The sequence below is a fragment of the Mercenaria mercenaria genome, chromosome 16, assembly GCF_021730395.1.
Source record: "Mercenaria mercenaria strain notata chromosome 16, MADL_Memer_1, whole genome shotgun sequence".
Classification (NCBI taxonomy): Eukaryota; Metazoa; Mollusca; class Bivalvia; order Venerida; family Veneridae; genus Mercenaria; species Mercenaria mercenaria.
In genome coordinates, this window is record NC_069376.1 from 25444964 (window position 1) to 25517052 (window position 72089).

General features: G+C 35.5%; 1 protein-coding gene across 1 annotated transcript; it reads right to left on the reverse strand.

The window, feature by feature from the left end:
- Window positions 1-1096: 1096 nt before the first annotated feature.
- On the reverse strand, window positions 1097-58619 carry LOC123540805 (solute carrier organic anion transporter family member 5A1-like). Its single transcript, XM_053525815.1, has 9 exons — window positions 58395-58619; window positions 37281-38203; window positions 34011-34331; window positions 24495-24659; window positions 22272-22352; window positions 13350-13467; window positions 2731-2848; window positions 2175-2202; window positions 1097-1182 (listed from the first exon to the last, which is right to left on the reverse strand). Exons 2-9 carry the CDS (start codon window positions 38095-38097, stop codon window positions 1097-1099), a joined length of 1734 nt encoding a protein of 577 aa, XP_053381790.1. The 5' UTR covers window positions 38098-38203; window positions 58395-58619.
- Between the last annotated feature and the right edge of the window lie 13470 nt (window positions 58620-72089).

Genomic DNA, 72089 nt, shown 5'->3' on the forward strand with positions numbered 1-72089 from the left:
TATTGGTATCTATACCGACATTGATACACTAAATTGGTCCGTACACAGCCATCAGAACACAAAATTGCATCTGTAAAGGCATTAAGAACGCAATTTTCCTTCCAATATAGGCATCTAGCCCACTATATTTATAGCCTGACATAATGCTTACATTTAGAAGTTAGGCAACGAGCTTATTTTCCACCAAATGTGAGAAACAAATGAGGGGAACAATATGAACAGTAACATAATATTATAGAAAATTATCACACAAAATTTCAACAGCATATTGTTTTAAAAAGGACAATATATATCATTTGTATGTACCCACATGTACATTTACCAAATTCTAAGTAGAGCAAAGTGGTCCTTTTTATTATATTGGAAGGATTTGAATGGATATGGTTAATTAATACATGAAAAAGGATTTAGAGGAAAACACTATAAAAAAAAAAAAGTAATGAAAAAACTCTATCAAAATAAACCTAATACTCTAAACTAAAATGTTTGTTACAAATTTAAAAAAAGCAACTCACAAAACTATGTTTAAATCCAAATAAAACCATTTCCTGCAGGAAATTTCAAAGGAACATTTATAACTACAACTTACCCTGAATTACATCAACGTTTCTGAGCTGACTAATTTCTTTTTAGCCTTAAAATTAACATTCTGACCATGCGATTCCGTCACTTAATGGGTTTAATAGTTGCCTATTTACTGTTACGTGGCAACTATCAAATATACTGGCCCAAATACTGTTAAAATAAGATGGGTATTTTTATTGCACTTTAAAAATTTTTTTAAAGATAGATCCCTAAAATATTGATTGACATTATAATTATTGATTTGTAATCATTTCAAATTAACATTGACACAGTTTTAGTAATACAGGTGTGTTGGAGGGCAAATTTTTCAGCTTTAACATAAGTTAAAGACCCTCATTGAAATTATTTCACTCTCGTGGCAAGCATCTGGGACAACTGGCATCCCTTTTCAACAAGCTATTTCGGGACAAACACATTTGGGTAGAACCACGGCCATCCAGAAGCCTGTTGGGTAAATACACAGAGTATCAAACATGTAACTAGAACATAGAAACATTATAATAAACAAAGATCATTCACCAAGAACAGAACAGAATAGAACAGGTTTCTGTTCTGTTCTTTGTATAACACTAGAACTAAACCTAATATCTAAAAGAACTGTGAGTGGCAAATGAGTTTTTCATTATATATTATGTATCACACAATATCATATATAAGTATCTTTATATACAACTAATAAAATAGACATCACAAGTTTTCAGGCAAAACATATACAAAAATGTACAATCACACTGTTCAATTTGACATTTCCATATAGATTTGGGCTAAACCCAAAATAGACATTTTTCAAAGTAAATGAATTTTTGTGGTACAACTCGGGTTTTTGCGCATATAATACAAATTCCAGATATTTCAAATGACAAATCTGGAGACTAACATCTATTTACTAATTCTTCTTACTGGAAGTTTTTTTCTTCTTCATTTCTTCATTTTAATCTCCCCACAAAGTTTCAAATATCCTTCTTGAACAAATTTATGATGAAAATAAACTTCTAATTTATTAACTTGCAAAACATTAAGAAATTTATTCTTGAATATTTTTTCTAGGAACAAAACCCAGCCAGGACAAATTCTACAAATTCACAGTTAAGATTCCCTGGTTTTGTCTCTCTTTAACTGACTAGCCATCCCTGAGACAACCTGTTCTTGAGGCCATCAAAGTCAAAGTTCGTGCTGGATCCTAAATCTGTAGTTATGTGGAATCTGCACTCTACTATTGCTTCTGCCTCTATCGTGAGTCATCAGGACGCTTTGATCCCTGCTTGCAGAGTGACCTTCCCTGAGATTTTAGACACTGGCTTACTGGTCAGATTCCATATTGGTTTTATGGATCCCACTGAGTTCATCATTTCAACCAACCAGAAGAAGTTAACAGTAAATACTGAATATTTATGTAATATTTATGGGTCTCCTCATTTCAGTTTATAGCATCGACAAATGTTATACTACTTTACCATTTTCTATTTCGATCGACTACACTAAAGGAAAAAATCATATGCTAAAAAAGGTTTTATAACCAAAGGCTACTTTTCATGTCTTTTTCTTTCTGGGTTAAAATTTGCATAGGCATTGATCAAAAGGTAACTTACCTGGCTTTTCATACTGAAGGAAGAATGGCTAGAATACAAGCAGGCGACTCAAAGGCACATTTACACGGGCTAAGAGACTGATAGCTCCTGACAAAAAAGAATCTAATAAAAAATTTTGATTTTTGTTAGGGGTTAATTAATAATCAATTTTTCAACAGTATTTTAGTTAATATGAAACAACTTTCACTTTCCCACATGAATCCTAGAGGAGCAAAAAAAAATTTGATAGGCACAAGTCTTGCATCAATCACCACAGAGAACAAAACGGTCTTGCCCCGGGAATCAAACTCATCTGTGACATCGCGATACATAAATCTGCACTCTCCCCATTGAGCTATACAGTGGGCTCCGACTAAAAAAGATTGATTACAACATTGCCTTTCTGGAATTCATAAAACTTAAGCCAAGTATTTTAAAAGTCAGCACTTGGTGAACCACTCAGGCCATAAAGGCCCCCCCTTAACCATATGAATTTTAAAACCAATCAGAGAACTTAAATTTTACAAACTTTAATGCCAACAAGTCGCAGTAAAATAACTATAAATATACTACTTACACATCGACCCTTTGTTATGCTTGTCTTTTTCTCATTCAATTCTGCGACGAAACCAAATCCATGGGTACAAAACAAATTAAGAGCGCCTCCGAACCCAACTACAGCACTGCAGATGTACCTGAAACAACAAAACATTTCTACATGTACTATAAATAAAACAGTACTAACATCACTTTTTCATTTTTCAAACAGGAACTTCAAACATAAAGCAATCAAAAGAAAGGTGACGCAAGAAAAGTAGGAGGTTAAGCGCTTCAAATTGGAGTTGCCATCGATATATTGGACACATAATAACTGCTGCAATTTTCTTCCCTTCAAAGATGGTTCTCTTATAATTTCAAAGACATTCTCTGGCAATTATGAAAAAAAACCATTTTCTTTTATGCCAGAAGTATACCAAAATAAAATATGAAATAGCATAATCACACAGAGGACGGAAACCACCAATTATTACCGGTCCATACCTAAATATTAAATTCACATAGTCCAAATAACATATGACACAACTCAGCGTAAATTGATTTCTGCATATGTCACTAACTTTTAAATATGAAATTTAACTGGCTTTATCACTCGTACGAGTTTGGGCGCCTGCCCAACCCCGTAACACAGGCGAGAACAGTAGATATATTTTATACATGGTGGCCCTAATTATAACTTAATAAATCATCCTGTTTTCCTGCCGACTCACTAGAGTTAAAGATTTTGGGCTTTCCAGTTTAAGACAGTATCCTAGTAGATAAAGGGCACTCATAATTCACGACCAAGGACTTTCTGGGTATTTCCATGAGGGTATTCTAGAAATTCTGCTAACGGGCCTTTTATGATTAATGCTGGTGGTGTTACTAGGGAAGTCTGCTGGAGGCTTTCTAGGAAATCCACAGGAGGGGTTTTCTAGGAATTCTGGTGAAAGGGGTTTCCAAGAAATGCCCCGCTGCAGGACAGTAGGAGCTTCCAGGGATTCTTAAGAAGGGAATTCTAGAGATTAAAGGAGGTTATTTCTAAGGATTCACACCAAAGGATTTCCTAGGGATTTCCAGTGGATGGTTATACTAGAAATATGGGATTTAGAGAAGCACCACTGCACATTTCAAGAAAGTTGAATCATACATACCACCATATCTGTGTCTTGAAACATTTCAATGTTATATAACAGAACAGGAGCCATTTCCAACCACATTTCTCTCGCTTTCCCTAAAACGAAATGCTGTATCAAAGATATGTCCTACACCACCAATGGGGCAGGAATATAAGCTGAAAAAACCACAAGGCAGTGCTGGTATGAATGTGCAATGGTGGATTATACAGGTTTACTTATATTAGCTACACCAGTATCACAAATCAACGTACCATAAATGTAAGAAATCTCAATGCTCCATCCAATACCGTTAAACTTTCAGACAAAAAAATATTTATTAACATTTTTAAGTCTATCTGTGTGTTTAACTGGTAAGAGGGATTTCACAATTGTCTCAAAATGTTGCAAACAATTTATGAAAAGATGTTTCCCACATGTACTAGAGAGGACATCAATGTACTACTGTACGTCGTACATTTATCAAATACCATTAACAAGAATATTCTTTTGATGTAAATTTGACAGTTATGTGCCATTAAAAATGTCCATTTATACCTCTAAATTGTAAACAAAATGCCATAATTCATTTATGCCCAATGCAAGGCCAAGCAAAAAAACATCACAAAATAGATGAAAAGTCAAAATATTGATCTTTAGAAAATTATTTTTATGGTATCTCATAATTCATCAAATGCTGCTGTACACGGGATAATACTGAACACAAGGGCTGTCCGTAAGACAGCAAGCACTACTTTTACTCAGTGCTTTAACTCCTGAATAAGAGCTTTGGCCAATAAAATTCTTTTAACCAAAAAATTCTACGTTAAAAACAAAAAAGAAAAAGGTACAAAGCTCTGTCAAAATACACATCAGAGTTATGGGATTGTTCTCCTGATTGTCGATTTTGATAGAAAATAACACGTTTTTTAAAGTTTACCAAGTCACAAGCTTTGATAGTAACCGACATATTTGACTTTTATCAAAAACATAAACCTTGGCGATGGCAGCGCCAACGCTTGGCTAGTGCAATAGCGTGTACATTATTATTTTTTTTCAAAAGATTGAGCTAGAAAAATACTTTCACCCAAAAGTCTTAATATCACCACTTTAGCAACACTTAGTGTAATCCCAAAAATAATATATATAACTACATGTAATATATTAAACTTTTCGTATCACAGACCACCCACTTAATTATCTTCAAAACCATCGAAGACATTTTCAAATCCCATCCGTACAAAAATACAAGCATGCAAATATCATTTCTTAAGTCTTGTTTCAGATATCTTCAAAGTAAAAACACGTCGAGTCCCCTTAGGAATTCTATATCCCTGAGGTTTCAACTATCTAAAAAATTTTTATCTAATCTTTATAGGAATATGGTGTATCTATTCGGTCCGATGATAATTTATAAGTATGCTGCAATATTTGCTGCTATCAACCTAATTTATTTAACCTTAATAAATAGAATCCTATATTTAACAAGACCATGTAGGGCTTTGTTTTCCATAAAAAATGTGACACGACAGGACAAGTGACGTCCGACCCCAATTTACTGTCGACCCAAGATTTCCCGCTAGTGAGGGTTAAAAGGGCAAACCCTTCCCGACCACAGTTGACATGAAGAAATATCTGTTGAATATTATTATGCATTCCTTGAAGCCGGCCTGAAGCTGCAAGTTGGACCTCTCGTAAATTAGCACACTTGACAGCATGTTTGTCTACAACTCCTTCAAAATACCAGTCTAAACAAACCACGACCCATACACGATCCCAACCCTCAACATAATCACAAACTGCCTACCCAGGGCACAACATCTCTCCACCTCGGTCTAACTGACCTTCAATTGTAAAATAAAGATTTAACGCTACAGTCTCGTTGAACATAAACAGTAAGTTAGCTTGAATCCTGTAAGACATGCTATAGTGTACCACTAAGTTCCAAAAAGAACACCAGTCAGAGATAATTGACCGCCAGAAGTGGAATGGCCCCTGCCTATGGGTCAGGGTTAGTGTTCAGGGAGCCCTGGCCCCACTTTCCGCGAAAAAACAAAATTAACATAGTTGTCTGTTTTTTTGGGTTTTTTTCTGTACCATGGCTATTGCTTAAGTTAATGTTATTTAATACTGACTTTTTCTATAACAGCGTCTTTTAAATAGCTAAATTATACTATGGTAAGGTAGTATTGTCTGCAAGTACTGTATTTCAGATACAAAACTCAGATATTTCCATTTAAGCTGATATAACAAACTTAAAAATCTCTTGCTTAAGAATATTTTCTTATTTCTATACTTCATTTTCGGATAAATTCAGAATTGTTGTTTCTTGATCTAAAAATGGTCAAATACGGTTCTGATACCGATGAAAAAAGACAAACATTAACGACAGTCACATAAATGTCAAAAACACGCATCAGAAATAACAGGGCATAGCTAAGCAATTACGGCTTTTTTTTGTGAAATTAGGGCCTGGTGTGGAGGGGGTGGGGGGGTGACTCTTTAACCGATTTATGAGATAAAACTGACCTTTAATATGTAATGCCCCCATGTTCCCTTATCATGTCGTCCACATCTTGATTAAAGTTATCAAACAAGGCTCAACTGAATTCTTTGAGAGTTATAGTTGAAGACACTATGGACGGAAGCATATAATGTATGGTGAACAATACAATTTTCTATATGCCTCACTTTTGTGGATTATAAAATATCCTGGCATCAGAAGAAGGTTAAAAAAAAAAAAAAAAATATTGGTCTGGGGTGTGGGTATGTCAAAAACTGATTTATTTCTATAGAAAAAAAGGCCTAAAACTTGAAGCGCTAATAATATAAAAGCACCAAAAATTAAAATGTGCTCTAGATCCTCTGCTCCACATGCTGGTGGGTCTAAAACAAGTCTATTAAATAATCAGAAATTTTTCATGATAGAGCAAGAGACATGTTCAAGCCACAACAAATTAGCCATCATGGTTTTTAATAACCTTTAGCCTTGCTGGCGGCAAGTAATTCTGCCTAAATACCAGAGGGATACTACACGTGTACCAGCGCAAAATCAAGCTCACCATGAGGGTAACCATTTAATAAAGGCATTTTTGTACCATTTGCCATAAATCACGACTCCACCTGAGGGTTACCATTAATTATAGGCATTTGTGTACCAGCAGCATAAATCAACTCTCACGCTGAGGGTTACCATTAATCAGGCATTTGTGAACCATTTGCATAAATCAAAATCAACGCTGAGGGTAACCATTAATATATGGCATTTTGTGTACCCAGCCAGCATAACACACCACACGCTGAGGGTAACCATTAAAAAACTAGGCCCATTTGTTACCAGTTGCATAAATCAACTCACCTGAGGGTTTACCATTAAATAGTCATTTGTTGTACCATCCACGTACAAAAAGTCATGACCACACGTATGAAAGAGGAATGGTAAGAAGGTTTTTAACAAGTGGATTGGTGCATGGACCACTGATGCCAATGAGACAAGACTCACGTGTCAGATTCTATATATCACCAAACGGATACAAGGAACACCGGTGAAGATCTGAAACCCCAAATAAATCCCAAGACAATAATAAATAGAATACTGCAAACTATTTATTCTCCTCTAGATAAATCAATTATTACACTCCTTCAGACCTATGAAAACTTCCGCCACTGTCCCAGAATCAATATTCTAATTTTTTTACTATATCTAGCTTCGCTTGAATTCTGGGAAATTTAAACAATGTGGATGAAAATTCATTTACCTTTAAGACAGCATTCCATGAAATTTTATTGTTATTCCTCCAAATAAAGAACACCTGGTTTTGTATACCGCTATCTTCCAGTTAGAACCGAAATAACGTACGAATATATGTCGCATTAAATAAGTGGTGTAGAAGAAGCATTTTCAGCACAAAGGCTTCTTCTGCAAGTGACATTCCTTAATTTGTTCTTAATGCATTGTACAAAATTCAATTGTTTATGCATTTTGAATGAAATTAGAAGATGTTTTAAGGAAGGTTCTGCACATCTCAAACACGAGAAATGATGAGGAGATGCGTAACAATCATTTATCCAATGAAACATAGAATAAGAGCTTAGATCCAGTGTATTTCAACTTAAAAATCAAACTACATTATTAATGGTACCCAGTTGTATATGAGCCAGTGCCATGAGAAAACCAACAAGTGGGATTTGCGACCGCAGCATGAACTCCCGACCGAGGTCAGAATCCATGCTGGTTTCGCACATGGTAAACTCATTAAAACAAATTGGCTTTAAAATCCAAACAGAGCATGGATCCTGAACCAGACTGGCGCGTATGCAACACGCAGGTCTTGATCCATGCTGGTTGCAAAGCCCCTATGTTGGTTTTCTCATGGCGCGGCACATTTGTTTTATATTGATAACACTCAGGCAATGTCTCTATCATTCTTTAGAATTAAACAAAGGAATCAGAAAACTTAAGACAACATGGAAGAAGTCCAAAAACTGGGTCATAAAGATCAACATGAAATTAACAGGAACTCTACATTGATGGGCAACTATGCTCAAAAATTAAGCACATGGGGCCTTTCCACATTTTATCTAACCAAAAACAAAGATAATAAAATATAATTCAATTTAACAACTTTGAGAAGTTATTATTAAAATTACTAGTATTTACAGAACTTTTCAGTAACCAAAACTGTGATTTTCCCTCATTTCACTTCCTGTACAAAAATCTAATTGGGGTAAAAAAAATTTAGTTGGGGTAAATACCTATTTTCATACCCGTCTAGGCAAAAAAATCAAACACCCTACCTATCTTTGGCCAAATATTCTTAGTAATATCTTTTATGTTTTTGAAAACTTATACTTCCATCAAAATTCATTCATTGAAGAAAAAAATTTAGATATGAACATGCAGAACCACCTTAAATATTTTTTCATAAGTGATCAGGAAACAACCTTGCTCAAACTTCAGTGCAGAATCTTTTAAAACTGTCAAGAAATTTAATTGCATGGCTGCAAAACTTAAACAACCAAATTGTAGAGACATCAATACTTTAAGAGGCTTTATTAAATAAGGCCATTAAGGCTAATTAAACAATTATGGTTAAGATAATTTTGTGCAGGTGAATTCTTCTTTAATTCAATAATGAACAAATATCGATCGTGTTTCGTTAGTGTTCCATTCATTCTTGTATGAAGCAAATTTTAAAGTTTTGAAAATGTGAAGAAATACCATGGAACTATCCAAATTTCATGGTCAACAATGTTTTGTGTTAATGACTGAAAAGGCTAAATTTTGGGACACATTCAAAGATCTGAAGGTTTATAAATAGAAATAACTTGAATATCACAATATTTGATGGGAAATTTAATTTATGTACATTGATAAAACAAATTTTCCATAAACAAGAGCTGTCAGTGGTCCAGAGCGCAGGACTATTCTCGAGAGCAATAGATATATAATCAAAGCACAGAGTAAAACTAAACCATAACCAAAAGCATATTTAAGTCAAAAAAGGGGCCGATAATTCAGGCCAAAACGTTGAATAGAGTTGTCTTACCTCCAATTTTACAGGACTGGGGTCTGATGTAAACGAAGTATGCAAAAAAATACAGCAAATATCTCCATGGACTTTGAACTATTGGGGGTGGTTGCACAATCTTTAACATTTTTGTGACGCTCACAGGGCAAGACTGGCTAGAAGCACACAAGCGCATGGGGGCCGATGCCAGGGGGGGCGAATAGTTTCCCCCTATTCTCTCGAATAGTCAAGCAAATGAAAAAAGTTCCACACAAAAAGATAATGAATTTCATGAATGATTAATGAAACAGCACAGGAGTAGCAAGTAATTTTAGGCAAAAATATTTCATTTTTAAAAGAAACAATAGTAAGAACAAATTGTACGAGCCATCTGTGTTCAATTGGTTAAGGGCGCTGCACGTTCGAATCAAGCTTGCCCCTCACATAATGTAGGTTCGAGCCTCACTTGGGTTAATATGGGAGCCACCAAGCTCGCTTCCGCAAGGTCCGTGGTAGTACCCTGGTGCGTGCCATTGATGAAGGAACAAATAATGCATGAGGGCGAACGGGCACCTCATTAAGTAGACATAATCACCATCAACAGTTAGCAAGTTCATCAAAAAATATGATGATATAATTGTGTTGTGTGAAGATAAACGCCCACAAGCAACAACAAAATAACGTTATTTCATTTTACCCTATTTTTTCTGATTCATGAGCGGGGAGCTTCATTGGTGTTTAAAACAGTGTGCATCCGTGCATGGGGGACATGGTGAGAAGTAGGGGTCAATCCGTTTATATCCACAGATAGGTCAAGTCATTGTTTAGACAATCGCAATACATGTTACATGTGGACGTCAAATTGCTTCAAATATCATAATGTCTTCCACTAAATTGTCCCCAGAACTCTGCAAAAAATAGAAAAAAAATATTTTTTATATCAAAATCCATTTACCATAATACACTAAACATATGCAAAAGCAACAGCTTACCTGTTTGTCAATAAATATCAAGACAAATTGTTCTTTTTATAGAAAATAGGAAAAGATTGTCCAAACTGTTACAATATACACCAATTACAGCAAGTTACTTTTGACTTTTAAAATACTCTAAGTCTGGTGGACACTGGATAAGAAAACCGCCAATTTTTGCCATTCTTAATTAGGTCAAGGGCCATTACTCTTTAGTATGACTTTTTCTAAACATTAACAAACTCTCTCAATGACACATACAAGCACTATATCATATACATTCTGATTCAGAACACTAGGGCGACAGGAACTAAATGGCTGCTTATCAAACTTTGTAGAGATATTATGCCTATAAGCACTGCTACCAAGTTTGATGAATGTTGGAAAAGAAATATTCAGAGATTAGACATTGTCAACTAGAAAGAGACAAGGAGGATCCAGCTGGTTATCAAACTTTGCCGAGATACTATGTACATAAACATTGTAACCAAGTGTGGTGAACATTGGAGAAGAATTGTTCAAGAAAGCAATTGTGCGAGGTGACCACATAATACTTCCCATTTCACTTGCACATACAAAACCAAACTGACTATTATCATAACTAGATGTGTGTCCATAGGACACAGGTGCCCCCACTTCTGTCACTGCACTTGGTTTCATGACTCTATGTGAAATGATTTTCAAGATATATGCAACACTTTAAGCACTATATATATGCATATTCATTTCACTAAGTGAAGGACAATAACTCTGGCCTGGCTGAGTGAAATCCCAAAGAGAATACCAGGTGCACTATTTCACATGCTATATAACAATCCTCTAATGTTTCATGACTCTAGGTCAAGTACATTCTGAAACGCATGAGCAGGGCTCCAGATAAGATGCGTATTAGCGTAAATTACACTTTGAAATAATGCATATACGCATGTCTGTCAATTTTTTAGCGTATAAAAACGTATAAGAAATTACAGAAACGCCCGCAATGACTTTTTACTAGCGTAAACAAAATCTGAATCGTCTAAATGCTTTATGTAACAGAGCACGGTCGGCATTAATTTTTCCCACATAGAACGTACACACACATTGAATGGTACTCTATAAAACTTAGTTAAACATATTATACAATCAATGCGGGTGTAAATCAAATAGTTGGGAAACAATATAGATGGTAGGGTAGTGTTTTTTAAAGCGGTGTCGATTTAAAATATCAACTTCCGGTGTGGAGTAAACAATAAAATGTGTCTTTCTAAGAATGTAAAAAGTGAACAAACACTACGCATTTTCAAACCATCAAAAATGATCCCCAAAACATATTTAAAGGTGTATTGAATACTCTACTGAATTCGGAGTGTTTTAAACCAAGGGAGAAAAAAAGCAAACACCTGAATGCTGTTGAAACTAAACAGCAAACAAATTCATGGGTGTTACACCCAATAAATATGTTATAAAACCGATTTCTGTTTTTGTTTTTTTTCACATTTACAAATTTTCAGGAGTAAAATTACTCCTAGTAAATTTTAGATTTTACCATTTTACTCATTCACAAAAATTATGATGAGTAAATACTCATAGGCCAAAAAAATTATCTGGAGCCCTGATGAGACAAAAACTTGTAATTTTTTCACTAAGTCAAGGGCCATAACTCTGTTCTTACAAAGTGGCATTTTTTATACGACCTTTAGATGAGTATATGACATATTCATTGTCTTCACACAAATATAATGTTACAGAATGCAAGAATGAACTATTATTTACTACATCAAACTGTCAGAAATGGTTGATCCGCCTGGTATTGACATGCAAAGCTGCAATTTGGTAATCTCAAATTTCCTAATTCATTCTCATTTAACCTGCGCTAAAGCCATTACTAGAATTTCAAACAGCCGTATCTGAGGAATTAAAATTCTCCCTGAAAATGTTGTGAACACTCGCTCCTCTTGTAATTTGTACTTCTAAGTCTCCTGTGACAAGCAATATGGCACTTTAATCTCATTCTACAGTACAGAAACATCTCTTTGTGAAACGCAGCATCAATTTAAACACTGAATGATATTACAATTATTTAGAAAATGAATAAAATTTATTGAAGTTTGGAAGATAATGTTCAGTGTTCAAAAAAAAATAAGTCCCTGGGAGGAAACAATTATTAATTGTTTGAACTTTGAGAGAAACAAACAAATTTCGTAACATTTCGTAACATATTTAAAAAAAATTACAATGTGGGAATTTGTGTAACATGCGAAAGTGTTGTCAGTGTTGATGCAAATAAGAAAACTGTATCAAAGAGAATCTGATTCCTTGCTCTGACCTTATCAAAGAGAATTCGATTCTTTGCTCTGACCTAATCAGAGAGAGTAAGATTCCTTGCTCTGACCTTATCATAGAGAGTAAGATTCTTTGCTCTGACCTTATCAGAGAGAGTAAGATTCCTTGCTCTGACCTTATCAGAGAGAATAAGATTCCTTGCTCTGACCTTATCAAAGAGAATTTGATTCTTTGCTCTGACCTTATCAGAGAGAGTAAGATTCCTTGCTCTGACCTTATCATAGAGAGTAAGATTCTTTGCTCTGACCTTATCAGAGTAAGATTCCTTGCTCTGACCTTATCAGAGAGAGTAAGATTCCTTGCTCTAACCTTATCAGAGAGAATAAGATTCTTTGCTCTGACCTTATCAGAGAGAGTAAGATTTCTTCCTCTGACCTTATCATAGAGAGTAAGATTCCTTGCTCTGACCTTATCAGAGTAAGATTCCTTGCTCTGACCTTATCAGAGAGAGTAAGATTCCTTGCTCTGACCTTATCAGAGAGAATAAGATTCCTTGCTCTGACCTTATCAGAGAGAGTAGAATAAGATTTCTTGCTCTGACCTTATCAGAGAGAGTAGAATAAGATTTCTTGCTCCGATTTTATCAAAGAGAATAAGATTCCCTGCTCTGATCTTATAGAAGATTCTCTATCTAGGTCTTAGCAACCAGATATAGTCTCCTAGCTTTAATGTTTTTGATGTGAATTAAATTCCTGGCTCAGGCCACACTTGGGACTTAAAAAACTGAAAGTTACTTACCTGTTAAAGTATGGGAATGTGGCACCAGCAATTTTGAGATTTTCGCACCCCAGGAAAAAGAAAAATCCACATCCAATGAGTGCCAAAAGATCTAACAAGATTGTCAACTGGATTGCACCTGTAAAAAAAAGTCAACAAGATTGTTAGATGAATTGCACCAGTCCTGTTAATAATCAACAACATTGTCAACTGGATAGCACCAGTCCTGTTAATAATCAATAAAGTGTCAACTGGATAGCAGTAATTACTGGCACAGCTTTCATATATGAAAAATGCCATGAGAAAACCAACATAGTTGGTTTGTGACCAGCATGGATCCAGACCAGCCTGCGCATCCCCGCAGTCTGCAGATTCATGCTGTCCGCTTTCAAAGCCTATTGCAATTAGAACAAGAGCTGTCCGTAAAACAGCGTGCTCGACTTTTCTCAGTGCTTGACTCTGAATTAGAGCTTCGCCAGTAAAAATAAAATCCAAGTTAAAAAGGGACATAACTCTGTCAAAATTCAAATCAGAGTTATGGGAATTGTGTCTCCTGGTGTAGACTTTGATAGTAAATAACTATTTTGAGTTTCAAGTCAAAAGCTTTAAATAGTAACAGAGATATATGACTTTATCAAAAATTTAAACAAAAAATTCTAAGTTAAAAAGGGACATAATTTTGTCAAAATTCAAACAGAGAGTTATGGGGATTGTTTTTCCTGGTGTAGACTTTGATAGTAAACAAGTACTTTAAGTTTCAAGTCAAAAGCTTTGACAGTAACAGAGATATTTGACTTTATCAAAAACTTTAACCAAAAATTCTAAGTTAACAAGAGGGCCCTGAAGGCCCTGTATCGCTCACCTGACCTATTGACCTAAAGGTCATCAAGATTAACATTCTGACCAAGTTTCATTCAGATATGGTCATAAATGTGGTCTCTAAAGTGTTAACTAGCTTTTCCTTTGATTTGACCTAGTGACCTAGTTTTTGACCCTACATGACCAAGATTCGAATTTGACCTAAAGATCATCAAGATTAACATTTTGACTAAGTTTCATGAAGATACAGTCTTAAATGTGGCCTCTAGAGTGTTAACAAGCTTTTCCTTTGATTTGACCTAGTGACCTAGTTTTTGACCCCACCTGACCCAGATTTGAACTTGACCTAAAGATATCAAGTTTAACATTCTGACCAAGTTTCATTAAGATCAGACATAAATGTGGCCTCTACAGTGTTAACTAGCTTTTCCTTTGATTTGACCTGGTGACCTAGTTTTTGACCGTACATGACCCAGATTCAAACTGGACCTTAAGATCATAAAGATCAACATTCTGACCAAGTTTCATGAAGATACAGCATAAATGTGGCCTCTACAGTGTTAACAAGCTTTTCCTTTGATTTTAACTGGTAACCTAGTGTTTGACCCCAGATGATCCAATATCGAACTCATCCAAGATTTTACTAAGGGTTACATTCTAACTAAGTTTCATTAAGATTGGGCCAAAACTGTGACCTCTAGAGTGTTAACAAGCTTTTCCTTTGATTTGACCTGATGACCTAGTTTTTAACCCAAGATGACCCAATATCGAACTCACCCAAGATTTTACTGAGGGTAACATTCTGATCAAGTTTCATTAAGATTGGGCCAAAATTGTGACCTCTGGAGTGTTAACCAGCTTTTCCTTTGATTTGACCTGGTGACCTAGTTTTTGACCCCGGATGACCCAATATCGAACTTGTCCAAGATTCTATTGAGAGTAACATTCTGACCAAGTTTCATTGAGGTTGGGCCAAAATTGTGACCTTTAGAGTGTTAACAAGCTTTTCCTTTGATTTGACCTGGTGATCTAGTTTTTGACTCCAGATGACCCAATATCGAACTCGTCCAAGATTTTATTGAGAGTAACATTCTGACCAAGTTTCATTAAGATTGGGCCAAAATTGTGACCTCTAGAGTGTTAACAGTCAAATTGTTGACGACGGACGGACGACGGATGGATGACGGACACAGGGCGATCACAAAAGCTCACCTTTGAGTACTTTGTGCTCAGGTGAGCTAAAAGGGGCATAATTCTGTCAAAATTCAAAACAGTGTTTCACCTGGTGTAGACTTTGATGGTAAATAATTATTTTAAGTTTCAAGTCAATAGCTTTGATAGTAACAGAGATATTTGACTTTATCTAAAACTTTAACCAAAAATTCTAAGTTAAAAAGGGGCATAATTCTGTCAAAATTCAAGTCAGAGTTATGGGGATTGTTTCTCCTGGTGTAGACTTTGATAGTAAATAACCATTTTAAGTTTCAAGTCAATAACTTTGATAGTAACAGAGATACTGACTTTATCAAAAACTTAAACCAACAATGACGCCGACGCTGGTCACAAACGCACTATGTTGGTTTTCTCATGGTATGACTCACTGATGCCTCTACTATCTTAAGCTGCAATACAATATCCAAAATAAATTTGGGGCAAGTACAATAGCTCTACATTTTCTTAGAGAAGTCGAGCTAAAAACTGTTAGCGAACAGCATGGATCCTGACCAGACTGCACAGATGTGCAGGCTGGTCTGGATCCATGCTGGTCGCAAACGCACTATGTTGGTTTTCTCATGGTATGACTCACCGATGCCTCTACTATCTTAAGCTGCAATACAATATCCAAAATAGTAATTTGGTGCAAAATTTGAATCTCTTCATTTCTGGCACACACTGAATCAACATGGCTGAAAGTTGTGTCTGGCATGTGGTCAAATTACATAATGTCAAAAATGTGTGACAAATCAATAGCAAACTTCAAGGAGTAAAATGATACTGTCTGGACATGACAGACTGATGACTTTGACAAAAGCATATGTCTCCTCAAAATGGGGGGGATATAATTACAAGTGTACAAGAAAAACTTTTATTCTCGCTTTTCTCCAAATTATTACCTTAGGTGCTCCGGAAGATATCAGATTTCTAGATAGGTAATCAAGTGTCTATGACCAAAATTTAATGTAACAAGAGCTCGTCGAACACGAAATGCCCCCCTTGATGCATATAGTAATTGCACAAGGAACAGAAATTATATGCTCACTGTAAACAAAAGTTCTACCATTCTGGTTTAATCTGACCTTGACCTTTAACCTATTAACCTAACAAGAGATTACAGAGTGATCTTGGCGCCATCCACTGAGCCATTTTTGAATGTTCCAAATTTCAAGACTAGCTCAAGGTCAAAATCAAGGTAAAATTTCATTTCGGTACAAAACAATGTGTATGTGGTCCAAATTTGAAAGCTGTGGCTTGAGAAATGTGAAAGTAGGTCACTAGATCAATTTCAAGGTCAAAGTTCATTTCGGTAGACAGAACTATGCATGTGCTTCAAATTTGGAGGCTGTAGCTTGAGAAATGTGAAAGTAGGTAACAGGTAAAAATCAATGTCAAATTTCAATTCAGAACACAAAAATATGCATGCGGTCCAAATTTGAAGCCTGTAGCTTCAGAAATGTGAAAGTAGGTCACTAGGTCAATCTCAAGATCAAAGTTCATTTCGGTACACAAAACTATGCATGTAGTTCAAATTTGAAGGCTGCAGCTTGAGAAATGTGAAAGTAGGTCATTAGGTCAAAATCAAGGTCAAATTTTATTTTGGAACAAAAACCTCTGCATGTGGTCCAAATTTGAAGCCTGTACCTTCAAAAGTGTGAAAGTAGGTCACTAGGTCAATAACAAGGTCAGTTTGTTTCAGCACACAGACCTATGCATGTGGTCCAAATTTGAAGGCTGTAGCTACAGAAATGTGAAAGTAGGTCACTAGGTCAAGATCAAGGTCAACTCATGTCAATGTTCATCTTGCCACTCAAAACTATATATGTGGTCCAAATTTGAATGATGTAAGTTATGGACATGAAGATTCTAAGTTTTTCCCTATATAAGTCTATATGAACAATGTGACCCCTGGGACAGGGCCATATTTGACCCTAGAGGGATAATTTGAACAAACTTGGTTGAGAACCACTAGATGATGCTACATTACAAAATATATAAGCCATAGTCTTTGTGGTTTGGACAAGAAGATTTTCAAAGTTTTTCCCTATATATGTCTATGTAAACCATGTGACCCCCAGGGCGGAGCCATATTTGACCCTAGGGGAATAATTTGAACAATCTTAGTAGAGGACTACTAGATGATGTCATATACAAAATATCAAAGCCCTAGGCCCTGTGGTTATGGACAAGAGGTTTTTCAAAAAAATTTCCTATATAAGTCTATATAAACCATGTGAACCCCAGGGTGGGGCCATATTTGACCCCAGGGAAATAATCTGAATAATCTTGGTAGTGGACCACTAGATTTTGCTACATACCAAATATCAAAGCCCTAGGCCCTATGGTTTTGGACAAGAAGATCAGAAATCGTTTAACTGTTCCTGGCCAATGTGACATTGACCTTTGACCTAATGACCTCAAAATCAACAGGGGTCATCTGCTGGTCATGGCCAACCTAACTATCAATTTTCCTGATACTAGGCCCAAGCGTTCTTGATTTATTGCCCGGAAACCATTTTACTGTTCCTGGTCACTGTGACCTTGACCTTTGACATACTGACCTCAAAATCAATAGGGGTCATCTGCTGGTCATGACCAACCTCCCTATCAGTTTTCGTGACCCTAGGCCTAAGCGTTCTTGAATTATCATCCGGAAACCGTTTCACTGTTCAGGGTCACTGTGACCTTGACCTTTAACATACAAACCTCAAAATCAATAGGGGTCATCTGCTGGTCATGACCAACCTCCACATCAACTTTCATGATCCTAGGCCCAAGTGTTCTTGAGTTATCATCCGGAAACCGTTTTACTATTCAGGGTCACTGTGACCTTGACCTTTGACATACAGACCTCAAAATCAATAGGGGTCATCTGCTGGTGATGACCAACCTCCCTATCAACTTTCATGATCCTAGGCCCAAGCGTTCTTGAGTTATCATCCGGAAACGGATTGGTCTACATTCCGACCGACCGACCGACCGACCGACCGACATACCGACCGACCGACCGACATCTGCAAAACAATATACCCCTCCTTCTTCGAAGGGGGGCATAAAAATCAATGAAACAAATGGAGATTAGGAAATAGGAAATCACTATGTACTGTCACAATAAACTATAAAATCTCAGCTATGTGTTAAGTCAAGTCAGTATGATCACTTATAAGTATGTAACATATTTACAAAATGTGTAATATGACCTGGTATTGCTCTTTAACATATTCTTATGTAATCATTGTCATGGCAATTCTTACATACTGTGAAATCATTAATATTTGTGGGAGACTAATTTTCGTGGATTTCGTGGTTGAGTCAATCCACGAAATTTAACCCCAACGAACAAGTAAAATTTCCATTCATTTTATGTTCAAAAGTTGAAATCCACGAATTCATATCCCCACGAATTTGCCATTTTTACCAAAACCACGAACTTTCATGCCCACGAAATTAAGTGATTTTACAGTAACGCAATTTGTTTCCCTAACGACAATGCCACCAACACTGACGGAATGTGGTATTAAATTTTGTCTAAACTGGGAAAACTGAAACATATTTAAACATGATACATATAAAAGAGTGTGACACAACACAGACCTGGAGTGCCTGTATAAATTACAGACTCCTGAATATACATGACAATCACTTCCGGACGTGCCCTGAAGACAGATCCTGTGAGCTCTGCGATGAGTAACATCACATTATAAAAAGAGATAATTTTTTTGATAATAGCTGAAAACGTGGGATGATATTTTTAATAATTGTTCTGTGTGTGTGTGTTCGGGTTTAACGTCTTTTTCAACAATTTTTCAGTCATATAAACGACGGTGTCTACTTGTAGCAGTGAGCACAATGCCCAACTTTATAGTGCTGCCTCACTAGAATATCACGCCGTAGACACGTGGCATGATACCCCACCCAGTCACATTATACTGACACCGGGCTGACCAGTCCTAGCACTATCCCCTTAATGCTGAGCGCCAAGCGAGGAAGCTGCTAGTACCATTTTTTACGTCTTTGGTATGACGCGGCCGGGGATTGAACCCACGACCTCCCGCACTCGAAGCGGACGCTCTACCACTAGGCTACCGAGGCGGTTAATAATTGTTCTGAATAATATATTACACCAATGAAAATTGTTACTGCGACTTTATTATGCAACAAAATCCCTATTACAACTGTTCTGTTAGTGTTAAACATTACAGGCAGTAATGAAAAGGTATGTGTTATAAAACAGGAAAATATATTGTGAATGTTGCCAAGGATGTAGATAATAATCCTTGATATTGTAACAGAATTAAAATAATATAATAACTGAGCCGCGCCGTGAGAAAACCAGCATAGTGTATTTGCGACCAGCATGGATCCAGACCAGCCTGCCCCTATTGCAGTTAGAGAAACCGTTAGCGAACAGCATGGATCCTGACCAGACTGCGCGGATGAAGTAATAGTATTAACTGTAATCTAATTTAGGCATGCTGTTAACATTATTCCTCATCTTGCTGAATCAGCAACTTCTGTGAAATTACACTGATGTAATTGAGAAACTATATAATCTCAAACAATGGTTTTGCCTATGAATAAAATTCCTGTATTAAGATCATATGCGAAGGAATTATATCACGAGGGTGTAGGCTGAGCATTATAAATATGCGCATCTGAATGACAAACAGTAATTATATCCGAAAGAAAATCAATGTTTAATATAATTATATGAGCCGCACCATGTGAAAACCAACATAGTGCATTTGCGACCAGCATGTATCCAGACCATCCTGCCCATCCATGCAGTCTGGTCAGGATTCATGCTGTTCACTTTCAAAGCCTATTTCAGTTAGAGAAACCGTTTGCGAACAGCAAAGATCCTGACCAGCCTGCACAGGCTAGTCTGGATACATGCTGGTGTCGCAAATGCACTATGTTGGTTTTCTTATGGTGCAGCTCAGATATATTAAACAGTGATTTTCTTTCAGATAAAATCACTGTTTGTCATTCAGATGCACATATCTATAATGCTCAGGCTGCACTCTTGTGATGTAATTCCTTTGCATATGAACTTTTAATACAGCAATTTTATTCAAAGACAAAACCCAGTTGTTTGAGATATATTGTTTCTCAATTACATCTCCTTCAAATATGAGCTTAATACAGCAATTTTATTCAAAGGCAAAACCACTGTTTGAGATATATTGTTTCTCAATTATATCAACAGAAGTTGCTGATTCAGCAAAATGAGGAATAATGTTAACAGCATGCCTAAATTAGATTACAGTTAATACTATCACTTCAAAAGACACTGTATTACTCCAGGGACCTTGAGCAAGCGTCTGTTACAAAATATAAGATGTCTTTATGTCTAGGAGACAGAAGCTATTAACTAGAAACTAAAGACTGATATGTCTCATTTCTGTTACTGGAAAGGTATCTGTGTGAGTTTTCAATATTTTTTTTCTCAGAGGACCATGCCAATTTAAAACATCCATGCAGGCTGATCATGATCTGCACTGTTCGCTATTCAGTCAGTAAATTTTCAGTGAACACCCCTTCAAAAAATAAATGGTACTGCTCAAATTGAATGATGGACCAGTCCATTTTAGAAACTTAGCTGGCTAATGATTAAATGTTCATTTGCACATACCGGTACTGAAGTCTCCAGGCATTTTCATTAACTTTCAAATTAAAGCTTAAAATGATTTTCTAGAACTATTTAGAAAATGTAATTATTCCATATGAGGTTTAAAACAGATTATGGCCGATTGTAACAAATGTATAGCTAATATGAGACGACATCTTGTGTCATTTTGTTACGAGAGATTTTTCGCAATTAGAAGTCAATTATTACATCAAATCAATAACATTTGAAATACCAGAAATCTTGCTAAATAATTTTCTGTGACTACTCCACTTACTAATAGACATTATATGCAGCTAAATGTAACAAGTTTATGGGGATATTCACAGGCTATTTTAATCTATTTTACTGGAGGTGCTGTCATCAAAAAACAAGGGCACCGCCTTGCGGGTGCAGACGCTCATCTGATTTTTTTGTCTCTGTATAACAGAAATATTGTCCTACCCATGATTTTCTAAGTCCAAAAGGGGCCATAAGTCTTGCAAAAAGCAGGATGGAGTTATGTTTCTTGCTGTACAGAGTCAGCTATTGATGGTGAACAAGTGTTGCAAGTTTTAAAGCAATAGCTTTGATAGTTTAGGAGAAAAGCTGACCTAAACATAAAACTTAACCAGGCATCGCCAAACACCAATGCCGATCAAGTGATGACAATAACTTTTTTTTTTTTCAAAAAATCAGATGAGCTAAAAATTGGCCCATCTTACCAGACCTAGCTTCCTTTTGAAAAGATGTTCAAACTCAAAAATGTTCTGAAATTGTAAGAAAATTTCTTACAAGTTCTCTTACATTCTAAAGAAACCCAAGCTTGGCTGCTGGCAACAAGCATGACCTTAGTGTACTAATATCTAACAAACAGGAAATAATCGGACAGAAGCCATGGTGATTAAGATTTCTGACTTCAAATCTGATGTGCATTTGCCCTTTTTCACTGAGGGTTCAAAACCTATAAAGTGGTGTATGATTCTTCAATGTGGGAAAGTTATCAATACTGCATACAGAAGGAAGAATTAAGTGGTTCTATTCTACCTGGTTACGTGCCTCTGCCTGAAATAATGCATTGGGAGGAGGGGCTTCAGGGGGTGGGGCTGGAGCTTTGAGGGAAGGAGGGGATGAGGGCAATCTGGGATCTTCTTTCATCATCAAACGCTTGAAAACAGCCATATGACCTAAACTGTTCTGATGTGACTTTAAACTCAATGATACAAAGCAAACAAATACAAGAATGAATTATATGATTATAACTGATATTATCAAGAGCTAAAACGGTATTTTCTTATTACCTTTAGGTCCCATCTGAAACCTTTTTAATAGAAAACCTCCCATCAACACACCAAAAACAGCACCAGGAATTGCAATTCCACCTGAAAAATACACACATAATGTTGACAATTAAAAATTATGATAAAACCATCATTCTAAAACGGCTCTGGGTTTGTTTGTTTTTTTGTCAGCTTAACAAAAAAGAAAGTCAAGCTCTGTATATAAATGCAATATTATATACCCTTCTCAAATGCGCTCATTTGATTGGTTGAAAGGGGTGCAGGCGCAGGTCCGCAAAAAAAGCGACACTGACCCGCAAAAGTGATAATGACTCTTGTGATATCACTTTTTCTTATATGTATGAACTATGGACAGTCAAATGAGTGCATTTGAGAAGGGCATACAATATAACAATAATTATAGACTTATGTTGAGGTCAATCAACTTAAGTCAATAACTGTATAATAATTATTATTATATCAATTACACAAAGTAGGAAATCAAGCATTGTTTATTCTGCAATAAACAATGGTTGATGTGCATATTGGTGACAGTGATTAGATATTCTTGGAAACATTATGATATCAAATAGCCACATGATGTTCAATTTTGTTTTGTTCTGTTAATTGTAAAAATAATTCAGAGTACATAATATTATAGCACATAAAATTGAATACAGCAGTGTCAGGATTTTGATATGTATTAAACCATAGACAGATAATGTCCGGTCCAGAGAAGTGAAATAATAGCATTCACTCATCACTGGGCAAAACCATACAAAGGAAAGCCTACCGATGGTCGTTTTATTTGTAAGTGGAATTGAAAAAAAAAATCATTGACAATTAATTCTTTTCCTTATCTTTTTGATAAAATAATCTTGGTAATTTCAGAAGTATCAGATTCTCTTCATAGCTTTTGATTACTTTCCAGTTCGTAAAATGAACTGTCTATTTCAAAGGGTGCTATTTAGATCAGTGGCAAAAGAGCGATATTGATAAAACCAAAACCTAAAAAAAAATGCAGAAATTATATCTATGAACTTTCTGTTCTACTGAAAATATAAATATATTAATATCTGGGATATTAAAATATGAGAACATTTTAATATTAACAGCAACCAACATGAAATGAGGCGTACCATGAGAAAACCAACATAATGCATTTGCGACCAACATGGATCCAGACCAGCCTGTGCATCTGGGCAGTCTGGTCAGGATCCATGCTGTTCACTAACAGTTTCTCTAATTGCAATAGGTTTTGAAAGCGAACAGTGTGGATCCTGACCAGTCTGCGCGGATGTGCAGTCTGGTCCGGATCCATGCTGGTCTCAAACGCACTATGTTAGTTTTCTCATGGTGTGACTCATTTCAAATCTGCAGTCTGAAATCGTATTATAGGAAAATACAAATATCATTGAAATTAAAACCATAATTTGCATTATAGAACTCCATTTTGTAATAAAAGATTGCAAAAAAGTGTCACTTTCACAAAGGCGCAGTCTTCTATTTTTGCAAAATCTAGAATAAAAATATCAAAACTATATTCCACAGGTCTATACAAACTTTCTTTAATTATAATGAATTTCAACCTGTGACATTAACCCACATTCACTCTCAATTCACCCACGTCCTTCCCACGTTCACCCTTATTCTTCCCATGAAAACGAAGGTTATCAAGTTAAAAATAACCACAGAAGTAATTATATTTGTATAAAAAAACGTAACCATTATATTTTCAGACAGAATTATATAAAAAAAATCTTCAACTCCTGAACATCTTCAAAACATTAAATCTGGACTTTCTGCTACCAAGAAGAACATATTATTTGCAAGAGAAAATTGCAAGCTAGTGGAAATGTCTAAATAAGCTGTCACAAGACATTCATTCTTTTTCAGTTACATCAAGATTTTTCCCATCCCATAAAGGTTTTTCTGTTTAACTTTTAGCCTGCCGGCGGCACATGATTCTGCCTTTGCGACACGTGTAGATCATGATCAGCCTGCACATCCATGCAGGCTGATCATGGTCTGCACTGTTTGCTATTCAGTCCGTAAATTTTCAGTAAACACCCCTTCGAACAATAAATGGCATTGCCCAAACTGAATGATGGACCAGTCCATATTATAAATTTAGCAGGCTAAGACTTAAGTAAATAATTTGTCTGGTTCTCAAAAGACCAAATTTTCTCTCAATTCTAAGTAAAGGTCAATCTTAATTCTAAGTAAAGGTCAATCTCAACTTACCTGTGAACAAAGAGGCTTCGGATTTACTTGTCCCGAACTGTGTCTCGATATATTTTGGCAGGAATACGACAAAGCCACTGACTATAGAGATTTCACAACAGATGCCAAAACTTGTAACCAGGTAGATCTTGTTCTTTAGCAGGCTTAGAATGGACTTTGGAATGTCTGGAAAAAAAGGTAAAAATATTAAGAAATAATATTTGGAAATATTAGGAATAATATTAGGAAATATTAGGATATAGTATTAGGAAATAATATTTGGAAATATTAGGAATAATAGTAGGAAATATTAGGATATAATATTAGGAAATAATTTTGGAAATATTAGGATATAATATTAGGAAATATTAGGAATAATAGTAGGAAATATTAGGAATAATATTAGGAAATATTAGGAAGCAACAATTAACATCCTCCTCACACAAAACAAATCAAGCAAGAACAGTTTGTAAAACATGACTGTATGCACAACATGATAGATCTGTCCCATTTTCAGTCCCATGATAACAATGGCCTTGACCTTTGACCTACTAAAACAATTGGGGTCATCAACTTTATAATATAAGCTCAATTATGTTATCAAGTTTGAAGATACTAGGTCAAGTGGTTCTAAAGTTATTGAATGGAAATTAACTGTTTTCAAGGTTCAGTGCCCCGTGACCTCGACCTTTTTCTTTCTGACCCTATTAACAATAGGGATAATCTACAGCATATGCCCAGTCATGCTCGTAAGTCAAGCAGATCTCAAGTTACTGGGCAGAAACTATTTGCTCTATGCCGTGGCTGAAAAGTGCAAAGAGCAATATACCCCACTTCTTGGAAGGGGGCATAATAATCAACAAAAAAACGCCAACTTTGATTGGGGCAAGAATTTTAAATACAGCAACAGAAGTGTATGATGATGGCTACTCTCGGTCACAAGGTGTGCAGAAAAAATCAGAACTAGTTATTTGTACCAATAAATTTTACCAGACGACTCTTCACACATAGGAGGACAATCGAATTCTCAACAGTGAAAACAGTAGTAAAATGTTAGACAATCAAAGATGGGCTTAAATTTTGCTTCAAAATTATATTATACTGGCACATCCTCATGCACCAGACCAAAGCAACTCGTAATTTCAGTTGACAATTTACACTAAAAATGCACTCACCCGCACCCTCTATCAACTGTTAGCCATCATCACACATCTTCATTTACCCCAGACATCACTTGTAACCAAAACAACAGCTCTCATCATCCTCATACAAACATTTAATCACCATCATACATTTCCTTTTACCTCAAAACTACTCTTCCTGTCACTCTCATACAAACATTTACCCCAAAAAGTACTCATCACCCTCACATATTCAACCACCATCATACACCTCCATTTACCCCATACAGCAACTGTCACCCTTAAACAAACAAAAAAATCACCATCAAACATCCCCTATGTACCCTAAAAACAGTACTTGTCACCCTCATACAAACACTAACCCAATTAAACCAGCACTATTCACCCCCACACATAAATTCAAACTACCATCATACATCTCAATTTACACCAAAACTCCACTTATCACCCCTACACAAACCAGAACAACCACAAAACCCTCGTAAAATGAATATTAAACAGTACTTAAATCAACCCTCAAAACAAGTTAAAAGTCCCAGCTTCTCTACTTCTTCATGGTGATCTAGTTAACTCCTATTATCTCCATGAAATCTAAACCCCTGAGAGTATGAATCAATTTGCATTAAAATGGAAGCATTTCTGAAATCAACCAGATACATCTCTCTGGACAGCTTACAGCAGAAAATCTGTCAGTGAATGTCTGCAGGGTTTTACAATGACATTCTGTTTAATATTCCAATATTCTAATGTCTGATTTACCTGTTCCATAACAAGATTTTATGTTGATCAGCTTTTAAAGTGGTCTTCAATTGCAGACTTATTTTATCCACAGGTTAAAATTATAACATGGAAGCTGTGGTCTGGTGGTTAAGGTTCGGTCACTTGACCCCAGTGTCATGGGTTCAATCATGCCTACTGGTATGATACCAGTACTGGTTTCTCTAGGAAGTGGACTCAATAGTGGTCCAAAAAATATTGAAGCTTTCTATAAAATCGAGCCAAAATAAACAAGAGCCGGTAGAACATGAAATGCCCCCCTTGATGCATTCAGTAATTGCACAAGGAAGAGAAATTATTTGCTCACTGTTAACAAAAGTTCAACTGTTCTGGTTCAATGTGACCTTGACATTTGACTTATTGACCTTAAAATCAACAGGGGTCACCTGCTGGTCATGATCAACCTCCCTATTAAGTTTCGTGATCCTATGCCCAAGCGTTCTCAAGTAATCATCTAGAAACAGTTTACCTGTTCCATGTCACTGCAGGGTTTTTTCTCACCATTTTGGGAACACTGCCAGTACCCATAGAATTGGGAATTTCTTTGATAAAATTTGGGTTAAACGTTAATCACAAATCATTTCATATGACTTTAATACACAATTGTTCATACCTTTGCTCATAATATTTTATCTGTATCACACTGACAATGAGTCTGGTATTACATAATTGTCCATTTTTTTGACAATTCTTGTCCGATTTTGATATTTTTTTTTCCATAATGTAAATTGGGGAAAAAATATACTATTTTGCATTGGGAACGGTACCGTTTTCCGGTAATGCTCATATAAGGAAAAAAATCCCTGCACTGTAACCTTGACCTTTTACCTACTGACCTCAAAATCAATAGGGGTCATATACTGGTCATGATTAACCTTTCTATCAACTTTCATGATCCTTGGCCCAAGCTTTCTTGAGTTATCTTCTGGAGACCATTTTACTGTTCCTGGTCATTCGGAAACCATTTAACTGTTCCTGTCCAATGTGACCTTGAACTTTGACATACTGACCTCAAAATCAATAGGGGTCATCTGCTGGTGATGACCAACCTCCCTATCAATTTTCCTGATCCTAGGCCCAAGCATTCTTGAGTGTTCTTCCGGAGACCGTTTTACTGTTCCTGGTCACTGTGACCTTGACCTTTCACCTACTGATCTCAAAATCAATAGAGTCATCTGCTGGTGATGACCAACCTCTCTATCAACTTTCATGATCCTAGGCCCAAGCATTTTTGAGTTATCAACCGGAAAATGTTTAACTGCTCTGGGTCACTGTGGCCTTGATCTTTGACCTACTGACCTCAAAATCAATAGGGGCATCTGCTGGTCATGACCAACCTCTGTTTAAACTTTCATGACCCTAGGCCAAAGCGTTCTTGAGTTATCATCTGGAAACCGTTTAACTGTTCCGGGTCACTGTGACCTTGACCTTTGATCTACTGATCTCAATATCAATAGGGGTCATCTGCTGGTCAGATTATCAACCTCCCTATCAACTTTCATGATCCTAGGCCGAAGCGTTCTCGAGTTATCATTCGGAAATGGATTGGTCTACATACCGACTGACCGACAGACTGACCAACAGACAGACATCTGCAAAACAATATACCCCTCTTTCTTCGAAGGGGGACATAATAAGTATAAACTAAAATACATGGCAAAATGTGTGGTCTTTAGAGCCAAGTGGTCTCTGTTGATAGGTCAGATCTGCCTATAACTGATGAAAAATCTGACCTTGAAACAGGTGGTTACATGTACTTCCGATTTTCAAAAAAAAACAAAACAATCAATAGAACAATGATTGCTCGACATCACAAGGGTATGAGCAAAATGCTCAAGTAACCTATAACTTTGCATAATCCAAACTTAGGATTTTTCAACATAAAGGCAAACAATCAGGGATCACATTTAATTGGTGGGGTGAAACAAATATCCTCTATAATTTACACTTTGAAACTATAGCAAAATTGTGTTTTGCATTTTGATACCAAAGGTCTTTACTGACATAAAAATGAAATTCTAAACAAACCTATACTGGATCTTGTAAAGGTATGACACCTTAATTTTGTTTTGAAAAAATCCTTTTCCAGAACTGATGAACTGGACAGTAGGTGCAGTCAATTCTGGTTCAGTCAAGTTACGTCCCTCTCCAGAGGGTATATCTCCATTCATATGCATGTCACTTTATCATAAAGTTTACTGCCACGATGGGCGTAATGGACTAACATCACGAAAGGCATTATGGGTTAACATCACGACAGTAAAAACAGAAATTATTACTAGAATTATTCACAATCCATTAACTCCTATTATAATGTCTGCAAGAATAACGAAACTGTTTTGACTGGCTAGGAATTAAAGTTGGTTTTCTCAACATTATGAAATATAGAGGCAAGAGTTAGCCATTCGGAGCCATCTTCTTTTCATAAGAAATTCAAAAGATAAGAAGATTCTTTCAGAAGCATAGAATGTAAGCAAGCAAAAAAAAAATATTGATAAATAAATGAGCCAAGCCATGAGAAAACCAAGTCTGGTCAGGATCCATGCTGTTCGCTTTCAAAGCCTATAGTAACAAGGCAGTCTGAAAGACAGCTAAATCCCCCGCCACTGCTATGGATAGTGAAAGGGTAAACCTTTGATTTTAGCTGTGACCTTGACCTTGAACTGACATGGCTGACTCATGAATTCTGCACAACGTCTTGATGAGGTGATCATTTGACCCAAGTTTCATGAAAATCCTTCAAGGGGTTTAGGAGATACAGAGCTGAAACCTTTGACCTTCAGTTGTGACCTTGACCTTGAGTTGACATGGCTGACTCATGAGTTCTTGATGAGGTGATCATTCGACCCAAGTTTGATGAAAATCCTTCAAGGGGTTTAGGAGATACAGAGGGGACACCAAATGGAAGGCTCAAACCTTCATGGTTGACTCATAATTTCTGCATATCGTTCTGATGAGGTAATCATTTGACCCAAGTTTTATAAAATTCCTTCAAGGGGTTTAGGAGATATAGAGCAGACACGAAATGGAAGGCTCAAACCTTTGACCTTCAGTTGTGACCTTGACCTTGAGCCGACATGACTGACTCATAAGTTCAGCACATCGCCTTGATGAGGTGATCATTTGACCCAAGCTTGATGAAAATCCTTCAAGGGGTTTAGGAAATACAGAGCGGACACAAAATGGAAGGCTCAAACCTTTGACCGTAAGTTGTGACCTTGACCTTGAGCCGGCATGACTGACTCATGGGTTCTGCACATCCTCTTGATAAGGTGATCATTTGACCCAAGTTTTATAAAATTCCTTCAAGGGGTTTAAGAGATATAGAGCGGACACAAAATGGAAGGCTCAAACCTTTGACCTTGAGTTGTGACCTTGACCTTGAGCTGGCATGGCTGACTCATGGGTTCTGCACATCATCTTGATGAGGTGATCATTTGACCCAAGTTTCATGAAAATCCTTCAAGGGGTTTAGGAGATATGGACCGGACATGATTTTGTTACGGACGGAAGGACGGACGGAAAGACGGACGGATGCAGACCATTCCTATAATCCCTCCCCCACGGCGGGGGATTAATTAGAAAACTGTTAGTGAACAGCATGGATCCTGACCGGTCGCAAACCCACTATGTTTGTTTTCTCACGGCACAGCTCAAATTAATACCATAAATCATCATTCATGTGTGTGTTCTGGTTTAACATCTTTTTCAACAACTTTTCAGTCATATAAATGACGGTGTCTACTTGTAGCAGTGAGCACAATGCCCAACTTCATAGTGCTGCCTCACTGGAATATCACGCCGTACACACATGGCATGCTACCCCACCCAGTCACATTATACTGACACCGGGCTGACCAGTCCTAATACTGTCCCCTTAATTCTGAGCCAAGCAAGGAAGCTGCTAGTACCATTTTTTACGTCTCTGGTATGACGCGGCCGAGGATCGAACCCACGACCTCTCGCACTCGAAGCTGACGCTCTACCGCTAGGCTACCTAGGTGGTTAAATCATCATTCATATACATCCAGTACCAATGCCTTTACAAAGTTTGATGATAACAAGTGCAAGTGTACTCAAGATATAGAGCATTTAAAAGTATTACCTAATCGAAGGAAATATTCCAGAATGCTTGATTTTCTCTACAATCATTAACAATCATTGACCTCTGAGATGAAAAACACCAGCCCTATAACTTTCTCAATTGGCAAGAAAAAACACAACAACACAAAATCGATTTAACACTTTCAGGACTGATTGATATTAGTTTCCACTCATTACAATTAATTGCTGCTTCTAGCAAAGCTAGCAAATAAATGAAATTAATGTCTCTGTTACACTGGCTTTCAAGAACATTAGATTACAATTTTGACTGTGACCCTTTTTACAAGAAGTGTTGTTTTTACCTGACGTTGCTAGCAAATAAGAAGACCTTCACACAGCGACTGAGATAATTCTGGACTGAAGACACAAGCCATCATTTAGGACAAGTTTCACTTTATGGACAGTGATTCTGGATGATCTGCCAGCACTGCAAGTGGTAGACGCTCAGGATTTTAGGTGAAGTACAAGTGGACCTGATCAAGTGCCAATGTCTGATTTTGTATGATGAATTTATTTCTGCTTTTTTTATCTTAAAGACAGAAGGCACTGTGAAATCATTCGAATTCGCAGGCACAAACGGCTAAAAAGACATTTTCGCACGACCTTAAATTCACCCATTATAATTCCAGATTTTGACATTTTGAGAAAGAATGAAACCCGGGATGAGCATAAAATATACATATTACGTAAAGGAAAATAAATTCGGAAACCCATTAAGTATTTTAACAGATAATTCATAGCACAGTTTTAAATTCGCGCATCACTCTTAGCGCGAAACATGCAGAAATTCATCTTACTTGAACAAATGTGATTTCAAAGTAAATTAATTTCTAAGCTTTACATGTCTCCTTTACACGTTTACATTCTGTGAATTGTTTTGGTAAGGCTGCTGTCCACAAAAGGTACTGGGAAACATCAGTAATTTCTGAGCTATGATTTCAAACAAAAACACAACATAAAAGAGACTGTCCAATGGATGAAGACTGCTTTGAATTGATATATCTTCCACCAAAAATCTAAAAGTCATTCACTCGATTATCTAGTGTGGGCAACAAACTCGCAAAAAAATAGCGAAATCCATCAATATTATTGACAACATCAAAACAAACTGACATTTTCCTTATGTAATCAAGATGAATGAATGCCTATATATCAACTGTATCGCCTAACAGTGTTCAGAAAGATAGATCTATACGACTGGTATTGTTTTACATGAAACAAAGCCCTTTGTTGCTATGGAAAATATAAAGAATTACAGCGTAATGTTTAACAAATTAGGCAATATATCTAACATTTCCTAAGACAATAATGCTTTATGCTTCAACTGAAACACCATACTAATGGTATGTAAAAAGTGAGAAATCTCTTCTCAATGCTTCAAATTCATCAACTAAAATTCTACTGTGAGAGATATCTGTTCCAGATGTGTGTAGCAATTTTAAACAGAAAATTTTAAACAGAAAGATCTATACCATGCCAAAAATCAAAACAGGTGGTCTGACAGAGGTTATGTAATGGATTTACCCTAAAAATTCAAAGGCAGATAATCAGATAATCTATTCACATTCACTGAGTATGTAATACACATAAGAAGAATATAGTTATCAAGCACATTTTTGCAGAATATGTAATTGTGGTCCACAAAACAGATGATTTTCTTTTGATCTAGCCTATACTAATAGTAGGCATGGATGGGGACTTAATAGCAATTAAATTTCTTAAAATTATGATTATCTCCCTTTAGTCCATTTTTTTTTTACAAGAAACCTCTGAAGATTTTTTTAAAAAACAAATTAATTCTAAAACTAACAACAGTTATAAAACTTCCCTGCTGGTTCAGATTTTTTTTTTGGTGGGGTAAACAAAACTCAATTTACATCTTAAAGGGATGTAATTATAAGAAATAAGTAATACATTTTTTCATAATAAGAATCTAATTCTATGTCATGAGGCTTTTTATTCCTTAAAAAAAATATATTTCAGGTCCTCTGGGATCACTAAGCATGATCAATGTTCTTGTACAACAGAATTCTGTTTTAAGCTGGTGCTCGATGGTGTGTAAGAACTGTTCAATTCCTTCAATTCAAACAAGCCTGCTGATCTTTTTCCTTGATAAAAGCTTGTTTTTCAGAAATTCTTCCAAACACCTCTCAAAGCAGACTTACAAATGAATTGAGCCGTGCCATGAGAAAACCAACATAGTGGCTTTGCGACCAGCATGGATCCAGACCAGCCTGCGCATCCGCGCAGTCTGGTCAGGATCCATGCTGTTCGCTAACAGTTTCTCCAATCCCAATAGGCTTTAAAAGCGAACAGCATGGATCCTGAAAAGCCACTATGTTGGTTTTCTCATGGCACGGCTCAATTATAAAACTGAAGACCTGTACAATACCCAATTTATATGATCAGAGTATGACAGAAGCATAAATAATTATTCAGAAAGCTTCTAGTTGAAACAGAAGAAATGACAGAATCTATAAATCACACAGCCTTTGTTTCAGAACAAATGGCAATCCATAACAAATTACAGAGGAAACCAATGTTTCCTCATTACAATGCATACAATTTCAAGGATTTCTGGGAAATGATTCTCTGAAGCTGGGTCAATCAGTGCTCTGATGATGTATTGCAGTGAAGTTATCTATGCTCTTTAAGGAAGTTAGCTAGCAAATCTATGACTAAGAACAAAATCAAACAAGAGCTGTTTCTAAAACACAAAAATTGCCGTGATGGCCTGTTGGAGGCAGCCCAAAATGTACGTCTGTATGCTGTGACCTTGACCTTTGACCTACTGACACCTAAAACAATGGGGTCGTTTACTGACCAAAGGCAATCATCCTAAAATAGTTGAAAACTCTAAGCCAAACAATTCTAAAGATTTTGAGTGGAAACCATTTTCAGTCTTAAGGTCACAATGGCCTTGACCTTTGACATACTGAACCCTTTAATATTATGCTTCATCTGCTGACTAGAGGCAATCTTCCTATCAAGTTTGACAGTCCCAGGCCAAAGTAATCTTTAGCTATTGACTGGAAAGTATTTTAAGCCTCAAGGTTACCGTGACCTTGAACTGATCTACTGACCCCTTAACTTTGATGGGTCATCTTCTGACCATATGCAATCACTTTATCATGTTTGAGAACTGTAGTCTAAAGTAATCTGCAGTTATTGAACAAAACTATTTTCCATCTCAAGGTCCCAGTGATCTTGACCTTTAACATACTGACCATCAAATGTGGCCTCTAGTGTTAGCAAGGCTTTCCTACTATCTGACCTAGTGACTTAGTTTTTGACCCTAAATTACCCAGTAAGGAACCCGTCTGAGATTTTCTCAAGTTTCATTAAGAATGGACAAAAGTGTAACATAAAGTGTTTACAGTCAAATTGTTTATGACAGAATGAAGGTGGACACAGTGTGATCACAAGCAGAGCGCTTGAGAAAATTGTGCTGTGGTGAGCTAAAATGATTTCAAAATATTTTCATTAGGCCCTCAATTCAGTAAGTTCTACCCACCTTTTGCATCCTTCCCATAATCCTCACTATTTGTCTGGCTATCTGTGGTGCTCGGACTCAGTAGGTCTTCTCGCGCCTTGCTCTCTAGAACCTTCCTCTTCTCGCCCACTAGTACTTGCGGAAACATCAGAAACGGCACAGCTATACAGAAGAGCACCACCCCACAGATGATGAACCCGCCCCACCAGGCTCCGATCCACCGGGGATGAGCCGGTGAGAGGTCAACCTTGTAGCTGAACACATCAACATAGAACTGCAACAACAATGCACCCAGGGCATAGCCCACAACTGGGCCTAAAGCTCCAGTAGCGTATGTGAAGGCTGAAATGAACAAATGAATGTTTGGTTTAAATTATTTCATGTAGGATCACAGGAATAATGTTTTGTTACCATGACAACTAAGCATTTGTTTCTTTCCTACAATCTACAACAGTCTGGTGATACCTCTTCTACTGGACATATTTATAAAGTACTTATCTTCCTTCATTTAACTGACATATTACAGAAACTCTATCGCTTATTTATTGTATAGTTACTTAATTTACACAACATGTCTTTAGTTCTTGCTAAAATACAGCAAACCTTGTATACAATGACCTTGTTTGGGAATGCCAAAGTGATATTTATGTTTTTGCATATTGAGAAATCTTTAAATTCATGGGGGTACTAATTTTCGTGGATTTCGTGGTTGCATCAATCCACTAAGTTTAATCCCAACAAACAAGTAAAATTCCCATTCATTTTATGTTCAAAAGTTAATATCCATGAATTCATATCCCAACAAAATTGCCGTTTTGACCAAAACCATGAAATTTCATGCCCACGAAATTTAATGATTTTACAGTATCAATGTTTAAACTGGAGATGAAACTTTAGCTATTGTCAGTCTGGTGGTATCTTGATCACAGAGGATATCTGTTCACAGGTGGTCTCTTGTCAACAGGTGATCTCTGTTCACAGTTGGTCTTTAGAACAGAATTTGATTAACCACAGTTTGCTACTAATTACACTTTAAAGGTCACTTTGTGAGAACAGCAAAAAGACTTTTTTTTGAATAACTTACCTGAGTTAACTATATTTTTAAAACTAATACTGGTTATAAAATGCTTGAAAAAGTAACTGAAATAGGTTACATAACTTAAAACAGTTACACCCCTGACTGTACTGGAAGCATTTATGATAGTTCTACAGCAGAGATCGCAGGCAACAACTGCTTTTGTATGTAAACCAAATGTTTATGTCTAAAATGATGTTTCCTTCCCATGGGAAATTATCTTGATGTGATTATTGGCACAGAATATTACTAAGATGCCACTGGTCAAAGCTCTTACATACAGAACTAGGTCAAGGATTACAGAAGAGAAATAACTAATTCATACCACAAAAACACCTGGACAGGCAATGAGCTAAGTTTCTTTTGTCCCTTGCAAAAATGCATGTAAAAGCAGGCTAAAGGTTAATATAAATACTGGCACATTGTACTGCTTTCTTTTAGTTTTAATTTACTGTGGCAGAAATCTGTATCCATGCACCCTCCTTTAAAACTTTAATAATGGAATTTTTGAATGCTTCAACATATTCAGGTAGTTCTGCATGTTTGGGTTAAGAACTTTCCTACATTTATCAAACCTTCATGTCTATTTTTCATAATACAGTAAGAAAATTCAGCTAATCTTAATTTTTTGCCAAACTGGTTTTTAACCCTTAGCCTGCTGCAGGCGAATTTAACAGCCTTTGCAAACAGCTTGGAACCAGATCAGACGCCGATTAAATCGGCGTCTGATCAGGTTCCAAGCTGTTTGCTACTCTGACAATATTTCTTCAAATTTTGGAGCAAATTGAATGAACTTTACAATTTTAGCAGACGACATTTCCAGCAGCCGATAATTTATCTAGCAGGCTAAGGGTTAAAAAAAAATTCTAGTTTTTACAAGAAATCCTCTCAATGAGAGTCTATATTTTGATGCATTTTTGAGTTTGAAAAAAATATATGACCATCACAAACAGTAAAGGGTTTGTGCATTAGTAACAATTTTGATTTGTTTTCATCAGTTTATTATTATTAGGAATCTAAAAACTCTTATTTTGTCTATAAATGATTTATAAGAAAAAAAGGAAATAGAATAGCATTGTCTGAATGATGGACTGGCTATGTTTTACACTTTTTCAGTGAAAATTGCTCATACCTAATACTTTGAAAAAATACCGAATATTTTGAAAACATAATTGAGCCGCGCCATGAGAAAACCAACATAGTGGGTTTGCAAACCAGCATGGATCCAGACCAGCCTGCGCATCTGCGCAGTCTGGACAGGACCCATACTGTTCGCTAACAGTTTCTCTAATTGCTATAGGCTTTGAAAGCAAACAGCATGGATCCTGACCAGACTGCGCAGATGCGCAGGCTGGTCTGGATCCATGCTGGTCGCAAACCCGCTATGTTCATTTTCTCATGGCGCGGCTCAATTATGTATCTATATACGCTTTCAATACACATACAGTTTAAAGGATTCTTAATATAACTGCTTATCTATGGATAGTACACCTTAAGCCATAAACTCTGGAGCAACAGATGTGCAGAACTACCTTAAACAGAACTTTCTGGTACTTAAATCCTGTATTACAAATCCTGAAAAATGAAAACTAATGAGAAATGCAAAATGATTACATTCTGTCTGTTCACTTTAATGTAAGCACCCTGTGACCTTTTTTTAAATTCAATACCAGGGAAAACTTAAGGAGGCTAATTCAATTCAGAAAAAAGTGAAATCAAGCAGATATGAGCCGTGCCATGAGAAAACCAACATAGTGGCTTTGCGACCAACATGGATCCAGACCAGACTGTGCGGATCCATGCTGTTCGCTTTCAAAGTCTATTGCAATTAGAGAAACTATTAGCGAACAGCATGGATCCTGACCAGACTGCGCGGATGCGCAGGCTCTTGACCAGACTGCGCAGACGCGCAGGCTGGTCTGGATCCATGCTGGTCGCAAAACTATGTTGGTTTTCCCATGGCATGGCTCATATATTCTCTGAAGATTATATATGTGTACTAGCTTTTAAACAAGATATATGAATCCTACAGGGACTTGTCTTAAAATTCTGTTAAGTTGTGAATAAATTTTGACACAAGACATTCATCTTACTGCCAATTAACTACATCCAGCTAAAGACATACTATTCCCTGTACATACATCCAGCTCTTAAGTACTGTATACTGTATGAAAAATAAAGTTACATTTCGAGCTATGGTAACAGCAGATACTTACCGAGGTAGGCTGGAGCCTTGTCCTTTGGAACGTGATTGTCAATGTATGTAGTCCCTAGAGTAAATATCGGAGTGCCTCCTGTACCTATCAATATTTGCGCTGTTATCAGAATTAACACATACGTTAGGTTACCGGCATTTTTATCGATACAGTTTTCATCTGAACGTTTTGATCCAACTATTTTACAAATGTTTTCATCTGTCGAGTTTGAAATAATTCCTTGATGGACAGTATATTTTTTAGCAATGATATGCGGTAGAGCGAATAAAAGAGCACCAAAACCCATCAAAACAACACCTTTCCCGATCCAGCGGGGAATGTGACGTCTTCCTCCAAAGTATGAAATAAAAATCACAGCTACTAAACTCCCGAATTCATATGACGCCGCTATTAAACCTGATATTGAACTTCCAATTTCGAAGCGTTTTTCAATGGTTGTTATCACACTGTTAAGATACCCTGTCGACAGTGTTCCCGACATTGTTATTAACATACACATAAAAATCACAAATAACTTGATATTTGCACACCCCTGAATGCATTTTGGTCGGAATTTTCCGATTCCACATTGTCGGTCATCCAACGAAATAGGAATCTGGCACAACTGATCGTCAATTATCACGTCTCGTTCTATACCTCCCTTAAGTAGCTTTGATGCGCTACTAACAGAATATCCACTTGTTGAACTCTCCACACCTAATGACCTTTGACCCAAGCTCTGACCTCCTGGAGTTGATGCCATGTCCGGTATAGGTGAAAATACAACTTGACTTTTACAAGGTAAGTCAATACTAGCTGGTCTCTTTGCCGTTGCCATGACCCTGATGTTTTGAGGAAGGACCTTGACCTTCGGCCTTACTCAAAGCTGAATTTCACAGCAACGATGACCCTTCAGCAATGGTCATTCTCTATCCAACATCATCCTGTAAAAAAAAAAAAAAACTTATGAAATATGACAAATAAGGATTTAAGCAAAATACATTTACTTTCAACCAAACGAATTCAGTCTTGTAAACACCATTATCCTAAACATACTGTAATACAGTACAAATTACTCACTGACGCGTGAATACGATATGACATTTCAGATGTCATAATAATGGCTCTAACAACCTAATTTCAAGCAATATTAGACAAAGGGTGATATAATTTTATGTCAGACCCAATAACAGGAATAATAACTTATTTAGCAGGGAAAGATTTAGTCAGCTTTAGACTTAGTAGGATTTGCAACAACTGACATATTTATCGGACATCTAGTTTTTAAGGTCATTTTTGTTAACATTTGGCCTAAAAATATGAATATAATCTGGGTCTATGAAATAAATTGTAGTTGAGGTTTTTGTTGTTGAGTATGGAATACATGGGCACGTTTCAAATGTGTGTGGAGCCCGAAGCCTCTGTGTGTATAAAGTTTAAACATGAGATAACGAATAGAAATTTGATCTTCACAAACCATGCAACATTTACAGCTTTTATTTGTTAGAGCTGACTTTATTAATAACAAGAGCTGTCCATATGACAGCACGTTCGACTTTTCTCAGTGCTTGACTCTGAATTAGAGCTTTGCCAGTAAATTTAAGCTTTATAAAACTTTAACCAAAACATTCTAAGTTAAAAAGGGGCATAACTCTCAAAATTCAAAATCAGAGTTATGAGGATCTTTTCTCCTGGTGTAGACTTTGTTAGTATTAAATAACTTTTTAAAGTTTCAAGTCAATAGCTTTGATAGTAACAGAGATATTTGACTTTATTAAAAACTTTACCAAAAACATTTCTTCAAAAAGTCGCGCTAAAAAAAAACTGGTCAAAAAGGAAAAACGACTTAGTTATAAAATCATACAAACATTTTTTAACAGTTCAGTCAGATTCAGGCTAATATTTCCTTCAAATTTCTATATTTTCTTCTCAAAGTGAAGAAAATCGAATCACACAAATTCTCTGTGGAAACTGCTATACTTAAATAAAGAATTAAATCTCAGTGACAGACAAAAACAAATTTATTTTATATGTCTGACAGCCAGCATTCCTTAATTGACATCTGTCCACAGTATATAGACCTCTCCTTTTATAATGAGAAAGTCTCTAAGTGTGGAACCATTGGGCTTCATCACCAGCAAATTTTGTTTCTTTTCCTATTGTGGTTTGGTTTTAAAGCCCTGCTCCCGCCCTACCTTTTAACCTTGAACAGTGACACCTGTCAAAATAGAGTCTATTTTATATAAAATTCTATATGAAATACCTGTGGTTTTGCATTCTAAAGTGTGGCACATAGCTCTTAACTGTTACCTATTGTATTCATGGGTTGCATACACACAAAAGAATTTGAATAGCAGCAGAGCAGGGCTTTAATAACACCATTCTGCCATATATAAAAAGATCAATATTTAACATGGCTTGATTTGACTGCCAGTTAAACAAAGATTAGAAGATCAAGCTATCTATATTCTGCAATAAACAATGGTTGAAGTGTGCACCACATATTGCCACATGATGGTTTGTAACTACTCGATGAAATCAGAATTTGTGGTTTATTCTCCTATTTACCCTGGGTCACCATTCACATGCTTTTGATACTTAACAACTCAGAACTCAGTACAAAGACAAACTGAGCGAAATCACTCAAAAGTCTTGATTATTTGATGAATCAATCTTTAATACGTCTTTCTACACCAGTTACTTGTTCTCCACAAGCGTCATAGCCATCTTCCCAACAAACATTTAAACAAGAGCTCGTAGAACATGAAATGCCCCCTTGATGCGTTCAGGAACTGCACAAGGAACAGAAATTTTCAGGTCATTGTGACCTTGACCTTTGAACTACTGACCTAAAAATCAATAGGGGTCATCTGCTAGTCAAGATCAATCTCCCTATTAAGTTTCATAATCCTAGGTTGAAGTGTTCTCAAGTTATCGTCCGGAAACCGTTTAACTGTTCTGGGTCATTGTGTCTTTGACCTCAAATTCAATAGGGGTCATCTGCTGGTCATGACCAATCACTCTATCAACTTTCATGATCTTCTTGAGTTTTCATCGAGAAAGCGTTTAACTGTTCCGGGTCACTGTGACCTTGACCTTTGACCTAATGACAACCAAATAAATAGGGGCCATCTACTGGTCATGATCAACCTCCCTATTAAGTTTCGTGATCCTAGGCCCAAGCGTTCTGGTTTATAATCATCGGGAAACCGTTCAACTTTTCAGTGTCATTGTGACTTTGACCTTTGACCTACCGACCTCAAAATCGATAGAGTCATCTGCTGGTCATGACCAACCTCCCTATTAATTTTTATGATCCTAGGCCAATTTAAGCTTTGAGATTTCTTCCGGAAACCAATTGGTCTACATACCGACTGACATACCGACCGACAGATGGACACTGCTGACCAATCGACATCTGCAAAACAATTTACTCCTCTTTCTTCGAAGAGGGGCATAAAAAAAGCCAGTGCTACAAGGAAAAACTTAAAGCCCTGCTCCGCGGCTATATTCAAATTCTATTATGTGTATCCAACCCATGATTACAATTGGTAACAGTTAATGGCAACCCGCCACACTTTAGCACGCAAAACCAGTGGTATTTTATATAGAATTTTATATAAAATAGACTCTATATTGGCATGTGTCACTGTTTGTGGTTAGGATTTTCATGCTTTTTCAGTGACAATTTAAGGTTAAAAGGTAGGACTGGAGCAGGTCTTTAACAGTAGTATCTATTGTACAAAATATTTGAATAATCCAGAGCTTCAGAAATAAATCTGTGGTAAACTAGGTCACTGCAGACTGCATACTTCAACAACACTTCAATAAAATTGAAATTTTCTTGTCACTCCCTACTGGCAAATGTCAGTCTCTGACATCTAATTGCCTTTAATTGGCAGCTACAATCAGTACTTTAGTGGAATTGCCCCTCCAAATTTCCAAAGTGCCGACTTGAAAAATATACAGGTTACAGACAGAACTTAAAAAGTACAATTAACCAAGAAAATTGTGACCCATGGCATATAAGTCTGGGAAAGCATCCATTTACACAAGATATATTGTTTATTTTTTGGTGAAAGTGCATGTCTCTGCATATAACCCTTCATTTAACTGAAGAACAAAATTAATGGATATGCTGTGCCATAATTATAATACTGCTATAGCACAATATAACGAGAAAATAACATAAAGAACTGCTGTAGCACACGCAATATAATTATGCCCATTGTAATAGCCTATTTGGGGTACCCGCAGACAGAGTTAGGCAGACGGACAGATGGACAAGACCTACACATCAGGAGATTTTAAAAAGGGTGGAATAGATATATGAGTATATATTACATACCACAACAAACTGGAGAAGTTTCACTGAGAAATATTATCATAAAATTCTGATCAAATCATAAAATGGCAAATACTTATAGATTATTCAGAATATGAAAACTGAGCTAACAATGCTTATCTAGCTAATTCTTGAATACCTCAGAAAACATTACAACCTTGGTCCTACATTAATTTTCTTTTATCTAGGGCAGAATAAATAACTTTTTTTCTTTTAGTTTATTGAATCAGTATGTAATTTAACAGTCAAACGGGTCAACAGAATATTTTTTAAATGCTATATAAATTATAAAATATGAATTATAATGTTCCATTAATATAAATATGCCAGAACTCTGGATTTTGCACAAGTGTCAGCCAACATTTTAAATTATCTAACAAGATGTAGATGGGGACGAGATTTTTTTTTTTGTCTTGCCCTTAACAGTAGTAGTAAGAATGTTTTGGACCTTCTGATATTCTTTGTCATAATACTTATAATTATCATTGTCTTTTTCTTCTCAATAGTACACAGATATCACAATTACAGTAAACTGTGATATCACATTACAGAATTCTAATATTGCAATAACAGTACACTGAAATTACAGTACATTGATTACATAACTACAGTTCACCAATATCAAAATTACTGTACACTAGCTGGTATTGCAATTACAGTTAACTGACATCCTTTAGTTACAGTATAGTTACTGATATCACAAAGTATGCTGATATCATAGTTACAGTATACTGATAGTCCACAAAGTAACAGATATTGAATTAACAGTACATTGATATCAAAATTACAGTGCACTGATCCTGATATCGCAATTATTGTACATTGATTGATATCACAATTATCATAAAATACACTACAATGATGTCACAATTACAGTACATTGATATCAAAATTACAGTACACTGATTGATATTACAATTACGACCATAAATTACAGTACAATGATGTCACAATTAATGACACTAATATAGAAATTATAGTACATTGATTGATATCCCAATTACTGTAGCAAATAACAGAATAATTAAGCCCTACCGACCTGTGTATCTCAAGACTGAAGACACCAAAATCACATTGATTCTGATAAACAGATTCTAATATATAGTTCAGAATCTATCTGACTCAAGTTTATAAAGCTGTGATCTCCTACAAAATATCATCACAGTCCTGATTACACAGCAAACACTCTAAATGCGACAACAAACATGGCCAGCCTGATTAATTTTCAAGGATTTATTCTGGCTAAATCTGATTTATAGCCAAGCCTTCTTTCCTAACTATTAAAGCATCTATGTGAACAAATATGACACATCGCACTTCGGCAAAGCAAACATTCGATCCACAGACAACAAACAAGTCATAATAGATTCCACTCCACTGTGATATATTGTTCTCCGAATCCAATATTTCCGATACGATTCTTCCAAATACTTTTATTTTTACCGCGGGGACCATCGTAATGACATTTTGTATTGTTGTGTGATGGCTTAAAGGAGTAACCAGCCAATTTGTGACCCTGTACGTCAAACGGTCAGTTGTCAGTTACAATATAGGACCGGCTGCAGTAAAAAAAAGACAATGTCACTTGTCAGGATCATCAGAATCGATTCAAGTTACCAAGTACAGCGCAAAAATGGAACAGTTTTAAGACATGCTGTAAAATTTAACTCGAAATATCATAATGTTTCAAACATATGAAAAAGTCTTTTGGCTATATATAGTTTTATAATAAAGTTTTACCTAAATCACTATTTTGTAAGTTTGATAATATAAATTTTATTATATATGTTTCATATATTGTTATAATTATAGTTAAATCCCTATTATATTATATATAGGACGATTTTTTAAGGGGTGATTATTGATTAACACTTTTGCATCTTTTCTATAAATATTGCGCCTTTTCATCTACTTCATAACAACAAATTAAAGACCTTTTGAAGTTCTAAATATTAAATTAGACATATTAATCTGAATTACGGCTTGTTATCTTTTAACACTGACTATATATACATAATTATACACAAATCTTAATGCTTTACTATAACCAATGTGAGTTTCGAACTTGGGCAAGATAATTTTGACTGTGCAATACATGTATCTCAGCATAATTATCATTACTCAGTTGCGACAGTCTTGTCATTGTTAACAGGAAGATTTCAACTTTCAAATGTTCTTTTTCCTTTTTTCAGAACTTTGGTACAATTCTACTGATTTTACTGAAACATCAGAAAAGAATGTATACAAAATTTTCCTAATTTACCCGGAAATAGTCGTGTCATGTCCTTAATTCAAATGTTGTCCAAATAGATGAGCTAAACACAAAATGACTAAGAGGCAAGCTATATTAGCTTGGTTCAAGGCCTTCAATTTACTGACTTAACCCTTTGCCTGCTCGCGGCAATAATTCTGCCTTTGCGACCAGTGCAGACCAAGATCAGCCTGCACATCCGTGCAGTCTGATCATGGTCTGCACTGTTCGCTATTCAGTCAGTAAATTTTCAGTAAACACCCCTTCGAATAATAAATGATATTGCCCAAACTGAATGATGGACCAGTCCATTATAGAAATTTAGCAGACTAAGGGTTAATTTCTGTGTAAATAATATATCCACAGAGACTGTCTGAACAGATAATATTTCTGGCAACATTTTCAATAACAATTTTATTAATCCACTATTTTATACCTATCCGAAGTAGAACAGACGTAAATTAACTTACAATTTCTTCCACTGAATCAATAATAATGGAGATTATTGAAAAAATTATATTTGCTTAATTCAGACACACTCAGATCAGGATGATGTTTGGTGATTTTGTCTTAAGTCGCTACTTTTGTGGAAATGAGTTTGAAATGTTTTCATTTTTACAAAGATAAAATGAAAGTAATTTTATTTGTTCGCTGGGATATTATTTCACAGCGCAGATTAATGCACCACCTTTAAATCCACAAAAATTAATCCCTACAAATTTTAAGAGTAGTTTGCCACAAAAGTTTCTGATTTCACTGTATTTGTCAATACTATATAACCAGTGAAATGTAATTCTAACAACATGTGAGTACAGAGACGTTACATCACAATGTTTGCAGAATTGTGAGATTAAAGTGGTGTGAAAAATGCCTTTAAAGTACCAACATATTCTTTTCATTTTCACTCTGATATGATTTCATCTGTACTTATATTACACAATTTAAGCTTCTGTATCAGATCAATTAGTAAATTACAGGTCATCTGCTGGTCAACTTATTTGCTTGACCACTAGCTGGCTTAATAATTTCCTTCACAATAATTATTGTAATTACACAACAGTTTTCTGTATATATCTAATGCATAATGTTACAACTGACTGTGAAAATCTCCCAAAATAGAAATCATAATCACATGAATTCTATCAGAACATACTGAGCCGCACCATGAGAAAACCAACATAGTGGCTTTACGACCAGCATGGATCCAGACCAGCCTGCGCATCCGCGCAGTCTGGTCAGGATCCATGCTGTTCGCTAACAGCTTCTCTAATTCCGGTAGGCTTTGAAAGCGAACAGCATGGATCCTGACCAGACTGCGCGGATGCGCAGGCTGGTCTGGATCCATGCTGGTCGCAAAGCCACTATGTTGATTTTCTCATGGCGCGGCTCATATTCTTTCTGCTTAGCTGAGAAACTGCATTATTATATATACAGTAATGCATGCATTAAGAGTCCACCAAAGAAAAGGACAAAAACTGGTCTCTTAACATAATTAACTCAGGTCTCTTATTAGTCCACAATCATAATCTATTCTTTTAAAGATGCACCAGAAATGGAAACAGACTGTCATAATAAATAATAATAATACCGTAATTGCTCTCTTAAGGTAGTTGAACTACAAGTTCGTATCAAAACATTTTCTACAAATTGTAGAAATTTTGATCAAATAACGATTTTTCAAAACTTCAAATATACTTAGAGAAAAGAGAGGTTGCTTGCTTGATCTTTCTGGACCTAATGTAAGTTTTGATATTACTAGGAGTCTATCTGGGAAAATCACCACCAAATACAATTTTTTTTTTTCTACGTAACCATGCAAATTGTATTAAAACTTGGGTGACTGCAACTATAGATTAAATTATTATATAATAAATTAAATTAATATGTCATCCTGTATCACAAATTCATTTTATGATATCTATACTTATTTTTGAAATATTATTAAATGCATTTAGAGATATCACTAAACAAGTAATTCGAACATCTGAACCTTCAAAATCAGTTTTATTCTATCATGATCCTTCATTCAACTTAATGAAGAGATTATTCCTATTTCATGATATCCACGGATAAATGAATAAATATAATATCGATACCACAATGGGACTTTAACATATCATTAAGGGTAAAGAATAAATCAATTTTGTGAAATCACTAAATCAATTTTATGACACCATTAAATGTATAGTAATAGTAATACTATTTTGGATAACTGAAATTCAATTTTATGACATCACTAAATGAATTACTAATATCCTAAAATAAAGACTTAACTTTTGGATATCTTTAAATCAATTTTATAATAACATAATAAACTAAGCAATTTAAAAACTGTACAATAATACTAATACTGAATATGATCATCGACTTATTGACATTCATGATAAAAATTTATGACATCATAAAATAAACCATATTTTGAGATATCAAATTAAACAATTTACTTTTAATCATAAAATGTATTTGAGATATTATAAAAGCAACTAATTACTAATATAATACCATTAAATCTAACTAAGGAGGAAAAATAATTGTGTTTACCGAATGTCATCGGCATCATATACAATATTCTATGGTGATTTATTATAGTATCTTTAAATCCTTTTAAGATATCACAAAATAGTTTTAATGAATATCTTAAATTGTAATTAGTGATATCAATTAACTATGTTTTGAGATATCACAAAATTCATTCAACAATCTCAAAAGATAAATAACAGATATATTGGTAAAAAGAATTCAAATAGATAGTAGTAAAATGGCACCCCATACCATTTATTAATATGTAACTGGTAAAATCCTTGTAAGATAATGGAATCTTCAATTACTGGGACCTCTGTCACACATAGCAATTCTCTCATAGAAAACAAACAGTAAGTCACCTCTACATCTGATCTTGTAAGATCCGAGGTAATATCATAACAGAATGATAATACAGTTCTGACAATTATGTGAAGAATTCTCTCACAAAAGTATATTTAAAACAAAACACTCATATATTACTATACCATCAAAGTAAATTTTAAATCCTATATAATTATTTATATAACAAAATCCTCAAATATGTAACAAAACAATTCTTTCACAGGAAAAAAAAACACCAACCACTACTGACCTCTATATATCTGACCATCAGTTTCTGTTCTGAGAGGTCTATATATATATATATATCAGATAGGTAATAGAGTTATGACAGTTATTGTGGTGTAAGGAATTCTCTACCAGCATCAAAACCCTACCCAATCATCAATATCTATTGGTGGTCAGCCAATTGACTGGCTTCAATCAATACAGGAAAATTACCAGAGTGCACACTACAAGTAATGTTTCTATGAAATACCAATAATTTTCCATTTATCCCTCATAACTGTTAGCATTGTACAGTAAAACCCGGGCTTAAAACCACCAGTGAACACAGATCAACACAAGTTCAACAGTCCAATTAATTGTTTCATTTCTACTGAAATACATGCATTTTTTAAACAAATTTTTATAATTTTTTTTTGTACTTTTTTCCTTTGAAGAAAGATCAAACTGCATAAAGACAAGCTTTTGGCCTGTTCTAACATTATACAGTCGAAACACCACCCTTCGCTCGAACTCACTGTCGGGTCCCAGTAAATCCCTATATATAAGGTGTCTATTGCTTGATGACTCAAACTCCGAATTACTCGAACAAATGTTTCCGGTACCATCAAGTTTGCTTGAACGAAGTTCATCTGTAGTGTTCAATACAGGTTTGACTGTAACTGTGTTTTATTAAAATGAAAAACATTTAAGTTAATTAAAATTGCATTTTACAGACAAGAAAAAAACATATTAACAAAAACCATTATTGAAAAAAAAAGGAAGAAGAAAAAAGACATAACAAAAACCACAGAGCCGCTTAAAATTATGCAATACAACAAAAGCAATAACGAGAATTAAAAATATGTTGTCAGTTACAACATGCATTAATACAGTAATTATTATACAAAGCTATAATTAAACCTATGTCAACACTGCATGTCTAGAAACGAGTACAGCAGTCATTATGTCCAAACATGGTCTATACCAGTCATTAACGAAAGTACAAATAGTGCATAAGTGTGTGTGTTAATTAGTACTATATATATATATATATATATATATATATATAACTAAGAAGGCTATTATAATGAGAAAACCACTTTGAAATATTTACTTTGAGAGGTTCATATACACCACACCATTGAACAGATTCCAAACTGATGCCATTTCTTTTTCATTTTAGAATCACCTTTGGTTTAAACATATTTTCTATAAGTCATTACATGAATAATATACAACAACAGAAATAAGGGAATTGGACAGAAAGCTAAATTAGCTTACGGTTGTCCTTTCCCTTTGACTTTCATATATTGCTCAATCTTAATTTGGGTGAAAAAAGTAAATAATTGACCATCTTGTCAAAAAATGTGACCGTTTTCACTTTTCGGGACTGAATTCCGTAAACTAACATGATCAGTAAAGATTTCAATTATGGATGTTTTAGTTTCAGTTTCATTTTACTTTCCATTGAACTTTCAGCATGTATGAGAAATGACCCATTGATCATAGTGCTTTGGTTTCAGTCAAGAGTTTATGTGAAAATGGCCTTAATTGTTAAGGATTTCAAGGTTGCATCAATTAATTTCCTGGTTCAGACTTAAAATGCAAGGTCTCAGCCGCCTTGTGCAAACATACTATATGAAAGTCCGCTTCCCCCCACCCACACCCACCTCCACAGAAAGAGTGTCCTGGCATTAATTATGTCACAGTTTATTATAGACTGAACTCAAAACAGTCTTACTACAGACTGACCTCAAACATAATCAAATCATCCAAACCTAATCAGTTTACTATTTTCTTCATTATTTATGCAAAAAGAATATTAATTTTGTTGGTCACATGTTAATCATTTGACCTTGAAGAATAAGTCATGTTTCATCAGAATGTGTGGAAATTACAAACTAATAATGGTATCCCCTGATCATGGAATTGACAGTGTCCAAAAGACTGATAACCAAAAAGATAACCAAAAAACTGATAACCAAAAGACTGATAATCAAAAGGCTGATAACCAAAGAACTGATAATCAAAAGGCTGATAATTAACCAGAAGATGTATAACCAAACAAGAGCTGTCTCCGTAGGATGACACATGCCCCCGATGGCACTTTGAATGAATAGATATGGCCGATGTTAGAGTTTAGGACCTTTGACCTACGGAGCTGGGTCTTGCGCGCGACACATCGTCTTACTGTGTCACACATTCATGCATAGTTATTTTAAAATCCATGCATGAATGACAAAGATATGGACCGGACATGCCCATCAATGCACTATCATGAAAAATGATCTTTAACGTCAAAGTGTGACCTTGACCTTTGAGCTACGAACCTGGGTCTTGCGCATGACACGTCCTCTTACTGTGGTACACATTCATGCCAAGTTATTTGAAAATCCATCCATCGATGACAAAGATATGGACCGGACATGCCCATCAATGCACTATCCTTTAACGTCCAAGTGTGACCTTGACCATTGAGCTACGGACCTGGGTCTTGGGCACTGCACGTCGTCTTACTGTGGTACACATTCATGCCAAGTTATTTGAAAATCCACCCATTGATGACAAAGATATGGACCGGACACGCCCATCAATGCACTATCCTTTAACGTCTAAGTGTGACCTTGACCTTTGAGCTACGGACCTGGGTCTTGGGCACTGCACGTCGTCTTACTGTGGTACACATTCATGCCAAGTTATTCGAAAATCCATCCATCGATGACAAAGATATGGACCGGACACGCCCATCAACGCACTATCCTTTAACGTCTTAGTGTGACCTTGACCTTTGAGCTACGGACCTGGGTCTTGCGCACTGCACGTCGTCTCACTGTGGTACACATTCATGCCAAGTTATTTGAAAATCCATCCATCGATGACAAAGATATGGACCGGACATGAAAATTGCAGACAGACCGACAGACTGACAGACCGACAGACTGACAGACGGACAGACGGACAGACGGTTCAAAAACTATATGCCTCCCTTCGGGGGCATAAAAACTGATACCCAAAAGATGGATAACCAAGACCAAAAACCAAAAGACCGATAACACAGAAAAACTGCACTAAAAGATGGATAACCAAACAACTGATAACGAAAAGACTGACAAGAGCGCCGCCAAGCGGGGCAATATACACCCGAAGGCTTACATCATAGGATAGGAGCAAAATGTTAAGAACTTGACTGTTGTAGCCCCAAAGGACTGGAACAACAAAGGGAAAACTTCAAAAAACAAATTTAAGTCCACAAAAAAAATATTCAAAGTCTACAAAAAAATCCTTATCAGGTACAGGTATGTAAAAATACACCTTAAAATTGGAGGTACCATCCATGTTGTACTACAGAAAAGTGGTCTCGGTTTTTCCCTACGGCCAATAATAAAAACGTTCAAAATAAGCTATTTATAGTAACATAAAAGGGAAGTAATTCAAAAAACAAGAGCTGTCCATAAGACAGCCAAGCTCGACTATTCGAAATATTGTCACAGAAGCAGGAAATTATTACCCAAAATGTTAAATATCAAAAGAGTTTTAAGTTCGAAACGGGACATAATTTGACCAAAATGCATATCAGAGTTATGGGACTTGATGCTATCAACTAGTTTAATAACCCCGAAGAAACATGTTAAGTTTCAATTCCATATCTGCATTAGTTTTCGAGATAGTAACTTGCATGTAAAACTTTAACCACAATTTTCTAAGTCCAAAAGGGGGCATAATTTGCTCAAAATACATGTTAAGAGTTATGGAACTTGACCCAGTGAGGTTGGTAACTGACCTAGAAAAAGAATAAATAAGTTTCAAAGCTATATGCCTTTTGGTAATAGCAAAAGGGTGCATAATTTGCCCAAAATACATGTCAGAGTTATGGGACTTGATTCTATCAACTAGTTTTATAACCCCGAAGACACATGTGAAGTTTCAATTTAATATCTGCATTAGTTTTGGAGATAGTAACTTGCATGTAAAACTTTAACCAGGATTTTCTTAGTCCAAAAGGGGGCATAATTTGCTCAAAATACATGTCAGAGTTATGGGACTTGGCCCAGTGAGGTAGGTAATTGATCTAGAAAAAGAAAAAATAAGTTTCAAATCAATATGCCTTTTAGTAATAGCTGTATGTACTTGCACGCAAAACTTTAACCAGAATTTTCTAAGTCCAAAAGGGGGCATAATTTGGCCAAAATACATGTCAGAGTTATGGGACTTGACCCAGTGAGGTAGGTAATTGATCTAGAAAAAGAAAAAATAAGTTTCAAATCTATATGCCTTTTAGTAATAGCTGTATGTACTTGCACGCAAAACTTTAACCAAAATTTTCTAAGTACAAAAGGGGGCATAATTTGGCCAAAATGAAGGTCAGAGTTATGGACTTGGTGCTATCAACTAGCTTTATAACCTCGAAGACACATGTGAAGTTTCAATTCAATATCTGCATTAGTTTTGGAGATAGTAACTTGCATGTAAAACTTTAACCAGAATTTTCTAAGTCCAAAAGGGGGCATAATTTGCTCAAAATACATGTTAGAGTTATGGAACTTGACCCAGTGAGGTTGGTAATTGACCTAGAAAAAGAATAAATAAGTTTCAAAGCTATATGCCTTTAAATGATAGCTGTATGTACTTGCATGCAAAAACTTAACCAAGGTGTGACGCCGACGCCGACGCCGACGCCAGGGTGAGTAGAATAGCTAGACTATTCTTCGAATAGTCGAGCTAAAAATTTTTTTAAGTACAAAAAGGAGATCTGCCAAATAAAAACAAGAACACTGCAATGCAGAGCAATATACACAAAGCAAAGTCATATATGACCTTTGACCCTTAAGTGTGACCTTGACCTTGAAGCAAGTCATCCAGAACATGCGCTCTGCACATCGTTACAATGTGGTAAACATTTCTGCCAAGTTTCTTTGAAATCCTTCCAGCAGTTCTGAAGTTACAGAGCGGACACGAAACAAACTGATATGACCTTTGACCCCTAAGTGTGACCTTGACCTTGAAGCAAGTCATCCGGAACATGCGCTCTGCACCTCGTCTTGGTGTGGTAGACATTTGTGTCAAGTTTCTTTGAAATCCTTCAAGGGGTTCAAGAGCTACAGAGCGGACATGAAACAAACAGATATGACCTTTGACTCCTAAGTGTGACCTTGACCTTGAAGCGAGACATCCAAAACATGCGCTCTGCACATCATCTCGGTGTGGTGAACATTTGTGTAAAGTTTCCTTGAAATCCTTCAAGGGGTTCAAGAGTTACAGAGCGGACACGAAAAACGGTCAGACGGACGGACGGACACCAGCGTCAGAACATAGTACATCCCTTCGGGCGTATAATAACCAGAAGGCTGATAACCAAATAGGTGACAACCAAAACACGCATAAACAAAAAGCAAAAGGCTGATAACCAAAAGACTGATAACACTAATCAACTGCACGAAAAGAAAGACCAAACTAAGGAAACATACTTTCTTAATAAATGATATGACAATGCACAAACAAGGATCCCTAATTATTTTAAGCTCTTTCAATATTACTAAGCTTTTCAATTATCAAACTAATAACTATGGTCTTGTAGCCATCTATATTCTGCGAAAGTTTCATGGAGATTATTTAAGAAATGAATTCTAACAGTTGATGACTGGTGGACAGGCAAATGGCAAGATAGCTTTAAATAATTTTTAATAAACTGTGCTTACTTGAGCCATCAATGAATTTAAGAGACAGAAATTATCAATCAAAAGGGCGTCCACTACAAACATCAAACTCTTGTATTCTCGGTCGCGGTAACTACGTGGTAGCTAGGTGATTATCATCCTGATACACTCACTCCACGCTTGTTATTAATTCAGTTCCATTTTCAATCTAGCGTCCCGATGATAGAATGCAGATATATTACTGCTGTAACATTTAAGTAACATTTTAAGTAAATTAACCTTTAGCCTGCTAAATTTCTATAATGGACTGGTCTGTCATACAATTTGGGCAGTGCCATTTATTATTTGAAGGGGTGTTCACTGAAAATGTACTGACTGAATATATAGTGAACAGTCAGACCATGATCAGACTACATGAACGTGCAGGCTGATCTTGGTCTGCACTGGTCACAAAGGCAGGATCATTTGCCGATAGCAGGATAAAGGTTAAACTGAGATTCAAGTTCAGTATTTTACTAGAACACTGACACTGGAAAAGAACATCATTGCAACTTCACTAGAGCCTACTGTTTTGCAAACACTATATATATCAGGTTAGCGAAAATAACACTGAGAGCATAATGATTGTACAAGAATGTAGCAAATTAGGTCTAAATCTTAATTTTATCAAACAACAGAATACGAAAGTTATGTCCATGTAAGTTTGATTCATCATAAAATGAGCTGCACAATGAGAAAACCTGAACATAGTGCATTTGCGACTGTGCATGGATCCAGACATGCTTGTGCATCCGTGCAGTCTATTCAGGTTCCATATTGTTTGCTAACAGTTTCTCTAATTGCAGGGTTTAAAAGCGAACAGTATCGATCCTGACCAGACTGCGCGGATATGCAGGCTGGTCTGGATCCATGCTGGTCGCAAATGCACTATGTTGGTTTTTTTATGGTGTGGCTCATTAATAATTAAATGTATCAGAAAAACTAAAAATTTATCTTTAGTTATATAATTTTGTACAATGCAAGAATCCTATAAGCATTAAGTTTAAGCCATTAAGTGGGACACCTGAATGCACGTTCCCCAGTTAAAATGTCATTGGAATGCCAGTGGAATACCAATACCTGTGGTATTTCAATGGTATACCAGTGGTAAATTTCACTGGTATTCCACTAAAAGTTTACCACTGGTATAACAGTGTTATGCCACTGGCATACCAGCAGTATTCCACAGAAACACCCCCAGATATTTCACAGGAATACCAGCGGTATTCCATTGGTATACAAGTGGTAAACTTTTAGTGGAATACCAGTGAATTTTACCACTGGTATTTATAAGCGCAAGCGAAACAAATACAGCCTTAAGTAACGTAAAACAAAACATGGCTGAAATACATCAATAAACTTGGCACAAACACGTGTACATCACACATATACCTCTAAGACTAAAAAAGGTACGCATGTCGTGACCCAGTCACAGGTTTGGTGCAGTAAAATAGTCTAAGTACAATTAAGTGCTTCAATTAATGTAAGTGCATTAAGTCAGACAAACAAATGAATAATAAATAGAATGTATAGATTAAAACAATAATAGATGTGATAATGAATTATAAATTACAAAACTCAATTAAATAACAGAGGTGGTTAAAGAGTTACAGTGTGGATGGTGCATTTTTTTTTTATCTCGCTTTGATAAAAAGTAGGAGCACTGTTCACTGTTTCTGTTCTAATTCTATTTGCGATTTTATTTATTTCACCGCCTGAAACAGTATTTTCGTGATGCATTAATAATTATTAATTTATCAGGAACATTTTCTGCAATTCCCCCAGTATATTTCTCTGCTTTTTGTCGGGTTTCGTGACATTTTCGCCCACATAATTATATCATTTTTTTTACCTTACTGGGAATAATTCATTCGATTTTGATGACATTGTATTTTAGGTGTATCATGCAGGTATTTTTTCATGGAACAGATACCTGACTTATTAGTTCTGTTTTAATACAGTCATTGAAAGCTTTAAGGAAGTAGAAAGAGGCTGTTTTTCATCACATTAAATTTTGCTATGTCAGTCACAATACGACTGTATGTGAGGTCACGGAAACATGCGAAAAATGATCAAGTCGACAATCTGACCATGAAATTCTAATGATCCAACTTGGTCCAACATAAAAATAAGTTACATTATAAAAGAAACACTATTATAAAAGTGACAAATGCCTCCAAAGCGTGCCAAAGAATGCTACACTTGTCTGCGCAAAATATGCCAAAATAGTTTAGGTATGAATCATTTTGTGACCTTGACCTGAGAGACCCAGGTCATAAGCGCAACACACCTTCTCAATATGGTTAACATTTTGATTAAAGCTGATTGCAAAATGTTGTCTCTATTGATCTTGTTCACAAGCCAAAAATAGCAAATTTTGGCCCTTTAAGGGGCCATAACTCTGGAACCCACGATGGAATATTGCCAGTTTTTGAAAGGAACTGAGATATTATGCCAGTACAAGTTGTGTGCAAGTTTGATTAAAGTTGAATGCAAAATGTGGTCTCTATCGTGTTAACAAGCCAAAAAATAGTATTACTGTAAATTTTGGCCCTTTAAAGGGCCATAACTCTGGAACCCATGATGGGATCTGGCCAGTTTTCTAAAGGACCCAAGATATTATGCCAATACAAGTTGTGTGCAAGTTTGATTAAAATTGACTGCAAACTGTGGTCTCTATCGTGTTCACAAGAAATTGTGAACGGATGATGGACGAAGGGCGATCACAAAAGCTCACCTTGTTACTATGTGACAGGTGAGCTTAAAACAGTCCTTTAGTCTGTAAAAAATCAAGAAAGTTCTTTTAAAAGCATTAATATGTTATCACACAAAAAGAGAAACGGCAAATCATCATTTTCAAATGACAAATAAAGTCATGTACCTGGGTATCTGCAGGTTATTGGCCGTCCTGTATCTGGGGCGAAATTTCTACCCCTTTGATTTCCTAATATGCAAATTAAAGCAAAAAAATCTTAACAAATTTCAGACAGATTAAAACAAGGATGTTGCAAACAAAGTTTGACAAAAACCTTTGAAGGAAACTCAAGAGAAAGATAGAAACTGTTTGGTGTGTCAGAGCTCCCATCTGTGTTTAATTAACTAAAATACTTCCCCTTTCATCTACACAACTGAAAATGAACAAAACCAATAGATATATTTCTAGAGTGCTAAATTACTAGATGGACACTCTCCTTAATTGAAAATTCTCTCCCTCAACTATCTATGGCAGCAAGGGAAATGTGCATTATGTTCCTCCAGGGATATGGAAAACAAATATCATTTTTTTTTGCCCATCAAAACTTTATTTAATCAAAGATCCAATTTATTCTTAATTGCCAAACACAATGCTTTATATTTTTTCAATGAAGTATTACAATGACTGACTAACAAAATCAATAATTTGTTTTCCTTTAAAGATGAAACAGAAAAAATTTTGCTTTTAAAAAGATATTTTCAGTTATTATTTCCTAATAGGTCTATTATATAGGATACTGGTGTTTTCCTCATGTGTGCAATTCAAGTGATAATGCCATTTCTGTTTGGCATTTGTTTGTTTTGTTTAATGGGGTTTAACACCATCGTTCAACAGCATTACAGTTATGTAAGTACGGCGGGCAGTTGTAACCTAACCAGTGTTCCTGGATTCTGTACCAGTGCAGAACTGTTCTCCTCAAGTAACTGCCAACTTCCCCACATGAATCAGAGGTGGAGGATGAATTACTTTAGACACAATGTCGTTTATCAAATCGTCAAAAACATATGCCTCGCCAGAGGATCAGACTCATGACTCTGTGATACATAGATCTGCACCCTCCCTATTAAATAAAGAGGCGGGCTTGTTTTGGCATTTAAGAACTGTTAATTTCAACTGTATTGAAGCCAACACTGCCAACAGTACTCCCAATGAATGAACGACTCTCAAGTTGATAAAAAATCTCTTCTTTTAACCTTTGCACTCCCCCCAAACCTGTCCACCCTTCCAGCTTTTAATTACTATAGAATCACAATTCTTACAAAGGAAATGATCCTAGGAATATCTCAAGTACTGAAAAATTATCTGTTAACATGTGGGCATAAAATGACATGGGTTTAATAAGTGTTAAAGATGAAGGTGAAATATCTGGAAGTTTAGTCAGTTTCAAAACATACAGTCACACCTTGCAGTAAAGACCACCTCAAAATAAATATCAAAACAAAATTACCTGTCTTGAATCTATTAATATCTAGTACAATGGGATTAATTTCTATTATTAGTAACAGTAACCCTGACCTTGAATGCAGGTATCCCAAAATACATCTTAATATTCCTCTGAATGGTGTGCATTTAAATTCCAATTTTCAATGAAATACAGGCAAACCTGTCTTAGTGACTACCTGTATTAAGCAGACAGCTGACTATTTGTTCAGCAACCTGCCATTAAGCATAAACACTGTGTCAATTTCCCTGTCCTGGCTGTTTATTACAGCTTTGACCCCCATAGCACAACTAAGTGTTTCCACTTGGATAAGAAAATTTCACTGAAACATTTCAGTAAGGTTACTCAACAAAGGTAAAAGTTTATTCTTATTAACAGACACTGACTTTGGACCATAAATCTCTCCAAAGTTTCCTTGTTATATAATGCACTAACAATTACACCAAGTTTCATTTAAATATAATAATGATTTAACAAACAAGAGTGCCAGACTGTCACAAAATACGCCCATCAAAATACTCAATTACATAAATTCAAGGGCCATAATCCAAGAGTGTCTGGGGCAATTAAGGTGGTTATCAAACTTTGCCAAGATATTATGCCAAAAAACATTGTCAGCAAGTTTGGTGAAGATCAGATGAAAACTGTCTGACTTAAATGGCGGACATCTTAGGCTAAATTTGCAGTTTTTCGAATAATTCAAGGGCCATAATCCAAGAGTGCTGGTTATCAAACTGGCCAAGATGTTATGCCCAAAAACATTGTCAGCAAGTTTGGTGAAGATCAGATAAAAACTGTCCGACTAAGAGGGCAGACAAGGCTAAATTTGCAGTTTTTCGAGTAATTCAAGGGCTATAACCCAGGAGTGCCTGGGGCGTTTTGGGTGGCTATCGAACTTGTCTGAGATATTATCAACACAAACATAACTGTCAGAAAGTTTGGTGAAGATCAGATGAAAACTGTCCGACTAAGAGGGTGGTCAAGGCTATAATTAGGCACTTTTTCGAGTAATTCAAGGGCTATAATCCAGGAGTGCCTGGGGCGATTTGGGTGGCTAACGAATTGTCTGAGATATTATCACCAAAAACATTGTCAGCAAGTTCGGTGAAGATCAGATGAAAACTGTTCAACTAAGAGAGTGAACAAGGCTAAATTGGCAGTTTTTCGAGTAATTCAAAGGCCAACCTAAGAGTGCCTAAATATTTACGGGGGCGATTCGGATGGTTGTTGGACTTGGTTGAGATATTATGACCACAAACATTGTCATGCCACAGGTGTTCACATAATACGCCCCACCCCCGGCATATAAAAAGCAAAATGTCTGCTGCCCAAATGACCGATATCAAAATCAATACTAGAGCTCTGTGACCATAGTGAACAAAAAGTACAACATCCCACATCCCATACTGAGAAATGATTATCATTCTTGGGGAACTTGTTTCCATGAATTTCATAGTTAATCTATTAATACAATGTCATGAAAAAAATAAATCCTAAACAACAAATAAAATCCCCACTGATAATTATAATTCTTAAAGTAAATAATCCATGTTGGCTGAAACCACGAAACTGTATGCCTACGAAAATCAATGTTCTGGACCATGTTTGTCAAGTAACAAATCCATCTACATCCCTATTAACTTTAATATTCACTGTATACTGTTTTAGCTTATGTAAGTATTTATTCAGCTCGACATAGCTAAAATTCTTTGAATGTAATCTTTTTAAAGATTCAATTAACTGCCAATCCCATTTGATCTGTAAACTTTCTCTATCTGAACAGGATTTTAATTTCCTTAATCAACACAAGAAATATAAACAGAAGATACTTGAAAATCACGTGAACAGCTTGAATTTAGGAAGTTTAAATTTATCCTCAACAAAATTAACATCCAATACTTGTGAGCTTATCTTGTATATGGAATCTATAGTCAACTGCACAGTTTCATTATATTCATATTCATTTGTTTTTTTTGGGGGGGGGGTGGGGGAGGGGGGAGGGGCATGACAGGTAGATGGGGGTGGTGGGTATTTTTACTTCATGATTTGATACAGCAATATATGCATAATTAATCATATCTGGTAACCTTGGAAACATGAAGGCATTTTTCATATTAGAATATACCATAAACAACGGCCAAGTTGTTTAGGCATCCATCTCGGTGATGGGAGGTTGAACGTTCCAGTCCCACCAGGGGTCGTCTGCTGTAGCTAGTGGGGAAAACCGCCACCCGAATTCAAACAAGAGGGCAATGATGGCCCTAGATCGCTCACCTGAGTTATGCTGCTTGCTTGTTTTGGTAGATCATGGTTAATGTCTGTGAAATTACATTGAATTAGTGGCAGCGTCTTCTGACAAGAATATTTTAAAATGTTTTTTTTTTTTTTTGACCAATCAAAATAATTCGAAAAATCTTGATAGAGGGTTACATAAGAACCACTTGTCTGAAATTATTTCAATTATTTCAAAATTGTACCAGTGGTTCAGGGGATGGCGGCCCCTATGTGCAACAAGCAAAACTGTTTGAACAACTTTGGAAGAGGACAACCCAAGGAACATCCAGGCAAAGAACAATGTATACTCAATTTCCATCAACCGGTTTCAGAGGAGAATTGCTTTTTAGGGCAAGTTTGGACAGACAGATGACAGACAGACAGACAGTTGCCAAATGGTAAGCGATCACACTGTTACAGCTCACTCCAACCTTTTTAACCTTTTCATGCTCCTGAAGGTGAGCTAACAACAGTAAACTGTCTGCTGCCTTCCAGCCTGTGACTGCCTGACATAACAGAAAGGAATCAGGAGATGAATGTGTATAAGGCAGAGGTTACATTCTCATTAGTTTAATATGGCTGGCCTTTTTAAAAACTACTCTAATAGGAGAGATCGCCGTGACGTCACGCGTTAACATCTGTTTATCTGGTGGTTGGCAAAACAAATGATTTTAACACCGTTTGCGTATTGAATCAGAATTTTTAATTTTTAATAACTTTTTTGCTCATTTATGGATTTTCAAAATTCAAAAAGATTTGAAATATTAACAATCTTCATATTTTTGTGTCCAAATATCTTTTTTCAATGAATAACCGTTTTAAATGACATATAATTTTAAAAGCGGCGTAGTGATTTTCACAACCTTTAGAAAAACAGTGTAAGTTAAGCGTTCATAATTAATCCATTTTATTTCGAAATAACAATTAAAAGTAATCAATAAATTGCTTGTTTTATAACCTTTCCATTGATCAAAAAATCATTTATGTAATTTGTGTTTTAAGAAAGTTTAGACCGTTAGAAAAACATCACTGTTTACAAAAAACATGGACGGTCGGCTTCTGCCCACCCGATCACTGTCTTATCAGTTCTAAAAATAGAATTTGTATACAAACACGATCTCTCCTATACATGAACACCTTAATATCCTTTTGCATTTTTATCCCTGCTTCGAACATTCAGGATTGTTTTGAATTTGTGAATATCAGTAAAAGCAAAACAATCACTGATACTCTCCAGTGCAAAGTAATAATGTCAAAACATTTTACGAAGAGAAAGGTTCAGAAACTTTTTTTTTCTATGTACTAAACAGACATCATAAATCAGAAATATTTAACTCAAAGTTTTGAAATAAGGTCCTTTTCACAGCTTAACTGTTAAATTTCAACCTTTCGATATATATTTTAGAGACCACAGTCACTTTAATACTATTGTACCTTTGTATTTACCTGCCATTCATGAATATTCAATGTTTCCTAAATTAATTTTTGATGTCTGAATATAACTATATATGATTAAGCGATCACTATATACATAATTAATTGACAAATGTCATATGTGGACAAAGTGTTCAACTACCAATATTCAAGTTAGGATCCCCTGTGAAAAAGGTTCATGAACAAATTCATGAAATAGTTCATGAATAAATATTCATGAGAGTCAAAATTTATGTTTCATGAATTTTCATATTCATGAACTTGTTCATGAATTTAAAATAATACATGAACAAGTTTATTGAAATTCATGAAACATAAATTTTGATTCTCATGAATATTTATTAATGAATTTTAATTCATGAACAAATTCATGAATATTGAAATTCATGAAACATAAATTTTGGTTTTCATGAATTTTTATTCATGAACTTGTTCATGAATTAAAACTCATACATGAATTTTAATTCATGAACTTGTTCATGAATATTGAAATTCATGAAACATAAATTTTGATTTTCATGAATATTTATTCATGAACTATTTTTGTAAAAAAAAAAAAAAAGTAAACTTCATGAACTTATTCATGAACAAATTCAATAACTAGTCAAGGAAACCTGGTAGGAGTGTAACACTATGAAACCTGAGAGATCTGCATGTAATGGAATTCTTTTAACAATTTCGGTAGAGCTTAATTTGATACAAGAAAAAATCATGTAGGTCAAAGTGTTGTTCAGTTAGCCTGGCCAGAGACTGTTTTTTTTTCAATCTTGATGAGTCACTGTGACAATGACATTTTCCACCCTCGACAAATGACATGTTGAGTAAAACAGTAAACTAGAGTGGGATTGGGAGCATTTATAAGAAGTAAACAATTGCTGTATAAAATACAAAACATTAAGTTTAACAATGTATAATTTACTTTGATCTCAAGATTGAAGTTCAGATATATTATGTACTAGCTTTGTTTCAGGGTCGTGAAAACTTGTGACATTTTAAAAGGATTTTATTTTTTTTAAATGAAATGATTTATGACAACACCATAATTACTTATTTGATTTTCAGTATATTGTGTGCCTTTTAAACAATTCCTAACTGTAGTATGATAATTATATCTTTCTTATTTGCTGCACAAACTTCTCAAAAATTGCTGAATCACATGTGCAAAAAATTTCCCAGCATGCAACAAAATAATGGAAACTGATCATGTGACATTATGAATTTAATGTTCATGAACGTTCATGAAAAGTTCATGAAATTATTCATTTATTGTAAAAGGTAATAAACCTAAGTTTTATGTTTAATGAATGAACAGTTCAGAAACTCACAATTGGGTTCAAGAACTGGTTACACTGAACTAGAAAAAGGTTTTGAATTTTAGTACTTTTAATGAACCTGTGTTCATGAACAATTTTGGTTCTTTAAGTCTTAGTCTAGACCAACAGTAACTGTTCAGGAACTGGTAAAGTTCTATAAGTTCTTGAAATTTTGCAGTTTTTGAACCAATGTTCAAGAACTATCATTGTTCTAGAATCACAGTCTAAGAACTGTTATGTTGGTTCAAGTACAGTTCTCCAAGTTCTTCAGATTTTAGTTCTTGAATGTTCAAGAACTTAATACTAGTTCTAGAACATTTTTACAGGGTCATAACCCTGCAGTTCCTGAATCACAATTTCAATCATTATCTGAATTTCATTTTCAAGTTCATGAATTTCTTAAATCATTTTATGGATTTTCTGAAATGTTCATGAACTACATTTACAAGTTCATGAAATGAAAGTAATATTCTTGAACTTGAGACTTCATGAATTTAAGTTCATGAACTTTTCCTTGTAGTTCATGAACTTTTTTGATAATTCTTACAAATTCACGAATAAATTCATGAAGTTCATGAACCTTTTTCACAGTGGTTTATATAGGTTTGAGTCTTAAGGCCGACGGAAATATTGTAGTTGTTTATATGCAAAATAAAATGACCAGAGCAGAAATGATAAAACAAATCCTATTAAAACAATGAATAAATAACAAGAAAGTGAACTATGTTTCATCAAATAATTCAAAAATGAAAATAATATCCTTTATAATCACATATCAATTGTTCTGGATTGAAGTTGAACCCAAGATAAATTGTGTAGATGTCACAGTTTAATACCAATAGGCCACAGTGTCATCAGTTACCTAAAGATTATTTCTGTAAATATCAGTAATTTCTGGATACAAATATCCCATAAAATAAGTAAAACAATCCCATGACTTTGGCAAAGATCAATGAGTGCCTGCTAAATAATTATGGACAAGAAAACAGCATATTTTGGTTTTCTTTTTTTTTTGTAAATAAACGAATATCATCACTGTTTTTACTTTACATATTCAATTACTAACAACTGAAAGTACTTTTATAAATTTTTATAATTTTTCTTTACAAAACTGTTTGAAATGTAATATACGAATACCAGTCTGGCACATATCTATTTCTAGTTATATATTCACCAAAATATATGAAATCAACTTAACTCCTACCTTGAATTTATAAATATTCACGATTGTTATTTCCTTTTCCTTCAATCAACACTTCAAAGATAAACAATCTATGAAAGATTAGAAACCTTGATAATTTTCAAAGTCCAGAAAACACTACCTGCAGATAACAAATGTATCCATATCAAATGGTATGTAATGACATATAATTAAAACTATTTATATGAAATGCGTTCTTGACAGTGAAGTATCATGACAAGAAAAAGCCTCCAGGGGGCATACTACATGATTGCACCTCCAAACAAGGATGTTACGCTCTATATATGAAATACACTAATTAACGAAAGCATGACAGACTGAAAACAAAGGATTATTAATGAATTCATTATTATATATAGGCTTATATGTTAATATTGCATCAAGTTAATTCAAACAAACATCCTTTTTGTTTATTAGTCTTATATGGTTTTAACATAGTTTTTCAAAAGCACAGTCAATTAAACCTTTATGAACAGCCAGTCAAGGAAGCAACACAATCTGGCTGGTTAAGACAGGTGACTGCTTAAGACAGGTGGCTGGTTAAGACAGGTTGGTTAAGACAGGTGGCTGGTTAAGACAGGCTGGTTAAGGCAAGTGGCTGCTTAAGACAGGTGGTTGGTTAAGACAGGTGGTTGGTTAAGACAGGTGGCTGCTTAAGGCAAGTTGAAAATAGAACAAAAAGTAATTTGAGAAGTAACTAACTGCTTATGGCAGGTGGCTGTTTAACACAAGTCAGGGTTTTTTCTAGCTAATTTGGGAACATAGCCTATACCCCTAAAATTGGGAAATTTGACGTGTAAATGTTCCAAATTGGGAATTTAGTCCCATAGGATAAAGTAAGGATGTGTTTAAAGACATTTCTCATACACTTATTTCACATTTTAGAACATCTTTAACATACTTCCATTACAAAATTGTCCATAATTTGGTCAATTTTTGTGCAATTTCAATGATATTTTTTTTCAGAATGTAGATTGGGAATTTTTGCACTCATTTTGGGGGAAAAAAAACCATACTTTTTGGCATTGGGAATATAGCCGAATAACAGCTATAAAAACGGCCGAAAAAAAAAAACCCTTAAGGTGGTTGCTTTAAGGCAGGTTCAACTGTATCTCAGTTACAGACATAACATTCTAAATATTCCTGGAGTCTCTAAGTAACTCACAACAATTCCACATAAAGAATTGTGGAACAAATGACATTGGACGTATTGTATGAGGTGTTGTATTGTCAAATCATCAGAGAGAACATGGAGGATCAAACAAGGCAGAGACAGTACTGCTTACCAAGGAAGCTTTAATATATAATGAAGATTGAGTCCTTATTTTATGTCTTTAAAAATTGTATGTGAACTACAGTAGTCGAGTCACAGCACTGAACTTAAGATTTTGAAATTTGGAAAAAAAATGTAAGTGACCCAGTAGCCCCGTCTTTACAGTACTGGACTAACAGAAGCTTCATTAGCTTAAATTTGTTCACTGACAGATTTCTCTCTGGAATTCCACTGTAACTTTTTTTATCATTTGTAAACATTTGGCATAAATTCATTTCTAGTCCTTTCATTTTTTTTTCTGAAAAAAAAAAAATTAGAAGAAATGGTCATTTTGAGCTATTCAATATCATTAAAAATTTTAGTATCTATCAAATAATGACAACATGCATACCACTTAAAAATTTAAACGCCTAGAGGTCATTATATATGCATTCCTGAAGACAGAAGCATTTTTTATGGATGTGTCGATATGTCTTTTGAACTTTATAGAGTTCTATGTTTATATAAATAACAATTCATGGCGCTACTGTTGATACTTTTTCTTATGTTGTTGTCTTACTTGCTTACTTTCCATGTATTTGGCCTTTTTTTAATTCTAAAATCATGAATTTAAAAAACAAATTTTAATTCTGTCTGCCAAGTGTTTACATTTCATGATGTCGACTAACACAATTAACATGTAAATGTCATGCTAAAATTAAGGCAATTTATGCAGGTATACAAATAACTTCATTTACAAACATGATCTTGTTTATATTTATATTTTATTATCGTATTCAAGGTCTAAAGCCAAAACCAAATTAGAATGTACAATCTATATAAGGAAACAGGTTTCTGCATGCTATAGGTAAAATCAAAGTATCTTTAATAAACGATTTTGTGTAAAATATTATCTAAAAGAAATGCTAAAATAACTGTTTTTATCTTAGCGCAACATTTTGTTCATGAATTTAATAAACCTGAATTGTACATTCTGAAAAAAATAAAATCTCTATTTTTGCAACACATTTTGTTTGATATGAAGTGAAGTTCCTGAAAATAGGCTCAGCATGACTGTTATTGTGTCAAACACAGATCCCTTAAGGTCACAAGAGGAAGAGAAAAAAGCTCATTAAAAATTTTATCCGCCAAACATAGACTAGAGCTGTTTGTAAAATGTATCATGCCACCTCATCCCCATGATGTCCTTTCAGAGGAAACTAGGTGTTTTGTATTTAGTCCTATTTTGCAAGTTGGCTGTGACTTTGACATTTGACTTAAAGACCACCTGACCATTGACAACTATAGTTTAAATTTTGACAGCCATAACCATACCATTGTAAGCTATAGATCCTAATACCGTTTTAGTCTCAACGTTAGGTAACCTTGACCTTTGACCTTTTGCTTTTCAAGTCACGGAGACTTTGGGCTTTGTTTGACCTCATGACACCAAAGCAAGAGTGATCATCCACCTAGCTATCACTGGCAGTCTCAAACCAAAGACTTCTCCTGCTACTGGTCTGAAACCATTTCCAGCCTCCAGGAAACTGTTACCTTGACCTATTGCACCCCAAAAGCAATACGGATCATAATGTGAGCACACACAAACATCCTACCAAGTTTGACTGCTGTCGGCCCAAGCATTCTCCAATAAATAATGAAATTCAAAGGCTCAGAGCGAAACTAGTCTATCTGCTTCTATTTCTATATACACTTAGACTAGTTTCGCTCTGAGCCCTCAAATTGTTTTCAGTCTCAAGGTCACTGTGATTATAACATTAATGACTTATTGACCCCTGAACGCTACAGGTGAACTACGGACCACATACAATAATCCTATGAAGTTTCACCATCAAAGGCCAAAGTATTCTCTTGTTATTAATTGTAAAGAGAATTGCTTAGAGCAAGCAGTGTTTCAGTGTAATGAAGAAAGCATAAGCTTACAGATACTAACACCTAATTTGGCTTCCAGCCCAACATAGTACTGGTGTCAAATGTTTTACAGGCTGATTACATTCTTATTTATACCTATACCAAAACCAGAGTACCACAGTCTGAACTTTCAAAGACATTACCAGGTTTGAATGTAATCAGTTGGCTGTCAAATAGCCTGATGAGTAATGATATTGACTGGTTAACCAGACGTTTAGTACAGTATAGCTACATGACCCCTAAGTCATATTACCTAACAAAGAGATAGTTTTCTAAAAGATATAGGGCTAAAACCAGCACTAAACCCCTACTTTACTTTCCTTTCTTAACAGGTCTGTGCTGGTTGAAGGCAACCTCAAAATTAATAGTACATTCAAAAACATTCCTGGCGTATAATGTATTTTGTTGGGTTTAACTGTCACACTAACACAATTATAGGTCTCATGGCAACATTCCAGCTTTTGATGGTGGAGGATGATGCATTTCCTTGCATTATGTCAGGCACGGATTGGTACCTCGGTAGAACCATCAGTTTTCCATTTATAAGCCAGCTGGATCCAGGCTTTTCTCACAAACAAGGTAGAGACAGTACTGCTTACCAAGGAAGCTTCAACATATATTAAGATTGAGTCCTTATTTTATGTCTTTAACAAGAGCTGTCTCCATAGGATGACACATGCCCCCGATGGCACTTTGAATGAATAGTTATGGCCGATGTTAGAGTGATTGTGAATGAATGACAAACATATGGACAGGTCACGCCCATCAATGCACTTTCATGAAATATGACCTTTAAAGTCCAAGTGCCTCCTTGACCTTTGACCTACGGACCTGGGTCTTGCGCGCGACACGTCGTCTTACTGTGGTACACATTCATGCCAAGTTATTTGAAAATCCATCCATGGATGACAAAGATATGGACCGGACACGCCCATCAATGCACTATCATGAAAAATAACCTTTAACGTCTAAGTGTGACCTTGACCTTTGAGCTACGGACCTGGGTCTTGCGCTTGACAAGTCGTCTTACTGTGGTACACATTCATGCCAAGTTATTTGAAAATCCATCCATGGATGACAAAGATATGGACCGGACACGAAAATTGCAGACAGACCGACAGACTGACAGACTGTTCAAAAACTATATGCCTCCCTTCGGGGGCATAAAAATTGTATGTGAACTACAGTAGTTGAGTCACAGCACTGAACTTAAGATTTTGAAATTTGGAAAAAAAAAATGTAAGTGACCCAGTAGCCCTGTCTTTACTGTACTGGCCTAATATTTTTGTAGCTTCACTGGTTTAGATCCGTTTCGATTTCTCTCTGGGGTTCCACTATAACTTTTTATTATCTGTTAACATTTGACATTTCAAGCCCCAATTTTGAAAAAAATAATACATTAGAAGATTTAAACAGTCATTTTGAGCTATTCAATATCGAGTAATTTAGTATCTATCAAATAATGACAACATACATACCACTTAAAAATTTAAATGCCTAGAGGTCATTATAATATTATATGCATTCCTGAAGACAGAAGCATTTTTTATGGATGTGTCGATATGTCTTTTGAACTTTATAGAGTTCTATAATTATATAAATAACAATTCATGGCGCTACTGTTGATATTTTTTCTTATGTTGTTGTCTTTGGTGCTTACTTTCCATGTACTGTAAAATCATTTAACTTCGTGGGCATGAAATTTCGTGGTTTTGGTCAGAATGGCAATTTCGTGGGGATATGAATTCGTGGATTTCAACTTTTGAACATAAAATGAATGGGAATTTCACTTGTTCGTTGGGATTAAATTTCGTGGATTGACTCAACCACGAAATCCACAAAAATTAATCCCCCACGAATATTAATGATTTCACAGTATTTGGCCTTTTTTTAATTCTAAAATCATGAATTTAAAAAACAAATTTTAATTCTGTCTGCCAAGTGTTTACATTTCATGATGTCGACTAACACAATTAACATGTAAATGTCATGCTAAAATTAAGGCAATTTATGCAGGTATACAAATAACTTCATTTACAAACATGATCTTGTTTATATTTATATTTTATTATCGTATTCAAGGTCTAAAGCCAAAACCAAATTAGAATGTACAATCTATATAAGGAAACAGGTTTCTGCATGCTATAGGTAAAATCAAAGTATCTTTAATAAACGATTTTGTGTAAAATATTATCTAAAAGAAATGCTAAAATAACTGTTTTTATCTTAGCGCAACATTTTGTTCATGAATTTAATAAACCTGAACTGTACATTCTGAAAAAAATAAAATCTCTGTTTTTGCAACACATTTTGTTTGATATGAAGTGAAGTTCCTGAAAATAGGCTCAGAATGACTGTTATTGTGTCAAACACAGATCCCTTATGGTCACAAGAGGAAGAGAAAACAGCTCATTAAAAATATTATCCACCAAACATAGACTAGAGCTGTTTGTAAAATGTATCATGCCACCTCATCCCCATGATGTCCTCTCAGAGGAAACTAGGGGTTTGTATTTAGTCCTATTTTGCAAGTTGGCTGTGACTTTGACATTTGACCTAAAGACCACCTGACCATTGACAACTATATTTTAAATTTTGACAGCCAAAACCATACCTTGTAAGCTATAATCCAAAACCGTTTTAGTCTCAACGTAGGTAACCTTGACTTTGACCTTTTGCTTTTCAAGCCGGGGGGACTTGAGTTTTTGTTTGCCCTCTGACACAAAGAAAGGTGATCATCCACCTAGCACCCGGGGCATCTAAAACCCAAAGATTTCCCTCTATGGTCTGAAACTTTTCCAGCCCCCGGGAAAAAACTTTTTACTTGACCTATTGCCCCAAAAATAGGCAAATTGAGCACACCAAACATCCTACCAAAAGTTTGACAACTGTAGCCCAAGTTTTTCCCAAAAAATAATAAAATTCGAGGGTCAGGGGAAAACTAGTCTATCTGCTTTTTTCTATATAACACAGACTGTTTCGTCTGAGCCTTCAAACTGTTTTTCTTTCAAGGTCATTGTGATTAAAAACATTAATGGTTATTGCCCCCTAAATGTAAAGTGAAAAGGACCACAAAAAATCTTGAATTTTTCCCATAAAGGGGCCAAAGATTCTCTTGTTAAAAATTGTAAAGAGAATTGCTTAGAGCAAGCAGGTTTCAGTGTAAGAAGAAAGATAACTTACAGATACTAACACCTAATTTGGCTTCCAGCCAACTGTATGGTGTCAAATGTTTTACAGGTGATTACTTTTTTATTTAACCTATCCCAACACCAGGTCCCACAGTCTGAACTTTAAAGAAAAACCGGGTTTAAATTGAATCGTTGGCGTCAAAAGCTGTTAGAAAATGAATTGACTGGTTTAAACCAACTTGGAGAACATATAGTACATGACCCCAAAGTCATACTCCTAACAAAAGATATTTTTTAAAAAGATATGGGGCAAAAAAACCAGCACAAACCCCTACTTTACTTTCCTTTCTTAACGGTCTGTGCGGGTTGAAGGAAACCTCAAAATTAAAGTACATTCAAAAAACATTCCTCGTATAAAGTATTTTGTTGGGTTCTCACACCAACACAATTCAGGTCTCAGGGCAGTTTTCCAGTTTTTTGATGGTGGAGGTGTGCTTTTCTTGATTTTTTCAGGCACAGATTGGACCTCGGTGAAAACCATCAGTTTTCCATTTATAGCCGCTGGATCCAGGCTTTTTTACAAAAAAGGGTTTACACAGTGAAACCAAGCAGTAAAAGCAAGTAAAATCTTTAAAAGCCACCTTAACCTTGTGCAAAATTCTAAATGGAGGGGGCCCATCACTCAATTTTTGGGAAAAGCACCCTTATTATTAAAAGGGGAGTTCACTGAAAATTTATGACGAAAAGCGAAATTTAGACCATGATCGACGAAAAGGGTGCAGGTGACTTTGGTCTTTTGGTCACAAAGGCAGAACCTTTTCCCAACAGGCACAGGTTAAACTACAGGGCCATGAGCCCCATTCCTTTGGTGTTGAAAAAGGTGGCTAAAGAAATGTTCTTATTTTGAGACACCTGTTCAATAACTTGCACGTGTAATTATGTTCCATTTGAAAAACCTTTTTTGAACACTCAAGTCATCATTTTCCATCAGATTCATTCTTCATTCTGAAAAATAAAATTTCCTTCTCAATAAACTTCAGTCACTGGCATTGCAATCTTGAATGCTTGAAGTTCATTTGAAAAGAATTTTAAAAGGACACCTGAATGCAAGAAAAAAAAAAAAGGGGAAACAAGAAACTTCCAAAAAGATGTTTTATTGCCCAGAGGCGAAAAAGTACTTTGGGGGAGAGTATTGTAAACGGGGCAAGTAAAAAAAAAAATAGTATGAGCCCTAAACGGAATGAGTTTTTTTGTACCCCCCAAAAATTTTTCTTAGCCCTTTTTTCTGATGCATCTAACCTTCGTATAATAAGCAGGTGTCGTTATCTGTTTTTGCAGCAGATAAATTTTAGACATTAAACCCATATTGGGTAATAAAAGTTGGTTCTACCAAAGTGTGAAAGGGCAATCAGAAGCTTAATGTTTTATTATATTACAGTCTGGTGTGGAAAGGATTATGAAAATTCCAGCCCTCAGTTAAGTTATTTGTTTACACTGTACTCAGACAGTGTTAGATTGTATAAATAATAAAATAGGCAAAATAGTTATGACAAGGTTCAAATCTTTAGTTGCTTGCATTTTATTTCAACTTTTATAGCATATTTCCAAAAAATGTTATTTTCCTTGTTTGTTATCTTGAAATATCAAAAAAAAATTGACAGCCCTTAATTGAAATAAAAGGGTGTTTCTTTATCCTTTTAAAATGTTTGTCCTCCCCGGCTTTCCGGGAAAATTATTTTTTTAAAAACTTGTTTTTTTTTGAATTTGCCATGAAAGTTTTTTTTTCATAATAACTGTCTTTCTGGTTTTTTCAACAGACAGACTTTTCCCAAAGTTTATACATAGGGATTTTCCTACAGGAAGATTTCCTTTCTGGTAATTTTTCTTTTGAAAAAACGTGTCCTTTTTGGTTTAATTTTTCCATGGCAAATTGACATCTAAATTCTCTACAAAGACTACAGGGGACTGTCATCAATTCTGGATTTTCCCAGGGAAAGATTGCCCTTTTGGTAAATTTTCCATGGAAAGATTGCCCTTTTGGTTTTTTTCCATAAAAAAAAAAAAAAAAAAAATTGTTGGAAGATTGATATTCTGGTATTTCTACGAAATATTTTTTAGCTTTTCCCCTAAAAAAAGGGACTGTTTTTCTGGTACTTTTATAAAACGAAATTGAACTTTCGGGTTTTCTAAAAAAAGACTTTCCTTTCGGGAAATTTCCAGGGAAAAATTGTCCTTTAAACACATTCCTGGAAAATACACCCCATAAAGCTTTTCTTTCGGTTTTTTTTTTTCCATAAATGATTTCCTTTCTGGTTTTTCAGTAGATAAAGGGAGGGTTCTTTTAAAGTTTCAAGCACATAAAAAATATGAAAAAACGGGCCCCGGGGAAAAATTTTCTGCCACCCAAAAACTGGACCCCCTTACTATAATTTTTAAAAACATTTTTTTGTATTTTGTTTTCATACCCTTGAAAAACAGTGCAAAACAATTTTTTGAGGGGTTCAGGCGAAAAAAAAAAAAAATTGAAGAATTAATGGATAAAAAAGCTACAGTAACCCAGAAAAAATTTTGAGACCAATTGTTATAGTGCCCTAAATATATGTTTAGGCGGGGAAATGTTAAAGCGAATTATTTTCAGGCTGATCACCAACATTTCCCCTCTATTTCTAGATAGGTTTTTTCCGGTCCAGGAAGTTCCCCTTTTTAGGTAACAAGAGCTTCAGTAAGACAGCACGCTCC

Bases quoted from the DNA above. Each gene is read 5' to 3' on its own strand.
- LOC123540805 (XM_053525815.1), bottom strand. From the start codon at position 38,097: ATGGCAACGGCAAAGAGACCAGCTAGTATTGACTTACCTTGTAAAAGT. The intron at 34,332-37,280 runs GTAAGTATCTGC...TGTTCATTTCAG, and splicing joins CAAGGCTCCAGCCTACCTCG to CCTTCACATACGCTACTGGA. The intron at 22,353-24,494 runs GTAAGTTGAGAT...TGTATTTTTCAG, and splicing joins CGAAGCCTCTTTGTTCACAG to GTGGAATTGCAATTCCTGGT.